This window comes from Pituophis catenifer, unplaced genomic scaffold (assembly GCF_029215685.1).
Source record: "Pituophis catenifer annectens isolate HBS135680 unplaced genomic scaffold, rPitCat1.0.hap2 SCAF_18, whole genome shotgun sequence".
NCBI classification, from domain to species: Eukaryota; Metazoa; Chordata; class Lepidosauria; order Squamata; family Colubridae; genus Pituophis; species Pituophis catenifer.
This window is the reverse complement of record NW_027256898.1, coordinates 1,661,048-1,732,838: the sequence shown is the minus strand read 5'-3', so window position 1 is coordinate 1,732,838 and position 71,791 is coordinate 1,661,048. Positions and strand designations below refer to the sequence as shown.

Sequence of the window (71,791 nt, the reverse complement as noted above, 5' to 3'; positions counted from 1 at the left end):
AACGGTACAGATCTGGGGATAAATTTCTTAAAGCTCCAATGCTCTTTTTTTTTGATGGGCTGGATAGATTTCAAAGAATGTATTTTCCTGACGATTTGAGTTTCATTTTAAAAACTTAAAAGGGTATTTTACCTTTTCCGTATCCTTTGATCTTCCAACGATCTAATTTTTCTTTCCACAGATTCTCATAATCTCTCTCTCTCTCTCGTTCACTCTCTCTCTCTCCCCCCTTTTCTGCCTCTCCTTCTCCCTTTCACTTCCTTCCTCTCTCTGTCTCTCTCTTTCTCTACCTCTCTTTTTTATATCTCTCTCATTCCTTCTCTTTCTCTCTCCTCTCTCTTTCATTCTGTCTCCCCCCCTCCCTGACTCCCTTTTTCTCTCTCTCCTTCCCCTCTCTCTATCCCTCTTTTCTCTTTCTCTCTTTGTCTTTCTGCCTTTCTCTCTCTCTGTCCCTCTCTCTCTTTCTCTCCCTCTCTCCTCTCTTTCCTTCTCTTTCCTTCTCTCTTTCCTTCTCTCTCCCTACCTGATTCTCTTTTTCTCTCTCTCCTTCCCCTCCTTTTCTCTGTCCCTCTCTCTCTCTCTTTCTCTTTCTGTCTCTTCCTTTCTCTCTCTCTCCCACTCTGTCTCTTTTTCTCTCCCTCCCTTTCTCCTGCTCTCTTTCCTTCTCTTTCTCTTTCATTCTCTCTCTTCCCTCCCTCTTTTTCTCTCCCTCCTTCCCCTCTATCCCTCTTTTCTCTCCTCTTTTCTTTCTCTCTCTCTCTGTCTTTCTGTCCCCCTCTCTTTCTCTCTCTCTGTCCCCCTCTCTTTTCTCCCTCACTCCCTCTTTCTCCTCTTTCCTTCTTTCTTTCTCTCTTTCATTCTCTCTCTCTCTCCCTCCCTGACTCTTTTTATCTCTCTTTCCCTTCCCTTTATCCCTCTTTTTTCTCTGTCCCTTTCTCCCTTTCTCTCTCTCTCTTTCTGTCTCCTCCTTCTCTCTCTCTCTTTTTCTCTCCCTCCCTCCCTCTCCCTCCCTCTCTTTCTCTCTCTAATCCATCTTTCATTTCTTTTATTCAATAACCCATCAAATTCAGTTGTCAGTGCCTCATGTCTTTAAAAAGGCTAAAATTACAAGAGATTCTTAAAGCATTCTAGGTCACATTGTTTAGATAATGCTTGTTTCATAATATGGCATGTTTCATAATATTATTATAGAGTCTCTCTCTCCCTCTCTCCCTATATAAAATAAATTAAAAAAAACAATATATATATATTTATGAACAAATTGTATCTCCAATACATTATACACTCAATCAGTTTTATTGTTTTAGTTTTCAACTACGCTACTTGCGTTTCTAAATTTTATTTTAAACTTTAAAATTGATATATATTTTAAGGGGTGCTTAGAGGGTCTGTCGGTGGATTTTTGCAGAAGCTTATTTCGGCCTCGCCTGCAGCACAAATTCATTTTTTCTCTCTACTTTCTCACGAAGAGATTTGCCTTTCCTGAATAATTTAGGAAACTAAACTTGGTTTAATTCCATTAAAACAGCCTCACAGGTGCATATAAATAATGGGAGAAAACAAGCATTTCTAGCTGGATTTGAAAACTGTATATAATTCAGCGAGTCCTCGATTTACGATGATTCACTTAGTGACCGTTCCAAGTTACGATGGCACTGGGGAAAAAAAAGGACTTGTAACTTTTTTCCGCCGACACTTAATGACCGCAGTCACGGTCCCCTGATCCAAATTCAGACGCTCGGCAGCCGCCTCGCATTTATGACGGTGATTTCCCCTTCGGTGGCTTTCTGATGAGCAAAGTCCAAGGGGGGGAACTTGGATTCGCTTAACGACCGGCTGACTAAAAACGGTGGTGATTCACTTAACAAACGTGCGACTAATTTAACAATGGCGGTGATTCGCTTAACAACGGTCGCGAGAAAGATCTTAAAACGGGGCCGAATCCGCTGAACGAATGCATTTCAGAAAACTTTTCTCTGCAGGGAGCAATTAAAACTTGGGGAGGTTTCATAGCCCCCTCCCCTTTAAGTAAACCCCTTCCCAGTCTCGGTTCTGGGTGGAAATTTATGGACCGTGCTAAAAACTCTCCATAAAGTTTATTGCGGAAAGGATTTTAAACCTAAATTAACCCAGCTCAAGGTTAAGATGGGGGAAGGTGTGGCCGATAAGCCAGGTTTTGGTAGAGATTTCTTATCTCTCTCTGGGGTGGGGGTGGGGCTGTCTCTTTGCTTGTGGGGTGGGGGCTTCTGTTTGAGAGGGGGAGGTTGTTTACTGGAAAAAGAGAGAGAGATGGTGGGGGGAGAGAAAGGGAGAAAGAGAGAAAAAGAGAGAGAGCGAAAGAGAAAGAAGAGAAAGGAATGAGAAAGAAAAAAGAGAAAGAGAGAGAAAGAGATAGAGAAAGGGGGAAAGAGAGAAAGAGAAAGACGTAAGAGAGAAAGAGGAAGAGCAAGAAAGAGAGCAAGAAAGACAGAGAGAGAGAACGAGAGAAAGCAAGAAAGAGAGAGAAAGAAAGAGAACAGCGAGAAAGTGAGAGAGAAAGACAGAGAGAAAAAGAGAGAAAAGGAGAGACAGAAAAGAGAGACAGAAAGCGAGAAAAGGAGAAAGAGAGAGGGAGAAACAGTGAGAAAAGAGAGAGAAAAAGAGAGCAAGAAAGAGAAAAGAGAGAAAGAGAAACAGCGAGAAAGAGAGAGAGAAAGAGAGCAAGAGAGCAAGAAAGAGAAAAAGAAAGAGAGAGAAAGGGAGAGAGAGGGATAAACAGCGAGAAAGAGAGAGAGAAAAAGAGAGCAAGAAAGAAAAAAAGAGAGAAAGGGGGAGAAAGGGAGAAAGAGAGAGAGAGAAAGAGAGCAAGAGGCTTCTGCCTCTTTTTTTGAAGAGGAATTTGCTTAAATCAGGAGCATTTATCATTCGAGGCCGTGTTGTGCAATGGGCACACACACAGACAAACACTTTCACAGACACACAAAAATAAGCCATGAAGTCAGGGATCTGTCATTTTATAGTCGGTGTTTTTTTCTTTTCTTTTCTTTTCTTTTTTTAAGGTTTCTAATTTTATTGGGCTGCCAGCCGCCCAGAGTGATTTGAGAGGTGAGGGGCGTGGTAAAGGCATTCAACAAAGAATAAACAGATGTGCATTGTTATTGGAAATACGTTAAGTGGATGGCATGTAATAATAATTGTTTAATCGGATTCCGTTTCATTTGTATGGGAAGGCCTGGCTGGCGCCCAGGGGCCACACTCCCTTCACGCGTTGATGTGACATTTTTATAAAAAATAAAAAAACTCGTAAAAGTAAAGAAATAAGGAAAATGATTGGATGGATGGATGGATAGGTAGATATATAGAGAGAGAGAGAGAAAGAAAGAGACATAGTTAGATAGATAGATAGATAGATAGATAGACAGACAGACAGACAGACAGACAGACAGACAGACAGACAGACAGACAGATATAGATAGATAGATATTGATGATAAAGAGAAACAGAGAGAGACAGATATATATAGACATATATATATATATATATATAGAGAGAGAGAGAGAGACAGAGAGATGATGATAGAGAAACAGAGAGAGACACACACACACACATATATATATAGAGAGAGAGACAGATAATGATGAGAGAGAGAGAGAGAGAGAGAGAGAGAGAGAGAGACAGATAAAGAAAGAGAGAGAGATGATAGACATAGATAGATATATATAGATTATATATATATAGAGAGAGAGACATATATATATATATAGAGAGAGAGATAAAGAGAGAGATAAAGAGAGAGCGATAATAGAGAGAGACATATATATATATAGAGAGAGAGACATTATATATATATAGAGAGAGAGGGGGAGGGAGGGAGAGAGAGACACATTATATATGTGTATACACACACACACACACACACACACATATATATATATAGAGAGAGGGACATTATATATATACATATATATATATATAGAGAGAGAGACATAGATATATAGAGACAATATATATATTGTCTCTCTATATTTATATATCATATATATATATATATATATATATATATATATATATATATATATATATATATATATATTGTAGAGAGAGAGAGATAAAGAGAGAGAGAGAATGATGATCGAGAGAGAGAGACATAGATATATATATAAAGAGAGACATAGATAAAGAGAGAGATAATGATGATCGAGAGAGACATAGATATATATAAAGAGAGACATAGATAGATAGATAGATAGATAGATAGATAGATAGATAGATAGACAGACAGACAGACAGACAGATGAAAGAGAGAGAGGGAGGGAGGGGATCTTTTCCCAAGCAACAAGAAAGTAGATCTTGAAGGAGAAATTTGGGATCTCTAACTCCCCCCCGGGGTGGGATCCGAGAATCTCCCAAATCGAAAGCGAACAGCTGGCGGAGAACGGGCTGGCTGGCTGGCTGGGACCCACCCCGCCCCGCCATCTACATCTGTGCCAGGAGGGGAATCTCCTGGCGGCGGGGAAGCCGAGAGATTCGTGGGGGAGGGGGAGGGAGCCGAGGAGGGACGACCCCCCCACTCCCCTCCCCTCCCCTCCCCAATCCAGACCACGGGCAGCCTTAAAAACCAGGGTGGGGGGGTTTAAGCTCAGGGGGAGAGCGGCTAGTCCCTAAGAAGGAGGAGCAGGCGGGGAGACCCCCCCTCTTTTACCCCCCCCCCCACCCTCTCTCTCTCATGGGCTCATTTCAGGACCCTCGAGAGCGCCCGCTTCTCTCCTCCTCCTCCTCCTCCTCCGATAGACTGCGCCCGCCCGCGGAGGCTCCCCCTTGCCTCCCCCTTCCTCCGGAGGGGCTGGGATGGGAAAAGGGAGGGGAGGGGGCGGTCGGAGAGGCTCCCCCGCGCTCGCCGCCCCCTCCCCGCCTCCAGCGCCAGTCTCCTCCCCGCGCTCGGGCGGCGGAGGCAGCATCATCGGCGGCCGGCCGAGCTCGGCGGAGAGACCCCCGCCTCGCCTCCCACACCGCCTCATCTCCGGACCCAGCGAGAGGACCCCCTCCCCTTCTTGCCCACCCCACCCCACCCCCGTCCCTGCGACCCCCCACCCCTCCTCCTTCCCCCCCTCTCCTTCCCAACCTCCGGAGCTGATGGCCGCGTAGAAGCCCCCCGAGAGCGCCTCGCTATGGGGCCGCCCCCGCCCCCAGCCCCACCGCCGCCCCCACCCGCGACCCCCTCGCCAGGACCCGGTGCGCTCCGGCTCCTGCTTCTCTTGCTGCTCCCGCGGCCGGCTGCCTCCGTAGAAGGTAAGTCGGGCGTAAAAAGGATGCTCAAGCCATCTATCCGCTTGGCCCGGGAGACCCCCCCCCCCCCTTTTACCCTGTATGGGGAAGGGCCGCCATGGCCGCCGCGGTGGGCAACGGGGGGACCCTCCCCTTCTCTCCCCCAACATCACAGCCACCCCCCCCCCCCGGGGAAATCCTGGTGGAAATCCTGGGTAGCAAAAAGGATTTGAGCGCAAAATCCTTGGAGCGCGCAAAAAGAAAAAAAAAAATCCCTTGGAGAAGGAATCGCGAAGGCGGGGAGGGGTCTTCCCAGTTTTCCCATTGACCCCCACCGGGCTGTCGATCCCCCCCTCTGGAACACAGCCCCCTCCCCTCTCTCCCCATTCCTTGGCCCCACCGGGAAGGGGGTCTCCTCCTTCTCGCGCGGACGGATGCAGAAGATGCTTGGGGCTGGCCGGCGGAGGTTGCGCATGGCTTGGGATGCTGGGGCGTCCCTTTGGCCTTTTTTGGGGGGGTGGTCCTCTCTCCCACCACTACTGCTACTACTACATTCACCCCGGTTTTTTTCTTCCTCGCCTTTTTTGCACTCTTTGCTCCCCACCCTTTAGATGTGGGAAGAAAAAGCCGGATTTTTTTTTTTGCCAGAGTTGGGGGGTCTCTCTGCAGTGTTTTACATATCCAGGGTGGGCTTTTGGAGGCAAGAGAGAAGAAAGAAGGAAGGAAGGAAGGAAGGAAGGAAGGAAGGAAGGAAGGAAGGAAGGAAGGAAGGAAGGAAGGAAGAAGAACGAGGGGGTGGGTAGGAGAAATATGGGGTGATGCTCTGTGGGGTTCGAAAGGGGGAAGGGGGAATTTGGGGTGTTTTTTTTCCCCAAGGCGTCTTTCATCTCTCAAGCCCCCACCCCAAAATGAGAGCCTCCCCCCCTCCTTCTTTTTTGACATTTTCCTAGGGAGGAATTAAAAAAAAATGCCATCGCCGTCTTTTAAGAGGGATGTGGAAAAAAAAAAAATCAGGTGTGTTATGGTGGCATTGTGTCATCACAGGGATGGTGGCATCACGCGTCGTGTCGTCATTGTCGTGGGTTTCTTTGGATTTGAACCTGCAACATTTGGAGCAGGCGGCCCCACGAAACTGACCCATTTGGGCCTTTTAATTCTGGAGACTTGGTGTTTCAGGCCACACTTAATTTGAATTAATTTATTTTAGATATCTATTTTAATGGGCCACAAAACTAACTCGTTGGGTCTTTAATTCTGGAGATTGGGTGTTTCAGGATACCCTAATTTTAATTAATTAATTTATTTTTAAATATTTCAGTGGGCCACAAAACTAACTTGTTGGGCCTTTTAATTCTGGAGACCGGACGTTTCAGGCCACCCTAATTTTAATTAATTAATTAATCTTAAAATATTTTAATGGGCCACAAAACTAACTCGTTGGGCCTTTAATTCTGGAGATTGGGTGTTTCAGGATACCCTAATTTTAATTAATTTATTTATTCGCAAAAGGTGGCATTTTTTTTGACCCTGCTTGCCATGGGAACCCCCAAATCCCGTTAAGCTAAAATAGAGTTTTGGGGGTTCTCAGATTGTCGCTGTTGTGAGAAAAACCCTCCTTTGAGCTGTGAGAATCCCTGTCAGTTGGAAGTCACTGGAATTTGGATATTTTAATGCGCTGCGGGAATCCGAAATTAATTTTGATTTCATGAGGTTCGAAAACGTCAAACTGCCTGTTGGGGGTTATTTTTCTCGAGATTTTTCTGGGTTCGCCTTCCTTCAAAGACTCCCCCAAACCCCGCATTTGGGGAGGCGCTTCTGGAACATTCCATGCGGCTTGAGGGGGGCCTGTAATGGGGGGGCGGGGCGGAAGAAAATGTGCGCAAGTGGGTGGACGATTTTGATGGATACAAAATCAATTTCCTCCCCATTTTTTCCCCCTTTGGGGCAGTGGGCTAGGTGAGGGGGTTTTCGCCAATTTAAAGAGAATAATGCGGGGGCACAGGGAGCCAGACAAGGCGAGGATTTTTCAAAATGGTGGACGGTGATGATGTTGGTTGGCAAGGGTACGGAGTGCGTGTCATTGTGCAGACTTTATTCATTCATTCATTCATTCATTCACCCATCTCTCTCTCTCTCTCTCTCTCTCTCTCTCTCTCTCTCTCTCTCTCTCTCTCTGTATTTCTCTCTCTGTGTGTGTATATACACACACACACACATAAACTATATTTATCCCTCTATATCTCTCTAGCTGTCTCTTTCTCTATTATCTCTCCCTCTATTTATCTATTTCTCTCTATCTGTCTGTCTGTCTATCTACCATCTATCTACCTATCATCTATGTATCTATGTATGTATGTATGTATGTATGTATGTATGTGTCTGTTTGTCTGCCTGTCTCTCTCGCTCTTTTATCTAGCCATCTCTATCTGTGTTTATAATCTATCTATCTATCTATCCATCTATCTATCTGTCTCTATCTATCTATATATCTCTTTCTCTCTCTTTCTCCCATCCATCCATCCATCCATCCATCCATCATCTTTCTTTCTTTCTTTCTTTCTTTCTTTCTTTCTTTCTTTCTTTCTTTCTTTCTTTCTTTCTCTATTTAACATCTATCTATCTATCTATCTATCTATCTATCTATCTATCTATCTATCTACTGTGTTTCCCCAAAAATAAGACCCTGTCTTATTTTTTTTGAACCCTGAAATAAGCGCTTGGCCTTATTGCCATGCGCTCAAAAGCCCGATTGGGCTTATTATCAGGGGATGTATTATTTTGGGGGAAACAGAGTATCTATCTATCTATCTATCTATCTATCTATCTATCTATCTATCTATCTATCTATCTATCTATCTCTATTATCCATCCATCCATCCATCCATCCATCCATCCATCCATCCATCTTCAATGCTGCCCCATCTCCCCTTTAGTTTCTTTACAATCAATTCTCACCAATTAGCTTCATATTCTGGCTTTTTCTGGGACTAGGAAATCACCCATTCATTATGCAAACCAAAGTCATTTTCTTAGCAAATTATTCTACCCAAAATATCCATTTCTTGTATTGCATCGTCCAGCTATTTTTTGTTTTGTTTTGTTTTGTTTTGGCTGAAAAGCTCTGGATTTGCCTCTAAATGCTACAGGGCTGAGCAGGGTGTTAATTTTCACTAAAATTACATCTATTTCCCCCGCCTTGCTACTGGAGAATGGCAGCTTTTAGCAAAATTGAAATAATTGGCGGTATTCAAATTTTTGGCGCCTCCAAATTTGGTCTTCTGGGGAAACTTCACGCTGTCTGTGAACCCTTTAAATTATATTTACATATTTTATCTTGGCATTTGTGATGCAGTGTTGTTTTATTTGATGCTGGTCGCCGTCTCGCAGTTTCCAAAGTGATCGTATTCGGTTGTGTCTGATTAATAGTAAAATATTTAATGGACGTGTTTTGATAGTATAACATCCTGCATACTTTGGTTTCTTTCCAAGAGTGCTAGTCATATATATTATTTTCTAAGAATATTGGGGTAGGATAATTTACTCTCTGTTCCCACAATGCGCATGGTTGGTTGCTTAATAAAAAAAAATTGCTTAATAAAAAAAGCGAGCTTCAGGAATCAATAGTAAGTTACTTTTCTGTTCTTTAAGAAATTATCTATAACAGCGTCTTGCTTCGGCTGGAGAGGTTGCCCAATCAATGATTCAAGGTGCGAACCGTAATTGTCTAGCTTATAACATTTCATATTTGCACCTTCAGAAATCAAAGCTGCGAATGCCAGCAAGGCTAAACTCTAAGGTAAGCTCAGAATTTTAACAACACGGCCTTGCGCTCTTGGGAGGCTGAGACACCGATATGGCTTATCGAACATTTGAATTTCCCGGTTTTCCAAAAGGAGTGAATTTGAACAACTTTTGAAATTTCTTGAAGATTCTTTTGTTATGTACAGGTTGGGATTAAGCAAAAGCAATTAGCGTGCTTTTTTTTTTTTTTTTTTTAAATATATTCCTGATCAAGATCTGACAATTTAAAATTAACCAAAGCATTTGATTTCGGCTTTCCATCATCCCCACCTAAGAAGAAGGGATGATAATTTTTTCCAGCCTATTTCCTTGAAGGAATCAAGCTGCAGAAATGTTAGAATTTATTTATTTTTTGATGATTTTGTATTGAAACTTAAAAATAGAAGATAAAGACTAATAAAAGCTCATATAATAAGTAAACGAGGCAGATTAAAAGACTTCGACCAATCTTGTTTCTATTTGAAATGGAACCTTTTGGCGAGAAACGGAGAGTCCTGAAATTTTAATTTGGGGAACTGATGATTAGAATTCTGTGGGATTGTAGAAATGATGTAGATTATGGTTAATCTTAGAATAAGAAGAATTGGATGTATTTTTAATCTAGATCTGTACCAAAGAAAATCAGAATCTATTCCTTCTTTCTTTTCTTCCTTCCTTCCTTCCTTCCCTCCCTCCTTTCTTTCTTTCTTTTTTCTTTCTTTCTTTCTTCCTTTTTTTTATTACTGTACTTTTATCTTGCTTTCTGATTGACTTTCCTTTCTTATCAATTCCTGCTTGTTTATTTTTTCATCTTTATATTTAATAAAACTATATCCAACTAATATCATTGAAAGCTGCTTGGAGTCATTGATGGTGTGAGAGGCGGCTCCAGCAATTAATTGAATGAATAAACGATTGAAGAAAGAGAGCCAAGAGAAAGCAAAGAAGAAGAAAGAAAGGTTGAAGAAAAAAATAAGAGAAGAAAAAAAAATTTAAAAAGCAGTTTCCGATATTCTTCACAGCAGTTTTAAGTGCAATTATATTTCGATCTTTCTCGCCAAAGTTACATCATATTTTTTTTGCTTTCCTGTCTAATCGTCCAACTCATAAATCAGATATTCATTTTTTTCCTCCATTTTGCATGAAAATTTCTTTTCTTTAATCAAAGAAGTCAATTTACCTATCTCAACAGCTCGAAAATCTGCCAATTTTTCATCCACCGTTATATAGCATTATATAGCATTGAGTCTTTCTGTCTCGGCTCGTATAATCTCGCCGCAGCAATCGTATTTTGAAATAATTTTGTATATCTTTCTTTCTGTTTATTCATTAGTCCCCAAAATGAAATTTCTAGCTTCTAAGGAATCTTAATCTTTAAATTCCTCTATATCCAAGTAGGAGAACTTGGGCAAGAATCGGCAATCTTAAACAACCAAAGAGCCATTTGGACTCGTCTCCCACAGAAAAGAAAACATCGGGAGTCACAAAATCCTTGCCTGACTATTTCAAGACTAGCCTACGTAGTTGAATTAAACATTCTCTTTTCTTCTGAAACTTTTCTTTTCTTGGATTTATCCATGGTTGGCCTACCGAGGTTGAAAAGCTCAATAAATCGCCTGCAGGTGGGTGTCGCACATTGGTGGCGGTGACGCATATTTTGAGCGACAGGGAGCCACAGCAGAGGGGTGAAAGAGCCACATGCGGCTCCAGAGCTGCGGGTTGCTGACTCCTGGCTATCCAGTCCTGTAGAAGTCCACTCTAAAGGAAACCACATTGAGTTGGGTGGGAATGGCCATCAAATTATCTTTGACTCCAAGGGACCACATAAGATGGATCTTCTCCTGACCATCTGTCCCTAACCTGGTTCTTCAGCTCTTCCAATGAATGGTGCGTCTATCACCACTTTAGTGGACTTCTTCCACCTTCCGGTTGTCCTCTTCTTCTTCCTCCTTCCATTGTCTCCATCATCAGAGCCTTCTCCAGGGAGATAGGTCTTCATACCATGTGTCCAAAATATTTGAAGCCTATGTTTTTGTTCCTTGAGGGAGAACTCTGTGCTGGTTGATTCAATGATCCGTTGTTTCCTCAGCTTTCTAGCTTCTTCTCAGAATCTTCTCCAACGCCCAACTTCAAAAAAACAAACATTTGTCCATGGAGAACCTGGTTTATTCAATGTTCCCTTGTTTCCTCGGCTGTCTAGGGTCTTCTCCAACTTCAAACAACAAATATTTGTCCACTGAGAACTTGGTTTATTCAATGATCCATAGTTTTCTTGGCTGTCTATGATTTTCTCAGGGTCTTTTCCAATGCCCAGCTTCGAAAAACAATCGTTTGTCCATGGAGAACCTGGTTTATTCAACAATCCATTGTTTCCTCGGCTGTCTAGATTCTTCTCAGGGTCTTTTCCAACACTCAACTTCTAAAAACAAGCAATTCTCCATTCTCCAGTCTTGTGATCAGATAAACCGTGGAAAATTACACCGGTAAGGATGTTTTTCTCGGAGGAAATTCTTCCTCGAAGCTCTTTGTTTTCCACACTGCCACGTTTTCCGTTCCGTTGAGTAAAGCTGTCGTGGCTGCATTTTGCACAGCAAATTAAACCTGGTTAGTTTCTGGTGGCTTGGCAGAAGCCACTAGATACAAGTGGAGAATTCGGGGAAAGCAATAATTAAATACGCCCGAGAAGCAACAAACGGAAAAATGTCACAATTTTTATCCACAGCGACATCCGGTAGTAGCCCAAATTTCTGACCCAGTTGAGGTTCATCAACGAGATCTTTCCGGGATCTGGGGAACTGGGAGATCTCCATAGCAATCTGCTACTCTGCTAATATAGCTGTGATGTTTATACGGGGAGGGAATTTTAGTTCAGCTTCTCCAACGTCTTCGGAATTTACTCTGCCCCTCGGCTGCCACCAATTGTGGAAAGTTTATTTTTATTCCTCGATTGATTCAATTTTTATGCTAAACATCCCCCCTAATAACATGTCTCCACGCAGAGTTAGAGGTGCTGGTAGATTTTGACTTACGGGCCATAATGAAGCCTGCCTGTTATGGTCATAAATCAGGACGGTTGTAATGTGGGTCATCAGAGGGGGGGGGGACGTCCAATTTTACAATTTTTTTTTTTTTGGTCGTGGTTCATAAGCAAATTCTGCGATCGTCTAAATGCCGTGGTCTATCTATTCTATTCTATTCTATTCTATTCTATTCTATTCTATTCTATTCTATTCTATTCTATTCTATTCTATTCTATTCTGTTATCTGTCTGTCCATCCATCCATCCATCCATCTATCTATCTACTCTATCATTTATCATTTATCATATATCTTTCTCTCTCTCCTATTCTATCTGTCTGTCTCTCTATCTATCATCTATTGTATATCTTTATCTTTCTCTCTCCTTTCTCCTCTCTCTCTCCCCCCTCTCTCTCTTATTCTATTCTATTCTATTCTATTCTATTCTATTCTATTCTATTCTATTCTATTCTATTCTATTCTATTCTATCCTATCCTATCATCTGCCTGTCTGTCCGTCCATCCATCCATCCATCCATCCATCCATCCATCCATCCATCCTATCATTTATCATATATCTTTCTCTCTCTCCTATTCTATCTACCATCTGTCAGTCTGTCTGTCTATCTATCATCTATCATCTATCATCTATCATCTATCATCTATCGTATATCTTTATCTTTCTCTCTCTATTCTATTCTATTCTATTCTATTCTATTCTATTCTATTCTATTCTATTCTATTCTATTCTATTCTATTCTATTCTATTCTATCCTATCATCTGCCTGTCTATCATATCATATCTATCATCTCTCTCTTTCTCTCATCTATCTATCTCTCATCTATCTCTTGTTTATCTCTCCCCCTCCGCCCCTCTCCTAACTTTGATACATTTTGGGGTATAACATTTGGCCTAACTTGAGGTTACAAACAGACAAACAGTCGACCGACTTTTAGTAGTGTATAGATGGCCTCTTGCTATCTCATTCGGTTTTCCGCTCTTGCGGAAAACTTTTTCCAGACTATCGAGTGCGTGTGGGAAAATATCGAATTTACTAGAGCCTGGTGTCACCACTCAGCTGGGCTACTGCAAAAATAGCTATGCATGGGGCTAACCTTGAAAACCTCCAGAAAGTTACAGCCACTCAGAGTTATGACGACTTCTCGTACGTTTCCTTAGAGAGATGGAATGAATTACGATTTAAGTTGTTGTTTTTGTTGTTGTTGTTGTTGTTACGGGTTTGTTTTCACACCGGTTACGTCTCTGGAGTTGGTTAGAGTCAGCCCCAGATGGCAGCCGCACAAAAGCCGCCATAACAAGTAGCACAATTAATAAATCAAGGGGATTTTTTTTCCTCCCCCCGTACAAGTTTTCACAGCCTTGCTTGCAGATGGTGAGGCTCAAAACTGGACCACCTGCAATCCCGATCTTAAAAAAAAAGGGGGGGGGGACAGGAGGAGGAGAAAAAAACACTCCGCAACCCTGTTAAAATCTAAAAATAAAATAAGCAGACGGCAGCCTTTGTTTGCAAACAAACCAAAAATACACCCAGCAGCTTCTCCTAAATAGAAGTCGGTTTCTTTCTTTCTTTCTTTCGAAGAATCTCAAAACATGTTTGGTACAAACGGATTGGCCACCGATCTATTTCTGCGGGCTGCGGGCGCCGAGCAAAATGGTTCTCGTTAGCCAAAACTTTCCCCGCGGATGCGTGTCGAGGGAAACCGAGGTTGGGCGGAAATCGCCGGGATTCTAAATATTAACAATAATTAAAAGTCTGGCGACGGGGCAAAAAATGTTTTTAAAAGTTAAAAAAAAGCCTCTGATGACCGCATGGCTCAGCTGGGATCATCAGAGGCTTCTAAAAGCATTTTTTTCTGCAACCTCTTTCGGCCGAAGAGGTTGTAGGGAAAAGAAAAATGCCTTTAAAAGCCTCTGACGATCAGGCAACTCAGCTGGGATCGTCAGAGGCTTTTAAAAGCATTTTTTTTTCTGCAACCTATTCGGCCGAAGAGGTTGTAGGAAAAAAAAATTGCTTTTAAAAGCCTCTGACGATCCCAGCTGAGTTGCCCGATCGTCAGAGGCTTTTAAAAGCATTTTTTTTCTGCAACCTCTTTGGCTGAAGAAGTTGTAGAAAAAATGCTTTTAAAAGTAAAAAAAGTAAAAAAAAAAGTTGGCCACGCCCACCCAGTCACATTACCTCCCCCCCCACCAAGCCACGCCCACAGAACTGGTAGTAACAAATTTTAGATTTCATCCTTGCCTTGCCAAGCATTTGAATTTGGATCACGTGACACCCCGCCCCCCCGGGGGATGTTTCAACGGTCGTAACTGTGAAACCACGGCCCTCCTAAGACATATTTTTCAGGGGGGCCTTTGTACATTTGGAATGGTCGTTAAACGAACTGTACCCGTACGGACTATAAGAGCGTCAAATTTGATGTTTGTGATGTATTATGGATTTTACCAGGCCACCTTCAGCCAATTTCTCACTTGTCCCTTTTGGAGGAAGAAAACCCAAGGAAATACGAGAACTTGTATTTTAGGATTGGTTGAAGATCTGTCTCACGGCCAAATTCTTTTTATTCAGCTCTAGGAAAGTTTTTTTGGGGGTGCGGGAAGTAGATAAATCTGGAAACACAGAGTCCAAGAAAAAGAGGAGCGTGGAAGCAGGTTTTCCTTCCCCCCCCCCAAAAAATATTTCAAAAACACATTAGCAGAAAAAGTATATTTATCTGCCAAAAATTGGAGAAAGTTAAGAAAGTCATCCAATCCAATGGTGATTTTTTTCCCCCCACTGGAATATTTGCCAGCACTTCCATTTCAGCTGGCTGGAGATCCCATTAGTAATTGAAATTTTTTTTAAAAAAAAGAAAGAAAGAATTAAATCCATCTTCCAAGAGACCACGATCAGTTACGAAGGATGCTTCAACGTATCATAATAAAGAACATAATACAGATTTTGTTTATCTGTCCCCTTTCTAAGACCGTACTTGGAATATTGCATCCAGTTTTGGTCGCCATGATGTTAAAAAAAAAGAGGTGGAGACTTTAGAAAGAGCGCAGAGAAGAGCAGCAAAGCAGATTAGGGCTAAAACATAATGAAGAACGGTTGCAAGAATTGGGGGTGTCTAGTTTAATGAAAAGAAGGACATGATCGCAGCCTTCCAGTATTGGAGGGGCTGCCCCCAAAGAAGAGGGAGTCAAGCTATTCTCCAAAGCACCAGAAGAAGCAACGGATGGAAATTAACCAAGGAGAGAAGCAACCTAGAATTAAGAGGAAATTTCCTAACAGTGAGAACAATTAACCAGTGGAACTGCTTGCCACCAGAAGTTGTGAGTGTTTAAAAACACTGGACGTTTTTAAGAAGAGATTGGACAGCCTTAAATGGTATAGGGTTTCCTGCCTGAGCAGGGGGTTAGACTAGAAGACCTCCAAGGTCCCTCCCATCTTTTTTTTCATTCTGTAATTCTGTACGAAAGTATCTCCCACCTGAGCAGGACTAGAACAGGAGTCAGCAACCTGCAGCTCTGGAGCCGCATGTGGCTCTTTCGCCCCTCTGCTGCGGCTCCCTGTCACTCAAAATATGCCAAAATAATCGCCAATGTGCGACACACACCGGCACACGATTTATTGAGCTTTTCAACCTCCCGGTAGGCCAAGCATGGATAAATCAAAGAAAAGAAAAGTTTCAGAAGAAAACAGAACATTTAATTCAACAACATAGGCTAGGTTTGAAATAGTCAGGCACGGGAAGTGTTTTTGTGGCTCCCGGTGTTTTCTTTTCTGTGGGAAAACGGGTCCAAATGGCTCTTGGAGTGTTTAAGGTTGCGGATCCCTGGATTAGAAGGTCCCTTTTCAACTCCGTCATTCTAATTCTAACAATTCAGCCTTTTGCAATTGACCGATGGGGGATTTTGGTTCAAGAGAGCCTCCAGTTGTTTCGGGATTGCGGACAAGGCGCCTGTCGCTATAGGGACAAACTCTCAGCGGCCGTAAGTCGAAGGCTAACTGGGTTTCGGCTCTTGGATACTTCCGGTCCGACTTGCACAGCATTCAGCGGTACGTAAGTTCTATCGCTGTTGCTATCTGGATGGACAGATCAGCAGGAGCCCAGAGAGGCAGCCAGGTAGTTCAACAGGTCGAGCTGCTACGACTGGCTGCTCTTGTGTGCCAGGCAGCATTCCATCCCGCCGGCTCCTTTCGGAGAGCCATCCTTTGTGCGAAAGATGCCAGAAGAGGTCGGGCGCTCAGTGCGATGACCCGGAATGAGCTGTTCTGATTGGCGGATTTATTTATTAAAAAGATCTCTATCTGGGCCTTTGCACATTTGCTTCCGGCAACGTAGGGGACCTTCGCAAAAGCAGGAGACGGCAAAAATAGCATCCTGGATGAGCATTTTCGGTGACATACCTGCTTGAAATCTATTTAAGATTATTATTATTATTTTGAAAAGAAAACAAAACAAAACAGACCGGGGAAAATGTCGGTCAGATGAGGATTTCAAAAGCATCTCCTTAATTGGAAACTTGGAAAGTGTACGTGAGCTGTTTCGGTCAATACAGGCAGGCAGTCCTTGACTTATAACGGTTCATTTAGTGACTGGAAGGGATTGCCTCACAATCAGGAGGCTGTGAGTTCGATCCTAGGTTAGAGGGCAGATATTTCTCTCTCTCTCTCTGGGCACGATGAGAAATATATCTGCTGAACAAAACTCCACACCGGCAACAGGAATGGCATCCGGCCACTAAAACACTCAGCTTCATTCAGTTGCCCAAGACTCCACCCCAATGCAAGGGATTATTGGGGGTCGTTAAAAGAAGAAGATAATGATTTAGTGACCGAAGTTATAACAGCACCGGAAAAAAATGACTTCGGATCGTTTTTCACACTTACGACCATTACGGCATTCCCCAGGGTCCTATAATTTACCTTCGGATGCTTGATAACCGACTCACATTTATGACGGTCACAGAGTTCCCCCCCCGGGGTCATGCGATTCCCTTTTACGACCTTCTGATGGCGGAGGGGGGGAGAGCCGGGTTACGATTCACTTAACACACGTGGCCAGGAACGTCGTAAAAAGGGGCAAAGCTCCGTTTAACCCACGTCTCCCTTAACAACATAAGGGCGCGATTGTGGTCCTAAATTGAGGACCACCTACATTAAGAAGAACTTGAAATATTTTTTTTGTCGCTGAGCGACAAAATTTGTGTTTCAGAAGTTTGCAAAGGGGAGCGGGAAAGTTTTAGCGCTGAAGAGCGAAGGGGGAGAAATGATGGGACTAACTAACCAGGTTTGTCGTTGTCGTTGTTGTTTATCCTGCAGAAACCTTGATGGATTCCACCACGGCGACGGCTGAGCTCGGCTGGACGGTGCACCCGGTTTCAGGGGTGAGTTTGGGTCGGGAGTGGGGGGCGGGGAAGGTGGGCTTTGATTAGCTTTCCAGAGATGTGGATTCAGTTTTGGGTGAAAGGAAAATTGCAAAGATGTTCAAACAATCCATTTGAGTGGTAAATTCTTTTGCTCCTTCCTTCCTTCCTTCCTTCCTTCCTTCCTTCCTTCCTTCCCTCCCTCCCTCCCTCCCTCCCTCCCTCTTCTCCAATCCTTTCCCTCCCTCCCTCTATTCTTCTTTCTCTTTCTTTCTTTCTTTCTTTCTCTTCCTTCCTTTTCTTCCTCCCCTCCCATCCAATTTTTCCCTCCTTCTCTCTTCTTCTCCTTCTCCTTTCTTCCTTCCCTTTTCTCCCTCCCTCCCTCTTGTCCAATCCGTTCCCTCCCTCCCTCCCTCCCTCCCTCTATTCTTCTTTCTTTCTTTCTTTCTTTCTTTCTTTCTTTCTTTCCCTTCCTTTTTCTTCCTCCCCTCCCCTATCCTCCAATCCTTTCCCTCCCTCCCTCTATTCTTTTCTCTCTCTCTCTCTCTTTCTTTCTTTCTTTCTTTCTTTCTTTCTCTTCCTTCCTTTTCTTCCTCCCCTCCTTCTCTCTTCTTCTCCTTCCTTCCTCTTCCTCTTCCTCTTCCTCTTCCTTCCTTTCTTTCTTGCCTCTGTCTTTCCCTCTTTCCCTCCCTTGCTTCATCCCTCTTTCGTTCCCTTCCTTCCTTCCTTCCCTCTCTCCTTCCCTTCCTCCTTCCCTTGTTTCCTTCCTCCTTTCTTTCTTTCCTTCCTTCCTTCTCTCTATCCTTTCCTCTTTCCCTCCCTTCCTCCCTCCCTCCTTTCTTCCCTTCCTTCCTTCTATCCCTACCTCCTTCCTTCCCTTCCTTCCTTCCTTCCTTCCCTCCCTCCCTCCCTCTTCACTTCCTTCCTATCCATCCCTTCCTTCCTTCCCATCCATCACATCTTTCTTTCCTTCTTCCCAGCCCTTCCTTCCTCCTTTCTTTCTTTCCTTCCTTTCTTTCTTTCCTCTCTCCTTCCCTCTTTCCCTCCCTTCCTCCCTTGCTTCCTTCCCTTCCTCCTTTCTTTCCCTTCTTCCTTCCCTCCCTCCCTCCCTCCGCACTCAACCTGAGCTCTCGGCACACCTGGGCTGCGCCATCAAGCAGCCGGCACCCGGCAGACAGAGGAGAAAACACTGCGCATACAAATCCATGTAATTTTGTGTGCCTTAAACAACTCTCTCACCCCCCCACCCACCCACCCAAACCAATTGCAAAGCCCTCTCCACCCCTCCTGAAAACATACAAGGAGAGGTGGGGGGGGGCGTCGTCGAAAAAGACAGCAATCACCGTTCTTCGCTGCTCCTTTTTTTTTTAAATTGCATCACGCAAAAAGAAAAAAAAAAGAAACCTCTTGGCAATTTTCTCTCGGAATGCCATAAACTCCTGGAATAATTCCGATATGGCTGACAGCGCTAATGAATGCAATTAGTTGATTAATTAACTTCGCAGCAGATTTCAAAAAAAAAAAAAAAATTAAAAAGGATACGGGGCTTCGGGGAGGTGGGGGTCTCTGCGACAGAAAGAAGGGTGCAAGGGAAATCAGGGCGAGAAGGAATTTCTCTCTCTCTCTTTTTTTTAATCCTCTCTATGCATCTGGGGAGGATGAAAACAGCCTTCCCCACTCCCTCGGAGGCCCTCCAGAAGCTTTTCAAAGCCCCAGATTTAGCCCTCGTTCCAGGGAAGGGGTGCATGGGCTTTGTAGTCTTGCTGGAGACCCCCAGGGATGTGTTTATCTCTCTCTCTCTCTCTCTCTCTAGTGGGAGGAAGTGAGCGGCTACGACGAAAACATGAACACCATCCGGACGTACCAAGTTTGCAATGTCTTTGAATCCAGCCAGAACAACTGGCTACGGACCAAATACATCCGAAGACGGGGCGCCCATCGGATTCACGTGGAGATGAAGTTCTCCGTCCGCGATTGTAGCAGCATTCCCAACGTGCCGGGATCTTGCAAGGAGACCTTCAACCTTTACTATTACGAATCGGAATTCGACGCCGCCACAAAGAGCTTCCCCAGCTGGATGGAGAATCCTTGGGCCAAGGTAGACACCATCGCGGCCGACGAGAGTTTCTCCCAGGTCGACCTGGGCGGACGGGTGATGAAGATCAACACTGAAGTCCGGAGTTTCGGGCCTGTCTCCAAAAACGGATTTTATTTGGCCTTCCAAGATTACGGGGGTTGCATGTCTTTGATTGCCGTCCGCGTCTTTTACCGCAAGTGCCTACGCGTTATCCAGAATGGCGCCATCTTCCAAGAGACGCTGTCCGGCGCGGAGAGTACCTCTTTGGTGGCGGCCAGAGGCACGTGCATCCCCAACGCCGAGGAGGTGGACGTGCCGATCAAATTGTACTGCAACGGGGACGGCGAGTGGCTGGTGCCCATCGGACGCTGTATGTGCAAATCCGGTTACGAATCGGTGGAGAACGGCACCGTCTGCAGGGGTGAGTGAGTGAGGTTGGCGGAGGAGGGGAGGGTCGGGATGAGTGGAACAAGAGGAGGAGATTTTGCAAAGGAGCTATGTAATGGACAGTGCGAATGGCCTTGGGAGAGAGGAGGAAGAGCTGTGGAATAGGCCACGGTCCGATAAGAGGCAGCTGAGCCCCCAGAAGGAAAAGGGATGTGGGAAGCAACTCAAAAGGGACCCACCCTAGTTTCTTGGGCTGTAAAGAGGAGGGGGCAGAAATATTGTAATGGGATGTGGGAATGGCCTTGGGAGAGAGGAGGAAGAGCTGCGGAATAGGCCACGGTCCGATAAGAGGCAGCTGAGCCCCCAGAAGGAAAAGGGATATGGGAAGCATCTCAAAAGGGACCCTCCCTAGTTTCTTGGGCTGTAAAGGGGAGGGGGGGAGAGAGAGAGAGACTTTCAGACAGGCAAGATTCTGGTGCTTAATGGTCTATGACAGTGATGGTTAATCTTTTTGGTGCCGAGTGCCCCAAGCTCTATAGATGATAGTGAGGTAGAGAGGTAGATGGATAGATGGATGATAGATGATAGAAGTTAGAGAGGTAGAGAGATAAATGGATAGATGATAGAGAGGTAGAGAGATAAATGGATAGATCGATGATCGATAGATGATAAATGATAGATGATCGAGAGGTGGAGAGGTAGATGGATAGATGGATGATAGATAGATGATAGAAGAGAGGTAGATGGATGGATGATAGATAGATGATAGATGATAGAAAAGTAGAGAGGTAAATGGATAGATCGATGATAGATAGATGATAAATGATAGATGATAGAGAGGTAGAGAGGTAGATGGATAGATGGGTGATAGATGATAGATGATAGATGATAGATGATATAGATGATAGATGGTAGAGAGGTAGATGGATAGATGGATGATAGATGATAGAGATGATAGATGATAGAGAGGTAGAGAGGCAGATGGATAGATGGATAGATGGATGATAGATGATGGATGATAGATGATAGAGGTAGAGAGGCAGATAGATAGATGGATGATAGATAGATAGATAGATAGATAGATAGATAGATAGATAGATAGCGAGACTTGGCCAAAATCATTTGAGTCTGTAGATGGAACTAAACCAGCATTTTCCCAATCTGTTTGCAAAACTCTGGCCACTGCACCCCATTGCCCTTCCCTTCTCCGAATCAGAAGCCAGAAGAGGCCGTGTGGGGCAGCGGTCAGAGTTCAGCCCCGAGTTTGGCAAGGAGGCTTAAACCGAAACGGAATTTGTACGCAACCCTGCTTACACATCCCAGGGGAGGGGAGGGGAAGAGGCAGTTCCCTGTGTGTACATGTGTGTGCGCGCACACGCGTGATTGTGCAGGGTGGCCCCCCCTCCCTCATCCCTCTGCCAATTTCCCCCCCCGCTCCCCCCCACAGGCGTCTGAAGGCGCTGGCGCAGGCGCTTTGGGGTCCCAGCCGAGCGAAATCCAGCGCCTTTAATTAAAGACAATTACTGCTTTCAAGCCCCTCTCTTTGACTCAGACGCCTTGTTTGCAAACAGACAGCTGTGGGGGCTTTTGTGTCCTTGGCGCAACGCCCCCCCCTTCCTTCCCTCCCTCCCTCCCTCCCTGCCAAGCGGCTTCTGTTCCTGGCACCCTCCTTCAAGCAGCCAGCGTGGGTGCTATCCTTGCCACCCGGAAGGCGTGGGGCAGCGGTGGGTGGATGGTGGCAGTGGTGCCAGATTTTGCAAAAGAAGCGGCTTTTTCCCCTTGGTTGGCACGCGGGGTGGGAGGCGGCCGCCACACCCCCTTTCTGCAGGACCACCAAGGGATACCGGGTTTGTCAGCTCCGGCAGCCGAGAAGGAGGAAAAACCAAGATGGGCACCTTAAAATGCAAAGGAGAGAGAGAGAGAGGGAGAGAGAGAAAAAGAGGGAGAGCGGGAGAAAGAGAGAAAGAGGGAGGGAGAGAGAAAGAGGGAGAAAGAGAGAAAGAAAGAAAGAAAGAGAGAGAGATAGAAAGAGAGATAGAAAGAGGGGGGAGAGGGAGAGAGAGAAAGAGAAAGAGAGGGAGAGAGAGAGAAAGAGAAAGAGAGAGAGCAAGAAAGAGAGAGGGAGGGATAGAGAGAGAAAGAGATAGAAACTACGTTTCTCCTTTCCATGGGCTCAAACCACGTTTCTCTTTCAAGAGGTTGTCAGACTACGTTTCTCCTTTCCATGGGCTCAAACCACGTTTCTCTTTCAAGAGGGTGTCAAACTAGGTTTCTCTTTCAAGAGGGTGTCAACTACGTTTCTCTTTTCCATGGGGTTCAAACCACACTTTTCTTTCAGAGAGGGTTAAGCTACATTTCTCCTTTCAAGGAGGCGGAGGGGAGGGGGGTTAAGCCACGTTTCTCTTTTTTTCTCACTGTTTTCGGGATGAAATTTGGTTTTTATTTCGTTTTTCGGAAGTCCATCCCGGGATATGTCAATACGGGGGCATCCTTTCCATCCAGGGATGCTCCCCACCCCCCAAAAACCCCCCCAAGATTGCTGGGGACGGCTTTAACCATTGCACGCACAACAGATTTCAACAACCAGCAGGCAGGGGGATTCCTGCGTGCATCCATACATCCCGGTGCATACAAAGCAACCCCAGGTTTATGGGCCTCCAAGCCAGACCCTTGACCCTGATTGGCTAAGCCAGGGATGAGCACGCTGCTCCCAGGGTCCCAAAGCCCCCCCCTTCCCCCCCGCCCATGCAGGGGGGGAGGGGCCGTTGTCGGAGATGAAAAGCTTTGCAAAGGCTGCTGGCTGAGGGTGAGATTTGGGCTTTTGTCTGGTGTGAGTTGGGTTGTATTTTTTTTTGTTTGTTTGCAGCCGTGCAGAGCTGGTGGCTCTTGCTTCCAAAGCCGCAGTTGGGCTCCGAGCCCGTTGCCATGGAAACCGCTTTCGGCAGCTGGAAGCCGTGCCCGGCTGGCCTGGCTGGCTGGCTGCAGTTGCCGTAGCCAAGGATCAATCCATCCATCTATCCATCCATCAGAAGAGAGTTGGAAGGGTCCTTGGAGGTCTTCTAGTCCATCCTCCTGCTCAAGCAGGAAGCCTTAGACTATTTCAATCAATCGATCAATCAATCAATCACTCAATCAGCCAATCAATCACTCACTCACGCACTCAATCAATCAATCACTCAATCAGTCAATCAGTCAATCAGTCAATCAATCACTCAATCACTCAAATCAGTCAATCAATCAATCGATCAATCAGTCAATCAGTCAATCAATCACTCACTCACACACTCAATCAATCAATCACTCAATCAGTCAATCAATCAATCGATCAATCACTCAATCAGTCAATCAGTCAATCACTCAATCAGTCAATCAATCACTCAATCACTCAATCACTCAAATCAGTCAATCGATCAATCGATCAATCACTCAATCACTCAATCACTCACTCACTCACTCAATCAATCACTCAATCACTCAATCAATCAGTCAATCAGTCAATCAGTCAATCAGAATAGAGCTGGAAGGGTCCTCAGAGGTCTTCTAGTCCAACCCCCTGCTCAAGCAGGAGACCCTAGGCCATTTCAATCAATCAATCAATCGATCAATCAATCACTCAATCAGCCAATCACTCACTCACTCACGCACTCAATCAATCAATCACTCAATCAGTCAATCAGTCAATCAATCACTCAATCACTCAATCACTCAAATCAGTCAATCGATCAATCGATCAATCACTCAATCACTCAATCACTCAATCACTCAATCACTCAATCACTCAATCACTCAATCAGAATAGAGCTGGAAGGGTCCTCAGAGGTCTTCTAGTCCAACCCCCTATAGTCTCTTCTTAAAAACCTCCAGTGATGGAGCATCCATAACTTTCTTGTGGCAAGTTGTTCCACTGGTTAATTGTCCTTACTGTCAGGAAATTCCTCCTTAGTTCTAGGTTGCTGCTCTCCTTGGTTAGTTTCCATCCGTCGCTTCTTGTCCTGCCTTCAGGTGCTTTGGAGAATAGGTGGACCCCCACTTCTTTGGGGCAGCCCCTCAAATATTGAAACACGCATTTCGCCCCCCAACCCCCCCTATTCCCAGTCCTTCTTTTCGCTGGCTGAAATCTGCCCTCTTGAGCTGAGCAGCTGGAGCTAAGCGAGGGATTTCTGGAGCCATCAAAATCCCCCTCTCGGTTTTCAATTTCAGCCGAGGGGGTCCTCGGCTCAATGCAAGGCTTGAGACAGACCCCAAAAAGGAAAATAAAATAAAATAAAATAAAATCGGCAAGCCGAGCGGGATTAGATTAAGCGAGACGCGGAGGAATTCTCCCCCAATATAATTTTTCGCTCTTTTAAAGAGCCCCTTTCCTTGGTCCTCCTCGTACGCCTCCAAAACGCCAGGCGTCGGGAATTCCAGCGAGCATGGGAAAAGAAGAGAGGTAGAAAGCTAGCCGAGAAGGGAATGGCCAAAGCAGAGCCATTTCCCCCCCCACCGCACCCCGAGACATGCTTCGTAACCGACATTCTGATCCCAAGCGTCGTAAGTTCGAGGACCCCATGCTTCGAAGAGCATCGTGCTTTGCCTCTGGACGTTGTCAATGCTCCCAACGCTGGAAGTGTTTAAGAAGAGAGTGGATAACTGTTTGTCTGAAGTGGTTTAGGGTTCCTGTGCCTTCTGTTCTGATTGATTGATTGATTGATTGATTGATTGATTGATTGATTGATATGGCCTAGAGTCTCCTGCTTGAGAAGGCGGCTGGACTAGAAGACCTCCAAGGTCCCTTCCAACTCTGATTGATTGATTGATTGATTGATTGAAATGGCCTAGGGTCTCCTCCTTGAGAAGGGGGCTGGACTAGAAGACCTCCAAGGTCCCTTCCAACTCTGATTGATTGATTGATTGATTGATTGATTGAAATGGCCTAGGGTCTCCTCCTTGAGAAGGGGGCTGGACTAGAAGACCTCCAAGGTCCCTTCCAACTCTGATTGATTGATTGATTGATTGATTGATTGACATGGCCTAGGGTCTCCTCCTTGAGAAGGGGGCTGGACTAGAAGACCTCCAAGATCCCTTCCAACTCTGATTGATTGATTGATTGATTGATTGATTGATTGATTGAAATGGCCTAGGGTCTCCTTGAGAAGGGGGCTGGACTAGATGACCTCCGAGGTCCCCCCTAGCTCTGTCGCCCTATCTCTTCTAAGAGGGTGGGGCCAGGGGGCTTGCACCCCGTAAGACGGACCCCACGAAAGCTCGAAGCCTCTTTTCCGACCCCTTCCCCACCCTTCTACGCACATACACACTGTAATTTCCCCAACCAAAGTGACTAATATTTCCACAAAGTGTCGCGAAAGCGACATTAACAAGCAGCTAATTAGCACCGCCAATTTTTTTTTCCTTTTTTTTTTTTTTTTTTTTTGACAAGCCCCGTGTCAGTGCCTCTAATTAGTCTCGCATTCTGTTTTAATCAACGGTTCTCCGTCACGGTTTTAATTTAATTTCTGGATCAAAATGCCAACCGCCGTTCGGGCGGGCCGGAAAGGGAGGTCAGGGAATCTCTCTCTCAACTCGGCGCCTTTCGCACCTGGATCTTTGTGGGGGGGGGATCTCCCCATCCAAATATCTCCGTTCCCCCCCCCTTCCTTCCCTCCCATCGCCCCAGTCTCAATTTTGGGGGAAATCCAGCCTCCTTCGACTCGTGTTTCACAGCTCAACCACCACAACAGAATTGGAAAACAAATCTATTGTATTTATTATAAATAAATCAAATAAATCTTATTTATTTTCCAATAAATAAGGGGGAAGGGGAGAGATATAGGTAGTTCTCGACTTACGACAGTTCATTTAGTGACCCTTTCGGAGTCACGAGGGCGCTGGGGAAAAGAAAGGGGCTTAAAGATCGTGTTTCACACTTAACGACCGTTGCAGCATCCTTGTGGCCACTTGATCGGAATTCAGAGGCTTAGGGATGCTGCGAGGGTCGTAAGCCTGAAAAAAACGTCGCTTTTATGAATTCCGTCGTAACTGCGAACGGTCAGAATATGAACTGTCGTTAGTCAAGGATGAGCTCTATGCTTTTTTCTATCCAGATGGATAGGAGGAGGAGATGGAGAAGGAAGGGAAAGGAGAAGGAGAAGGAGAGAGAGAAGGAGAAGGAGACAGAAGGAGAGAGAAGGAGAAGGTGAGAGAAGGAAAAAGAGGAGAAGGAGAAAAAGGAGAAGGAGAGAGGAGAGAGAGAAGGAGAGAGAGAAGGAGAAGAGAAGTGGGGAAGAAGAAAAAGGAGGAGGGGAGAGAAGAAGGAGAGAGAAGGAGAGAGAAGGAAAGAGAAGGAGATGAAGAAGGAAGGAGGAGAAGGAGAAGGAGAGAGAAGGAGGAGAAGGAGAAAGAGAAGGGGAGAAGAAGAAATAGGAGAAGGAGGAGAGAGAAGAAGAAAAGAGAAGGAGAAGAAGAGAGAAGGAGAGAGAAGGAGAGAGAAGGAGAGAGAGAAGGAGACAGAAGGAGGAGAAGGAGAAAGAGAAGGGGGAGAAGAAGAAAAAGGAGAAGGAGGAGAGAGAAGGAGAAGGAGAGAGAAGGAGGAGGAGAAGGAGAAAGAGGGAGAGAAGGAGGAGAAGGAAAAAGAGGAGAGAGGAGAAGGAGCAAAAGAAGAAAGAAAAGGAGAGAGACAGTGAAGGAGAAATAGAAGAATTGTGTGGGTCCTTGGTGCTCTCTGACTGGTTGGCTTTCTTGCGGACGTTTCACGACCCAACTAGGGAACAGCATCAGTGCTGGAAGGAAGTAGAGTTGTTTGCAAAACGGAGGAGAAGGAGAAAAAAGAAGGAGAAAGAAGAAAAAGGAGAAAACTCACTTAACCTCCCCCCTCCCTCTCCTTTCTTAATCTGGACTTTCTCCTGCCTTTAACAATGTTGGGAGAGAGAGATGCTACTAACGGAGTCAGCTGTTCCTCCTTTTGTTCTTTTTTTTAAGACCGCAGATAAGATTATCTTGGTTTCAACCCCAGTCAAAGCCACCCAGAGCTTCTCTGAGTAAGCTTGGAGTAATGCCATTTTTTCCCCCACCACCGCTTTGATGTTTCCCTTCGGAGTTTCTGTCTGCTTCCCTCCCGATATGAGTAACCAGGTCGGGAAGAGAGGTTTCTGGGGTGGGGGGAGAGATGAGGATGGGGAGGGGGCTTTCAAGGAGTGGCTTGACTTCCTCCTGAGGGGGGAGGGTGTCTCTGCAACGCAGAGGGAGGGAAGAGAAGGGGGCTTTCTTGGCAGGACCCCCCCCCCTCCAAGGACTTCAACTCCCAGAATTCTCTTTACCGAACTGTTGAACTAATCCAGTGTTTCTCAACCTTTAAGACACGAGGACTTCAACTCCCAGAATTCTCCAGGGTAGAAGTTCAACTCCCAGAATTCTCTAGGGTGGAAGTTCAACTCCCAGAATTCTCTAGGGTGGAAGTTCAACTCCCAGAATTCTCCAGGGTGGAAGTTCAACTCCCAGAATTCTCCAGGGTGGAAGTTCAACTCCCAGAATTCTCTAGGGTGGAAGTTCAACTCCCAGAATTTTCTAGGGTGGAAGTTCAACTCCCAGAATTCTCCAGGGTGGAAGTTCAACTCCCAGAATTTTCTAAGATGATTGGTACCTACATTCTTTACAGAACTGTTGAACTAATTCAGTGTTTCTCAACCTTTAAGACATGACGACTTCAGCTCCCAGAATTCTCCAGGGTGGGACTCCAACTCCCATAATTCTCCAGGGTGGGACTCCAACTCCCATAATTCTCCAAGGTGGGACTCCAACTCCCAGAATTCTCTAGGGTGGGACTTCAACTCCCAGAATTCCCCAGGACGATGGCCACCTCCATTCTTTACAGAACTGTTGAACTCATCCAGTGTTTCTCAACCTTTCTGGGAGACTTCAACTCCCAGAATTCCCTAGCCAGCCAAACCTGGATCTCGAAAGTTTCAATCTAGTTCGGGGATTCTGGGAATTGAAGTCCACGATGTCTTAAAAGGTGCCAGGGTTGAATTCTGGGAGTTGAAGTCCTCTTAAAAGCTGCCACGGTTGAGCAACACGGTTAGTTCGATGAATCGGGCAGAGGAGCGGGCGCACCGAATCTCTCCCCTCCTCTTTTTAAATGCACCCACCTACCCATTTGGTCTCTCTCTCTCTCCCCCCTATCCAGGCTGCCCGTCTGGGACGTTCAAAGCCAACCAGGGGGACGAGAGCTGCATCCACTGTCCGATCAACAGCCGGACGACGTCCGAAGGAGCCACCAACTGCGTCTGCCGGAACAGCTATTACCGCGCTGACTCGGACCCGCTGGAAATGCCGTGCACCAGTACGTACGTCTGACAAAGCGGCAGAAGGGAGGGGGGGGGGGGCGATCAGATTCTTACAGATTAACAAAGTCGGAAGGGACCTTGTAGGTCATCTAGTCCAACCCCCCCGCCCAAGCAGGAGGCCCTACACCAGTGATGGCTAAACTTTTTGCCATCACGTGCCAAAAGCAAGGGTCGCGTGGGGGGGATCGTGTGCAAGCGTGCCCACACCCATAATTCAATGTGCCCCGCCCCCACCACACATGCACATGTGACTCTAACCCCCCGCACTCCCACTTTTGGCACATGATGGCACAGTGGGGCCCGGTAGGCCTCTTTTTCGCTTCTCCCCAAGCTCTAGAGGCTTTCTTGGAGCCTGGGGAGGACTAAAACAGCCTTCCCCATCCCACCGGAGGCTCTCCAGAGGCCAGAAACAGCCTTTTCCCTGACTTCCGGTGGGCCCAAAAATCAGGTGGCTAGCGCGCAGATGCACGCTGGAGCTGAACTAGGGCAATGCTCGTGTGCCCACAGATATGGCTCCGCGTGTCACCTGTGACACGCGTGCCATAGGTTCACCATCACGGCCCTCCACCATTTCTGACAGATGGCAGTCCAGCCTCTTCTTGAAAGCCTCCGGGGATGAAGCTCCCACAACTTCTGAATAACAGAATAATAACAGAATAACAGAGTCGGAAGGGACCTTGGAGGTCATCTAGTCCAACCCCCCGCCCAAGCAGGAGGCCCTACGTCATTTCTGACAGATGGCAGAAAGCCTCCAGATTAGAAAAAGTTTTATTCCCTTAAACTAGGCTTATCCGATTCTCCTCAATCTCACCGGCCAAGTTTTCCATTGCAGGTAGTCCTCGAATTACAATCTTTTGCTTCGTGTCCATTCGAAGGTACAACGGCACGGGGGGAAAAAGGGGACTTACGGTTGTTTCATACTTACGACCGTTGCAGCATCCCTGTGATCACGTGATCAAAATCAGGAACCCTCCCGTGGCAATCGGCTCATATTTAGCACAATCATTGCCACGTTGAGTTGCACGGGGATTCAGGGGTCATCTAGTCCAACCCTCTCCATCTCCAGATTGCTGCCCTGAGGCCAGCGAGCCTCAACACTCATGTAATCTAACTTCTGCCTTCCTCTTTTTTTTGGTGATTACCTGGTAGCCATTCCTTCAAACCCTCCCTCCCTCCTGAGACAATCACTGCCACATTGAGTTGCAGGGGAACTCAGAGGTCATCTAATCCAACCCTCTCCCTCCCCCATCTCCAGATTTCTGCCCTGAGGCCAGCGAGGCGCAACAGCCAGGTAATTTAACTTCTCCTTTCCTTTTTTCTTTCGGTTCCCTGGCAGCCATTCCTTCAGCCCCCCAGGCCGTCATTTCCAGCGTGAACGAGACCTCCCTGATGCTGGAATGGACCCCTCCTCGGGATTCGGGGGGCCGCGAGGACCTGGTTTACAACATCATCTGCAAGAGCTGCGGCTCGGGGCGGAGAGCCTGTACCCGCTGTGGGGACAACGTCCAATTCACGCCGCGCCAGCTGGGCCTGACCGAGCCGCGGGTTTACATCAACGACCTCTTAGCGCACACGCAGTACACCTTCGAGATCCAGGCGGTGAACGGCGTCACGGATCAGAGCCCGTTCTCGCCTCAGTTTGCCTCCGTCAACATCACCACCAACCAAGCGGGTAAGAAGTTACCGCTGACTTCGCTGCGGGTTTTCGAAAGATTGTTTTTTTTTTTAAATTTCGTTCCGGGCTTCCGTTTTTCTGCCTTGTTCTTAAGGGCTGGAATGATATCTCCTGCTTCAGCAGGGGGCTGGACTAGAAGACCTCCGAGGTCCCTTCCAGCTCTATTCCAAACGATTGATTGATTGAAAAGGTCTAGGGCAGGGATGACTAACCTTTTTGCCATCGCGTCCCAGGAAGGGTGGGTGGGAGGGGGGGAGTTTCACGCGCGAACATGCCCACACCCATAATTCTATGCGCCCCACCCCGTGCATGCTCTCTCGACCCCCCTCCACCCCGCTCCTAGCACGCGATGTCCCGGTAGGCCCGTTTTTCTGTCTCACCTGGCTCCAGATCCTCTCTATGCATCTGGGGAGGGCAAAAACAGCCTTCCCCATCCCAACCCCAGGCCCTCCGGAGGCAGGAAACAGCCTGTTTTCCTACTTCTGGTGGGCCCAGGAGGCCCAAAAATTAGCTGGTTGGCGCGTGCATGCGCGCCCTAGCTGAGCTGGCGTGCCAGGCAACATGGCTCCATGTGCCACCTGTGGCACACATGCCATTGGTTCGCCATCATGGATCTAGTCCAACCTCCTGCTCTCCTTGAGCAGGAGGTTGGACTAGAAGATCTCTGAGGTTCCTTCCCAACCCTCTTCTGATTGATTGATTGATTGATTGATATGATCTAGGGTCTCCTGCTTAAGCAGAGGGCTGGACTAGAAGACCTCCAAGGTCCCTTCCCCACCCTATTATCGTAAATGCATATTTTGCAGGCCTGCGTATCTGTGCAAGGGACCCCAGATCGTTCGGGATTGAGGCTGGAGTGTAGGGGGGGGCTTCCTTGCCTGGATGGGGGGAGCGCTCAGCTCCCGCCCCCTGCCCCCGACTCGGTCCCCCCCCCCCGCTCTGCTCCTCCATCTTGCCTGTTGCAATTAAGCCCGACGGTTGTGAGTTTATTGCAGCAGCTGTGAACATTGTCACCTTCGCAGCTGAGAAAGTGTGAGGGGGGAAGTGTGCGCTTTTGTGCGTAGCAGGAGGCACAAACAGTGCAAAACCCCACCATACACAGAGAGAGAGAGAGAAAGAGAGAGAGAGAGAGAGAGAGAGAGAACCTCGCTGGTTGTCATTTTTCCCACGTGCTCCGAGCTGGCTCAGCCTTATTATCCTTCGGAGCTGCAAAAAAAAAAAAAACCCAATCTTATCCTGTTGTGATGTATCTATTCATTAAACCTAAAGAGTAACTGTTGGGCTTGCTAATTCTTCCATAATTAGAGAGGCCGCATCCTCGGGCCATTCCCTCCGCTGCCTTCCTGCTCCTCATTAAAGGGGCTGCAAACAGAAGCCGGGGAGACCAAACTGAAAGCAAAGGAAGGGAAGGAAAAAAATAAAAAAAAATAAAAATAAAAATAATAAACATTCCCGGGAGTTTGCAAAATCCGGGTTTGCAAAGAAAGAAAGGGGGAAAAAAACAAAAACCACAGAATCAAAATAAAAATCGGAGGTTTGCAAAACAAAACAACCAAGAGCCTTGGTGGCGCAGCAGACTAAAGCGCTGTTAAGTAACACCAGCTGCCTGCAATTATTGCAAGTTCGAATCTCACCAGGCTCAAGGTTGACTCAGCCTTCCATCCTTTCTAAGGTAGGTAAAATGAGGACCCGGATTGTGGGGGCAATAAGCTGACTTTGTATAAATATACAAAAAGTATGAAGGCTATTGCTTAACGCATTGTAAGCCGCCCTGAGTCTCTGGAAAAGGGCGGCATAATAAATCGAACCAATCAATAAATCGAACCAATAAACACAAAGAACCCGCCAGCCAGGAAGAAAAAAAAAAACAATAACAAATAAACGTTATTCATTTGGGAATAGACAGGCTCAGAATATGGAATAATGGAGTGGGGAGGGGCCTTGGAGGTCTTCTAGTCCAACCCCCTGCTTAAGCCGGAGACCTTAGATCAAATCAATCAATCAATCAATCAATCAATCAATCAATCAATCAATCAGAGAGCTGGAAGGGACCTCTTCTAGTCCAACCCTCTGCTCAAAAATTCCAGCCTGATAGTCCAAATCTCTTCCTCAAAATCTCCCTGATGGCGCACCTATTCACACGGATCTATGGAGTCCTTTTCTTAATATTAATAATATTAAGAAATATTAATAATGATGATAATCATTGAAGGGTGCAAGCTATTCCAAGCCATTGACTTTCTGTAATTCGACCCAACCTTACCCGGAATCCCTCTGCCGAAGGACGCCGTTTCCTTCGCCAAGGGCAAAGTCGCAGGTCCCAAGTTGCGGCCACGTGATGTCCCACTTAACGACAGAAAAGGTCGTTAAGTCGGGTCCTGCCACGTGAGACCTCCCTTCACAACCGCACCCCAGTTCATGGAGCATTTCCCCATCCCAATGGCGGTCGTAAGCCGAGGACTTTCTTTTCTTTTTTTTAAATATACTTTATTAAGTTTTATATATATACAAAACATTATCCGATGTTAATAGAAATGAGATTTCTGTTTTGTATATATATAAAACTTAATAAAGCCGAGGACTTTCTATACTGCTACAATTCTATCATTTCTACGTCGGGGTTGGACTAGATGACCTACCAGGTCCCTTCCCACTCTGTTAATCTGATCATGCGACCCAACCTTACCCAGAAATGCCGTACGCGTCCGAAACCTGACGGTTGAATCACAAATATTTCTCTCCCCCCCCTTCCCCGGTGGCCTCCTGCCTTCCCAGACCCTCGATTAACCCCCCCGCCCCAATTTTTCCCATGTGGGCTTCCTTCCCAAGCTCCCCTTCCCACATTTCTGACCTGACCTCCGAGCTGAGCCATGTCTGCCGGACGGTAATTGAAAATAGGAAAAAAAAATGTTCCCTCTCCAGCTCTCAGCGGTAACCTGATGCTGGGAGAAGAGAACTTCTGAATGGAGGTTAGAAGAGGAGGGGGAGGGAGAGGAGACCCCCTCCCCAAAACACAGCTGCCCCCTTGCTTTCCTCATCTCGTTTGTTCCTAACCCTTCCCCCCCTCCCCCACGGAGACCTCTGTTTGGGTGCCGGGCTCCATTGGGGGCGAGAGGATTAAGGCTTTGATGCATCCAGGAGGGGCTTCTTTTGAAAAAAAAAAGGGGGGGGATTGTCCCCGAGATTGACTCTGCAGAATTGGCAGCTGACACCAGACAGGCGGAGAGGAGGAGGAGGAGGAGGAGGAGGAGGAGGAGTGGGGGAGGAAGGGGGCATGGGGTGGGTGTCTGGTTGGATTGAACTTGGCAGAGCTTCAAGAAACTGGAGATAGTGGCAGTTAAGGCTGGCTGGCATTCGTCCGGTGGGTGGGTGGGGTGTCCTTCTCACCCCATAACAGTCGAGCCCACCTCCCCTCCTCTTCATCCTTTTCCCCCCCCCCTCCCCACCCAGAAAGAGTGAAAGTGGGTTTGTTCCAGAGCTGAAGGTTGCAACAGAGGAAGAACAATTAATCCAAATTTCGTCGAGATTGAAGGAGCTCTGTTTTTTTTTTGTTGTTGTTGCAAAGGGGCTTTTGGGGGGGTGAGGGTGGGGGGGGCTTTTCTCCTGGATCTTTTCTTTCCCTCTGCGTAAGCCCCGTTTCTCACCCCCCCCTTCCTCCCCCAGCACGGTTGTCAATCAAAGGCAGTTTTTGTAGCAACAGAAGGTGGGGATGGATTCAGAGGGTGGGGGGCTTCACATACGGTAGCAACAGCCCCCCCTTCGCCCAGCACTGGAAATGTGAGTGTGTGCACGTGCCATCCTTGTATGCATGTGGCGTCACAAAAGATTCGCAATTCGCACACACGCGTGCCGTCCACACACACGTGCAGCATCAAAAACACAGCAATATAGGACGGGATTGGGCAGGCTCACCTGTAGGTTGGCCCTAGCGGTTTTCCCGAACCGGTTGAATCCCACTTCTGGATGGATGGTTAAAATCCGTGTGTTTAAACGCATGCAGTTGAGGTTTTTTTTTTCCCCCATTCTCTGGTTGCAAATCGATGGAGAATATCAAATGCTTCACAACAAGCCAGGGATAAGCCACGTTCTGACCACTTTGGCAAAAAACAAAACAAAACAGGGTTGCTCTACAGTTGGGGAATCTAAGGTCCAACTCTGAGGATCCCACTGTTCCCCCTCTCCATTATGTATTTATATATGGATAGTCCTTGACCAGTTCATTTAGTGACCGTTCAAAGTTAGAATGGCACTAAAAAAATTGCCATTTTTAACACTTAAAACCATCGTAGTGTCGGGGGAAACTACAGTCGGACACTTGACAACTGTGTCCCGGGGTCACTCGATCCCTTTTTGCGACCTTCTTGACTAGCAAAGTCGAAGGGGAAGCCAGATTCGCTTAACGACCGAACTGCAGTGACGCACTTGGCAACGGTGGCAAGAAAGGTCATAAAATGGGGCAAAACTCGCTTGACTGACGTCTCGCTTAGCGACGGACATTTGGGGGCTCAGTTGTGGTCGTAAGATGGTGCTTAGATTAGTTTCTCCTTTCTCTCTCTCTCTCTCTGTCCTGTAGCTCCTTCGGCGATCTCCATTATGCATCAGGTCAGCCGGATGGTGGACAGCATCACCCTCTCGTGGTCTCAACCGGACCAACCCAACGGGGTCATCTTGGATTATGAACTCCAGTACTATGAGAAGGTATCAAGGAGGACGTAGGGGACCAAGGAGTTGGAAATTGTCCGTATTTGGATTATGGCCTGCATGAGAAAGTCCTACCCTTTCTCCGTCTCTCAGGACGGCCTCCATTACTGATCGGTTGTGGTATCTCCCAGGAACGGATGGGTTACTTGAGCGTATGAACGTTGTTATTCTCTGTCATGGAGATTCTCCCTCATCCGGATCATAGTTGTCCCAAAGATGCTCTCCCCCAACCACCCCCAAGAGGCAACTGGGACTTTCTGGTTTTTCTTTGAAGACATTTCGCTGCTCATCCGAGAAGCTTCTTCAGCTCTGACCGAATGGCGAGGAATGGAAGGATTTCTATTCCTTGAAGACAGCTGGTCATTTGCATTCTTTTTAGAGAGCCCTTGAGGTGTGGAACTTTCTTGGGAGTGCTGTGGAAGTGCTGCACACCCATTTGCACGACTCAGGTGATCCACGAGGACACCGATAAATCTCCAAGGGGCCTCAACAGAGCTCGCTAAAAAGAATGCAAATGATCAGCTGTCGGCAAGGAATATCAATCCTTCCATTCCTCACCATTTGGTCAGAACTGAGGAAGCTTCTCGGATGAGAAGCAAAACGTCTTCAAAACAAAAACCAGAAAGTCCAGAAAAAAATACCATCATGGTTGTCCCAAAGGTGCTTTGTTCCAAAAGTAAGCTGGAGTTTCTTCTTTTTTTTTCCTTGAAAATATTTCGCTTCTCCTCAAGCTTCTTCAGAACGTCTTCTGAAGCTTCTGGGAACCGAAGAAGCTTCTTGGAGGAGAAGTGAAACATCTCCAAAACAAAAACCAGAAAGTCCAGGAAAGTCTAAGAAGCTTCTTCAAAACTCCTGGGAACTGAAGAAGCTTCTTGGAGGAGAAGCGAAATGTTTTCAAGGGGGAAAAAAAACAACAACCAAGGAAGTCCAGTTTATTTTGGGGGAAAGCAATTTTGAGACGTACGGAGATAATCTCACATGGACCGTAAAAGATCCTGCCCGCCGTTCGTGTTTAAACACATTTACTGAATTAATCCACGTTTATCCGGGGACGGTACGGAAGATTTCCCCATTTGCACGAGGAAATAAATAGATTTTGGACACAAGGATGTGTATTTTTTTTTTAAGGCTAATTAAAATCGTGTTTAAACGGAGACACCGCGCACCCTCCCCATCGGAGATTACAAAAGCTGCATAATTCGTTCGGTGACCTATTTTCCGATTGCCAGGAGAAAAACCAACTCGGGGAGGGGGGTTCGGGGGCAGCTGAGGCTGCATAATTTATCCTGCTGTTTTGCAGAATTTGGCAGTCTCTTTCCCCCCCCCCCGCCCGGCTTCCTCACGGCAAAAAGGAGAAACATTCCTATTTTTCCAATGCTTCCCCCCCTTTTTTTCTTTTCTTTTTGCAAATCTACACACATACACAAACCCAGGTTGTGTTTGCCCTTTTAGCAAGACTGTCGTTTTTGCAAATGTCGGTTGGAAAATTTGCTAGGATTGTGGTGCCGTTGTGATGTGGTTTAGGCACTAATCTCGGGGCCTTGGTGAAACCGATCGTTTTGGAATCTAGTCTATAGTCCACATCAACGTACAAGGTTCAAACACATGTTTACCAATAAAATTCTATGCTTAAGAAAAAAAGGCCAGGATTTTCTCAAGATTGTCCCAGAGGAAAAACAAACAAATAGGCTCCCTTCACGGGATTAAGCCGGCGGTGGACTCAATATATATCGCTTTGTATTTTTCCACTGAGTCGGGGTTGGGCTGGATGACCTCCCGGGGACCCCTCCAAATTCCAAGGTTCTGATTTTTCTGCCCCATGCTGCCTTATCCATTCGGAGGAGGTGGGGGGGGGGGGCAAAGCTAGATGAAACCCAAGCCATGTTATTTTCTGGCAGAAGATTATGTCCCCTTCTCCATTCTTTTCCTCCTTTTACCGGAATAACCGTTGTCGCTATTTTTTCTTCCCCCGTAGGATCTGAGTGAGTTCAACGCCACGGCGGTCAAGAGCTTCACCAATACAGTGACCGTCCCCAACCTCAAAGCCGGAACCATTTACGTCTTTCAGGTGCGAGCTCGCACAGTGGCCGGCTACGGACGCTACAGCGGGAAAATGTACTTCCAGACGATGACGGAAGGTGAGTAGCAGGGGGTTCTGCCTCCCCGCCTCCCCTCCCCATCCATTCATTTACTGACCGTTCAAAGTTACAACAGCACTTCACAACCGTCGCGGCCTATCCCCGTGTGTCACGCGATCAAAATTTGGACGCTTGGCAACTGACTCATGCTTATGACCGTTGCGATATCCCGGGAGGGGGTGGGATCCCATCATCCTCTTTTGTGACCTTCTGACGAGCAAAGTCAATGATTAATCAATGGGTTTCTGGACTCGGCATGGGGGTTGGGCTGGATGACCTCCCAGGTCCCTGGCAACTTTTTCCCACAAGGATTTCGTTATCCCATTTAAAAATCCTGTACCTAGCATGGGGTTGGACTGGATGACCTCCCAGGATCCTTTCAACCTTTTCCCATAAGGAGTTCATGAACTCATTTAAAAATCCTGCACCGAGCATGGAGGTTGGACTGGATGACCTCCCAGGTCCCTCCGACCTTCCCTTTCCTAAGACTTCCTAGCTAGCTGGAACAGCTCTCTGCCGAGGCCCGCCTTGCAGGTAACACCTGGCTGACTTTAATTTTCTTTTTCTGCGCGTCGTTCCAGCCGAGTATCAAACCAGCATTCAGGAGAAGCTCCCTTTGATTATCGGTTCCTCGGCGGCCGGTCTTGTCTTCCTCATCGCTTTGGTGGTTATCATCCTGGTTTGCAACAGGTAGGCAGAAATCCGGAATGAGGGATTTTCAAAAAAAAGCCAGAATATTCTAAACAGGCTTCTGTTTTTCTGGATCATCTCAGAATACGGTTAGAATATCCTGCATTTTTGGGGGGGTTCCCGTTTGTGGTTTGGCTTTCCCCCTTTCTACTCCAGCTTCCTGGCTGTCACCAGGAAGATTATAAGATTATATAAGATTATATTTTCAAGAAGAGAGTGGACAGCCGTTTGCCCCGAATGCGTCTCCTGCCTTGAGGGTTGGACTGGAGGACCTCTGAGGTCCCCTCCATCCCTCGGGTTCTATCTTCTATGTATCCGCGAGCTTACGGTGGGGAGGCATGCATGTTGGATCGGGCAAGCCCATTAATGGCACCCTGATGTCCGTGCATAACCTCGCCAGATTTTGCTTACGACGGTTACAATTTGGCAACCGGCGAGCCTCGCCGGGCAGGGGGGGGCAGGAAGGGCTTAAGGGGGCGTCGGTGGGAAAGGGGGGGACAGACTGCTGAATCCCAGCCTTGCCCCCCTGCTCTGCTAGTCCGTCTGCCTACCGTTCAGCACGCTGCTCTCCTTCCAGACGGCATGGCTTCGAGCGCAACGACTCGGAATACACCGACAAGCTCCAGCATTACACCAGCGGCCACAGTATGTATGGGTTATTGGGGAAGGGGGGGCGAGGCAGGGGGCATTCGGGGGGGGCAGGCAGGAGGGAGGAGCAGCATTCATTCCCAAAGCGGGTTGACGTCGGTGCGATAACCTGCACGGCCATGGACAAACACCCCACCCCATCCCCCTCCCTCATTGTCTCCGTCCCACGGAAGCCACAGAAATTTTGTTTAGTGATGGTTCAACGCTCCAACGGTGCTGGGATCGATCTATCTATATTTATCTATCTATCTGTCATCTATCTATCTTCTGTCTATTTATATCTCTCTATCTTCTATCTCTCTAACTCTATCTCTTTTATCTATCTCTATCTCATCTATCTTCTATCTATCTATTTATATTTATCTATCTATCTTCTATTGCTCTATCTATCTATCTATCTTCTATCTCTCTATTTTTTCTCTCTCTCTCTTTCTTTTATCTATCTCTATTATCTATCTATCTGTGTCATTTATCTTCTATCTGTTTATATCTATCTATCTACTATCTATCTATCTCTATCTCTTTTATCTATCTCTATCTATCTGTCTGTCTGTCTGTCTGTCTGTCTGTCTGTCTGTCTGTCTGTCTATCTATCTATCTAATCTACCTATCTTCTATCTATTAATATCTATCTATCTTCCATATCTAATCTATCCTATCTATCTATCTATTTATCTTCTATTCTCTCTCTCTCTCTATCTATCTATCATCTATCTATCTATCTATCTATCTATCTATCTATCTATCTATCTAATCTATCTATCTTCTATCTATCTATTCATATCAATCTATCTTCCATATCTAATCTATCCTATCTATCTATCTATTTATCTTCTATTATCTATCTATCTATCTATCTATCTATCTATCTATCTATCTATCTATCTATCATCTATCTATCTATCTATCTATCTATCTATCTATCTATCTATCTCTGTCATCTACCTATCTTCTATCTATCTATTCATATCTATCTATCTTCCATATCTAATCTATCCTACCTACCTACCTACCTACCTACCTACCTACCTAGTTGTTGCGCCCTGCTTGGGGTTTGATTGGTGAGATGAGGTTTGGGGGCGGGATTTAACCAGGATTATAAAAACGCACTTGGTTCGACGCCAAACCACCATTGGGCGCTGGCTTTTCTTCTGTGAAAGAGGGTTAAGAACTAGCCAGCTTGCAATCTCCCGGTTAAGCTCGATTGATCTTCCCCAACGAGCCCAATCTTATCCTGGCCTACCGCACAGGATTGTTGTTGTGGATGCAGAACTCCCCCCCCCCACTTAAACTGGAGCATCAAGGGTTGAGCCAATGACCCATATCGGCTTCTTCTCCTTTGAGTAGTTACTCCGGGGATGAAAATCTACATTGATCCCTTCACCTACGAGGATCCCAACGAAGCCGTCCGAGAATTTGCGAAGGAGATTGACATCTCGTGCGTGAAAATCGAACAGGTGATCGGGGCAGGTAAGGCCAACTTCAGGAACTCGGGGTGCTCCGGGTGATTGATCTGTTTTGCACTGAGCTTTTTTAGACGGGACTGAAAAAATTAAGGGTCCTCGCTGGTCTCTGAACTTGGGGGTTTTCTCGAAGACGTTTCACGACCCAATTAGGGAACATCATCAGTGTTACGAAGTTTGGTTAATTAAACACCTGCAAGAAAACTTCCAACCAAGGAGCCCACAATCCTCCTCTTTTTCTTCCCCCCTCCTCTCCCGCCTCCTCCTCCTCCCTGCAAACTTTACTCCCTTCTAGCATTGATGATGTTACCTATTCGGGTAATGAGACGACTGGAAGAAAACTAGCAAACTTAGACAGCACCAAGGACCCCTCGATCCTCCTCCTCCTCCTTTCTTCCTCCACTCCTTCTCCTTCCTCCTCCATTTCCCCCTCCTCTTCCTCCTTCTCCTCCTCTTCCTCCTTTCTTCCTCCACTCTTTCTCCTTCCTCCTTCATTTCCCCCTTCTCTTCTTCCTTCTCCTTCTCCTCCATTCTTCCCCTTTGTTCCTTCTCTTTCCTTCTTCCTCTTCCCCTTTTCCTCCTCCTCTTCCTCCTTCTCCTCCTCCTCCTCCTCCTCCTTGCAAACCCTACTCCCTTCTAGCATTGATGATGTTACCTATTCAGGTAATGAAATGTCTACAAGAAAACTAGAAAACTTAAGAGAGAACCAAGGACCCCACAATCCTCTCCTCCACCACCTCCTCCTCCTCCTCTCCTCCTCCTCTAATCCCATTCAGTTCTAGCACTGATGATGTTATCTAGCTGGGTCGTTAAACGTCTGCAAGAAAACAAGCAAGCTCAGAGAGGACCCCACAGTCTTCCTCCTCCTCCTCCTCCTCGGCCGCTCTGCAAACCTCACTCCCTTCTAGCACTGATAATATTCCCTAGTTCAGTCATTAAATGTCTGCAAACCCCCCACCCAGCCCCCCAAGCTCAGGAAGCACCAAGGACCCCCCCAAATTCAATCCTAAAATGTAGACACGCGGGTTTTCAGGGGAAATAAATGCCTTTTTCTGCCACCCCCATCTTACCCCCCCCCCACCCCAGGAGAATTTGGCGAGGTCTGCAGCGGCCACCTGAAGTTGCCGGGGAAAAGGGAGAGTTTCGTAGCCATCAAGACCTTGAAATCGGGGTACACCGAGAAACAGCGGAGGGACTTCCTGAGCGAAGCCAGCATCATGGGTCAGTTTGACCACCCCAACGTCATCCACCTGGAGGGGGTGGTGACGAAGAGCCCCCCTGTTATGATAGTCACCGAATTCATGGAGAACGGCTCGTTGGATTCCTTCCTTCGGGTAAGGATCACCCCCCCCAAGGGGAGGTGCGGCAGTTCTGATTGGTTGATTGATTGACTGATTGATTGATATGATCTAGGCTCTTCTGCTTGACCTGGAGGTTGGACTAGAAAATCTCCAAGGCCCCTTCCAGCTCTGTTCTGATTGAGTGATTGATTGATTGATTGATTGATTGATACAATCTAGGGTTTGACTAAAAGACCTTCAAGGCCCCTTCCAGCTCTATTCTGATTGATTGATTGATTGATTGATTGATTGATATGATCTAGACTCTTCTGCTTGACCTGGAGGTTGGACTAGAAAATCTCCAAGGCCCCTTCCAGCTCTGTTCTGATTGATTGATTGATTGATACAATCTAGGGTTTGACTAAAAGACCTTCAAGGCCCCTTCCAGCTCTATTCTGATTGATTGATTGATTGATTGATTGATTGATATGATCTAGACTCTTCTGCTTGACCTGGGGGTTGGACTAGAAGACCTCCAAGGCCCCTTCCAGCTTTATTTTGATTGATTGATTGATTGATTGATTGATATGATCTAGGATCTCCTGCTTGACCTGGAGGGTAGACTAGAAGACCTCCAAGGCCCCTTCCAGCTCTATTCTGATTGATTGATTGATTGATTGATTGATTGATTGATTGATTGATATGGTCGAGGGTCTACTGCTTGAGCAGGGGGTTGGACCGGAGGACCTCCAAAGTCCCTTCCAGCTCTCTTCCGATGTTTTGAAGTCAGTCAAATGAATCAAGAAGAGAAGGTTGAGGAGCACTTATTTTTGAGGAAATCATGTCTCCTGGCCAGGAGATCGTCGACCCCAGTGGCCAGATCACACCTCCCTTCACTTGTCCTGGAATCTCACACCCCTTTTTCCTGTCCTTCTCTTCAGCAAAACGACGGGCAGTTTACCGTCATCCAGCTGGTGGGCATGCTCAGGGGCATCGCGGCTGGCATGAAGTACCTGGCGGATATGAACTACGTCCACCGCGACTTGGCAGCACGCAACATTTTGGTGAACAGCAACCTGGTCTGCAAAGTTTCGGACTTCGGCCTCTCCCGCTTCTTGGAGGATGACACCTCGGACCCCACCTACACCAGCGCTCTGGTAAGAGGGTGGAAGGAGGGCTGGTGGGCCAAGACTTTGAAAGGTAACTGAGATAAGTCAAGGGACAAACCAGGATTTGCCACTTAACACCTTCTGCTAACAGGTCCATCCGTCGGGGAGATGACTAGTTGTCTGCCACACCTATTCATCTCTGCCCCCTGCCTTTTATCCCCAGAGCTAATGTGGGGCTTCGCTAGCATCGGTGGCTCTTTCGTCCCAAGGACCGGCATATAGATTTCCACTGCTCTCCTCTCCTCTGCCTTCTGAGCATCTGCGAATCAGGCACTGGACCCAGCTGTTCCTCCTCCTCCTCATCAGCCACCTCCAGACCTGGGGGCTGTTGACTCTCATCGGAGGGCTGACGGATGGCCCAGGCTCCGCCTCTGTCTCTGATAGCTCCACTCCCTCTTCCCCCTCAGAGCTCACAGGTTGCCTTGAGGCTGACCCTGACTCCCACGCCTCCTCCTCCTCTTCTGATTTGGTGACCGATGGGCCACAGCAGAGATGACTTGAGGCCTTCAGGTGTCAGACTGGCCACTTCTAATGATCTGGCCCTCTCTAGATGACTTAAATGACCCTTTCCAGCCCTCCATGGGAACTGTAGTCCAGAAGGACTGATATGGGCCAGGTTATGGACTGACACCTCCACTCTTACATCCCTGAAGATACCAAGGACTTTGTCCTCAAGACAAGTTGTGGCGATTGTGTGATCAGCTCATGACTTCCTCCTTCAGTTTCTCCCAAGTCCAAGTGGCTCATGGGTTTTGGAGTCTCAACTCTCAGCCTTGGAACGGCTGAGAAGAAGTTCCTTCAGGAAGTGGTCTGCTTGGACCATCCTTCCTCATAAATCTGTCTTTCTCCTCGTACAACGAAGAGACCCAATCGTTGTCCCTTCTTCAGAAGACAAGTACTGTAGGACAGGGCGGTCTCCAATCTTGACCAAGTTAAGACTTGTGGACTTCAACTTTCAGAATTCCAGGGAGTTGAAGTCCACAGCTCTTAATGTTGCCAAGGGTTGGAGACTCCTGCTGTAGGACACCCAATCCTTCTCAAACCCAATTCTTCTCCTTCTCTTCACAGGGTGGAAAGATCCCGATCCGTTGGACGGCGCCTGAGGCCATCCAGTATCGAAAGTTCACTTCTGCCAGCGATGTGTGGAGCTATGGAATCGTCATGTGGGAAGTAACGTCCTATGGGGAGAGGCCTTATTGGGATATGACCAATCAGGACGTAAGTCACAGCTTTGAAACATCTGAGGAATACTTTTGGGGTTGTAGATGGATGGAATTTCTGATGATGGCATGTCTTGTAGACATAGGGAGCAGAAAATGAGGGTTTCTTATGGAAGATTATGGGTTGCTTATGGAAAAAGGAAGAAGGAACCCTTGTGAGAATTCTTTCAATGTTTCTAGGAGGCCTTAATCTCAAATGTTTCTCCTAACTCAAATTCTTTCTCATCTAAACTATGCTGGTTCCTGGCCATAATAATGGTTGGATGGAATTTGGTGGGATTTGTCGTCTAAAGCACCATTTTCCACCGGCTAACCTCTCTTTTAGATAACTTCAACTGGTTTTCAAACAATACGATTTTGCAAGTCTGGAAGAGTAGATGGTCCTCAAAGCTGGAGGACAAATTTTGGGCCTTCCTAGGGTTGAACATTATATTTTGAGCAATTCCTGTTCTCAAATCCCTTTCAAACAACAAGCAGGTATGAGCCCCAAATACCCCTCATTTCAGCCCTGAGCTACACATAGTCTCCTTTATTTAGATCCCTTTCTCTCCAAACTTGCCAAAACCCTTCTTATACAATGAAATGGTGGATGAGTGCAGCTGATTCTCTTTTGGAAATACAGATAGTCCTCGACGTATGACCCAAAGTTTAGTTACAACCATGGAGAGGGCCCAATGGTTGGAACTTTCGGTTGCAAGTCCTCTTTTTTGGATCAGTCATAACTTAGAACAGTCCTAAGTCGAGAACTAGCTGTAGAACCAAAATAACGATAAGTCGGGAGCAATGAGCGTAAAATTCACACAGGGTTCAAGAGGTGTAAAATTATGGATCATTCATTGGCAGGTAATCAATGCGATTGAGCAAGACTACCGATTACCACCGCCCATGGATTGTCCGAGCGCTCTCCATCAGCTCATGCTGGACTGCTGGCAGAAGGACCGCAACCACCGGCCGAAATTCGGACAGATTGTCAACACCCTAGACAAGATGATCCGAAACCCCAACAGCCTGAAAGCCATGGCACCCCTTTCCTCAGGGTAAGGAAGCAAACTCTCGGACATTGAGGCTTTGTGTCTTCTTCGTTGGTTGAGGGACCTTCCTTGGAAGCAAACTCTTGGACTTTGATTGTGGAGAAGACTTTGAGTCTTCAACATTGGTTGAGGGACCTTCCTTGGAAATAAACTCTTGGACTAGGACCGTGGATAAGACTTTGTGTCTTCTTCGTTGGTTGAGGGACCTTCCTTGGAAGCAAACTCTTGGACTTTGATTGTGGAGAAGACTTTGAGTCTTCAACATTGGTTGAGGGACCTTCCTTGGAAATAAACTCTTGGACTAGGACTGTGGATAAGACTTTGAGTCTTCTTCATTGGTTGAAGGACCTTCCTTGGAAACAAACTCTTGGACTTGGACCATGGAGAAGACTTTGTGTCTTCTTCACTGGTTGAAGGACCTTCCTTGGAAGCAAACTCTCAGACTTTGATCATGGAGACGACTTTGAGTCTTCTTCATTGGTTGAAGGACCTTCCTTGGAAGCAAACTCTCAGACTTTGATCATGGAGAAGACTTTGAGTCTTCTTCACTGGTTGGAGAACCTTCCTTGGAAGCAAACTCTTGGACTTTGATCATGGAGAAGAGTTTGTGTCTTCTTCATTGGTTGAAGGACCTTCCTTCACGTGGGTTGACTGGAGGTCCAACATGGAGATCTACCAAGGGTTTAGTAATATCTGTATTGAAGAGAGTCACCAAGGTTGGGATAAACCTGGAATAAGGTTCTCTCCATTAAACTCCACACCCACCCACACCCACACCCACACCCACACCCACACACACCCCTTCTTCTGTTTTGCCCTGAGAGGCCACAATTTCTAGAATTTGTTGAATTTCTAGACATTTTCCCCAAATATCTACAGCTTCTCTTGGCATTCAGTGTGTTCAGTCCGTGACATCTCTCATTTCCCTTGTTTGGTTCAATTGTGTAGGTAGTCCTCGACTTACAATGCTTCGCTTAGTGACCGTTCGAAGTAACAACATCCCTGAAGAAAGGGACGTACGACCGTTTTTTCCACCACACTTACGACCGTCGCAGCCTCCCCGCGGTCCTGGTTCATATTTATGACGGTCGTAGGGACACACGATCCCCTTTTAGCGACCGAAGTCTGTGGGGAAGCCGGGTTCACTTAACAACCATGTGACGAGCATCTCAACCGCAGGGATTCACTTAACAACGGTGGCAGGAAACGGTCGTAAAAATGGGGCAGAAGGCCCTTAGCAAATGTCTCACTTAGTGACAGAAATTGCAGCCATAAGTCGAGGACTACCTGTGCCTGGTGGCAAATTGAAATTGAAATGGATTTTAATTTGATTAACCTTGCAGGATTAATCTTCCTTTGCTGGACCGGACGATTCCAGATTATTCCAGTTTCAATACAGTTGACGAATGGCTGGAAGCCATCAAGATGGGCCAGTACAAAGAGAATTTTGCCAGCAACGGGTTCTCCAGTTTCGACTTAGTTTCCCAGATGACGATGGAGTAAGAACACCAAACATTAAAATTATACAATTATACCTCGCATAAAAATCAAATATGGGTAATTCTCGACTTACAACAATTCATTTAGGGTCCGTGGGGCAGTCAGATTCACTTAGCAACCGCGGGACTGATGGAAGAAGTGCAGAGATGCACTGTACAGCGGGGGTAAGGAAGGTCGTAAAATGGGGGGGCAAATGTCTCGCTTAACAAGTTGGGGGGTCCCCAGTTGTGGTCGTAAGTCGAGGACTACCTGTAAAATAGAATCATAAATAAAATAAGGAAATAAAATAAAGATAAATTATGATGGAATAGAATGGAATTCAGCACAATACAAAACACAAAACAATACAAAATACAATACAGTAGAATACAAAATACACAAAACAATAGAAAATACAAAATACAATACAGTACAGTACAACACAATACACAAAACAACACAAAATACAATACAGTAGAATACAAAATACACAAATCAATAGAAAATACAATACAGTACAATACCACAGTACAGTACAATAGAATACAAAATACATAACAATACAAAATACAAGACAGTATAATACAAAATTCACAACAGTACAAAATACAGTACAATACAATACAAAATACAGTACAATACAATACAAAATACACAAAAATACAAAATACAGTACAATACAATACAAAATACAGAAAAATACAAAATACAGAACAATAAAATACAAAATACAGAACAATACAAAATACAGTACAGTACAATACAAAATACATAACAATGCAAAATACAATACAGTACAAAACAAAATACAGTACAATACAAAATGCACAACAACACAAAATACAGTACAGTACAATACAAAACACAATACAATACAATACAAAATACATAACAGTACAAAATACAATACAGTACAATACAAAATACAGTACAGTACAACACAAGATAACACAATACACAAAACAATACAAAATACACAACAAGACAAAATACAAGACAGTACAGCACAACACAATACAATACACAAAACAATACAAAATACAATACAGTAGAATACAAAATACACAAAACAAAAGAAAATGCAATACAATACAATACACAAAACGATACAATACAATACACAAAACAATACAAAATACAATACAGTACAGTACAACACAATACAATACACAAAACAATACAATACAATACAAAATACATAATAATACAAAATACAATACAGTACAGTACAGTACAACACAATACAATACAATACACAAAACAGTACAAAATACAGTACAATACAATACAAAATACAATACAGTACAAAACAAAATACACTACAATACAAAATACATAACAGTACAAAATACAATACAGTACAATACAAAATACAGTACAGTACAACACAACATAACACAATACACTAAACAATACAAAATACAAGACAGTACAATACAAAATACACAACAATACAAAATACAAGACCGTACAGCACAACACAACACAATACAATACACAAAACAACACAAAATACAATACAGTAGAATACAAAATACACAAAACAAAAGAAAATACAATACAGTACAATACCACAGTACAGTACAATAGAATACAAAATACATAACAATACAAAATACAAGACAGTACAATACAAAATACACAACAATACAAAATATAAGACAGTACAGCACAACACAATACAATACACAAAACAAAACAAAATACAATACAATACAAAATACAGAATACAAAATACAATACAGTTCAACACAATACAATACAATACACAAAACAATACAAAATACAATATGGTACGTTACAAAATACAATACAATACAAAATACAGTACAGTACAGTACAACACAATACAATACACAAAACAACACAAAATACAATACAGTAGAATACAAATACACAAAACAATAGAAAATACAATACAGTACAATACCACAGTACAGTACAATAGAATACAAAATACATAACAATACAAAATACAAGACAGTACAATACAAAATATACAACAATACAAAATACAAGACAGTACATCACAACACAATACAATACACAAAACAATACAAAATACAATACAATACAAAATACAATACAGTTCAACACAATACAATACAATACACAAAACAATACAATACAATACACAAAACAATACAAAGTACAATACGGTACAATACAAAATACAAGACAATCCAATACAAAATACATAATAGTACAAAATACAATACAGTACAATACCACAGTACAGTACAATAGAATACAAAATACATAACAATACAAAATACAATACAGTACAGTACAACACAATACAATACACAAAATAATACAAAATAGAATACAATACAAAATACATAACAATACAAAATACAATACAGTTCAACACAACACAATACAATACAATACACAAAACAATACAATACAATACACAAAACAATACAAAGTACAATACGGTACATTACAAAATACACAACAATACAAAATACAATACAGTACAGTACAACACAACACAATACACAAAACAACACAAAATACAATACAGTAGAATACAAAATACACAAAACAATAGAAAATACAATACGGTACAATACCACAGTACAGTACAATAGAATACAAAATACACAACAATACAAAATACAATACAGTTCAACACAATACAATAAAATACACAAAACAATACAAAATACAAGACAGTACATCACAACACAATACAATACACAAAACAATACAAAATACAATACAATACAAAATACATAACAATACAAAATACAATACAGTTCAACACAATACAATACAATACACAAAACAATACAATACAATACAATACAATACAAAGTACAATACAGTACACTACAAAATACACAACAATACAAAATACAATATAGTACAGTACAACACAACACAATACACAAAACAACAAAATACAATACAGTAGAATACAAAATACACAAACAATAGAAAATACAATACAGTACAATACCACAGTACAGTACAATAGAATACAAAATACACAACAATACAAAATACAATACAGTTCAACACAATACAATACAATACACAAAACAATACAAAATACAAGACAGTACAGTACAACACAATACAATACACAAAACAATACAAAATACAATACACTACAAAATACATAACAATACAAAATACAATACAGTTCAACACAATACAATACAATACACAAAACAATACAAAACAATACACAAAACAATACAAAGTACAATACGGTACATTACAAAATACACAACAATACAAAATACAATACAGTACAGTACAACACAACACAATACACAAAACAACACAAAATACAATACAGTAGAATACAAAATACACAAAACAATAGAAAATACAATACGGTACAATACCACAGTACAGTACAATAGAATACAAAATACACAACAATACAAAATACAATACAGTTCAACACAATACAATACAATACACAAAACAATACAAAATACAAGACAGTACATCACAACACAATACAATACACAAAACAATACAAAATACAATACAATACAAAATACATAACAATACAAAATACAATACAGTTCAACACAATACAATACAATACACAAAACAATACAATACAATACAATACACAAAACAATACAAAGTACAATACGGTACAATACAAAATACAATCCAATCCAATACAAAATACATAACAGTACAAAATACAATACAGTACAATACCACAGTACAGTACAATAGAATACAAAATACACAACAATACAAAATAGAATACAGTTCAACACAATACAATACAATACACAAAAAAATACAATACAATACACAAAACAATACAAAGTACAATACGGTACAATACAAAATACAATACAATCCAATACAAAATACATAACTGTACAAAATACAATACAGTACAATACCACAGTACAGTACAATAGAATACAAAATACATAACAATACAAAATACAAGACAATACAAATATACACAACAATACAAAATACAATACAGTTCAACACAATACAATACAAAATACAAAACAATACAAAATACAATACAGTACAGTACAACACAATACAATACACAAAACAATACAAAATAAAATACAATACAAAATACAATACAGTTCAACACAATACAATACAAAATACAAAACAATACAAAATACAATACAGTACAGTACAACACAATACAATACACAAAACAATACAAAATACAATACAATACAAAATACATAACAATACAAAATACAAGACAGTACAATACAAAATTCACAATAATACAAAATACAATACAATACAAAATACACAAAAATACAATACAAAATACACAAAAATAGAAAACACAGTACAATAAAATACAAAATACAATACAATACAATACAAAATACACAAAAATACAATACAAAATACACAAAAATACAAAACACAGTACAATAAAATACAAAATACAATACAGTACAAAACAAAATACAGTACAGTACAATACAAAATACATAACTGCAAAATACAATACAGTACAAAACAAAATACAGTACAATACAAAATGCACAACAATACAAAATACAGTACAGTACAATACAAAATACAATACAATCCAATACAAAATACATAACAGTACAAAATACAATACAGTACAATACCTCAGTACAGTACAATAGAATACAAAATACACAACAATACAAAATACAATACAGTTCAACACAATACAATACAAAATACATAACAATACAAAATACAAGACAGTACGATACAAAATTCACAATAATACAAAATACAATACAATACAATACAAAATACACAAAAATACAATACAAAATACACAAAAATACAAAACACAGTACAATAAAATACAAAATACAATACAGTACAAAACAAAATACAGTACAATACAATACAAAATACAGTACAATACAAAATACAGTACAATAAAATACAAAAATATATAACTGCAAAATACAAAGTTCAATACAATACAATACACAAAACAATACAAAATACAATACAGTTCAACACAATACAATACAATACACAAAACAATACAAAATACAATACAGTACAGTACAACACAATACAATACAAAATACAGTACAATACAATACAAAATACACAAAAATACAAAATACAGTACAATGCAAAATACAATACAGTACAAAACAAAATACAGTACAATACAAAATGCACAACAATACAAAATACAGTACAGTACAATACAAAACACAGTACAATACAATACAAAATACATAACAGTACAAAATACAATGCAGTACAATACAAAATACAGTAAGTACAACACAACATAACACAATACACAAAACAATACAAAATACAAGACAGTACAATACAAAATACGATACAATACAAAATATGATACAATACAAAATACAAGACAGTTCAACACAATACAATACAATACACAAAACAATACAAAATACAATATAATACAGTAAAGTACAACACTGTACAATACACAAAACAATACAATACAATACAAAATACATAATAATACAAAATACAATATAGTACAGTACAGTACAACACAATACAATACAATACACAAAACAATACAAAATACAATACGGTACATTACAAAATACACAACAATACAAAATACAATACAGTACAGTACAACACAATACAATACACAAAATAATACAAAATACAATACAGTACAATACCACAGTACTGTACAATACAATACAATACAAAAGACACAACAATATAAAATACACGACAGTACAATACAATACAAAATACAAAACAATACAATATAAAATATAATACACAACAATACAAAATACAATACAGTACAGTACAATGCAAAATACAAAACGATACAAAATTCAAAACAATACAAATTACAAACTATAACTACAAAATAATACAATATAAAATACAATACAATACAATATAATATAAAATACAGTGGAAAATACAATACAAAATACAAACACAATACAATACAACCTCTCCATAATCTTTCCGCCCCTGCTCTTCTTCCCATTCCCCAGAGACATCTTGCGAGTCGGAGTAACGCTGGCCGGACACCAGAAGAAGATCCTGAACAGTGTCCAGGTGATGCGGACACAGATGAGCCAGATCCAGTCCGTGGAAGTTTGAGACGTGCTTCTCGCACACATGGCCATGGGTTCAGAAGTCCCGCTCCCTTGTCCTGGAGCATGTCCAGGTTTCCCACGGGACTCGGGGCTGCCCAAACCAAGACAGACATGGAGGGCCGAGCGGCCGCGGACTCTGAGCAAACCAGAGCCACCTTGGATTTCTGTTTTTGGAGGACACGTCCAAACCCTGCGTCGGTGGCGTGGACCTTCTCCTCAAAGGGCTAAAGTTGGGCTAGGGATGGCAAGCAGCCTTTCTCGCCCCCCCTCAACCCTGCCCATCCTTCGAATGAGCCGTTCCAGCATCGCCATCTACACAGGAAATCCCCGAACATCTGGAACAGAGCTGTGGAGGATTCATCTCATCCGGGGTTCGGTGGATGTGATCTTTGGGGCCAGAGACAGGAGGTTTTACCGACGGACGGGTCTTTTGTAACCCTCTTTCCTTCGAAGGACAGAAGCATTTTTTAAAAACACATTTTGATGTCCTCTTCCACCTTCTTCCCCGTGGTCTAAAGGAGCTTCCTATATGGTTCAGATCGGTCCTTGATCGAGTTGGGATTGGGTTTGAATCTTGGCGCTTCCCAGAACCCGTTCCTTTTTTGCACCCCCGAATGGCAGCTATGACACACTTGTGATGTTCACCAGGCCTTCCTCCCTTGTAGCGTGTTGTAGACTTTGTTGTGCTTTTCTGTTGTGGTTGTCCATGACTTCTCCTTCGTTTGCAATGGGGGTCCCCAGGGGGTTGGGGGGGCTGCATTGTTTTTGCCCTCCTCCGAATGCAAAAAAAATAATAATTGTGTTTCTCCTCCCAAGGAGCCAGGCATTGACACCAAGTTGCTCCTAAGTGTGTGTGTGTTTGTGTGTGCGCATGTATTGAGAGAGACGTCCTTTTTTTTTTCATTTGCATTTGTGCTGATTGAGCCTGCCAGATACAGGTACTCCTCGACTTAAACCATTTGCTTAGTGACCACTCAAACTTGCAAAAAAGTGTCTTAGGAACTATTGTTCACACAACCGACACAGTCTCCCCGCGATCACAGGAGCAAAATTCAGACACTTGACAACCGACTCGTATTTATGATGTCTGCAGTGTCCATTTTACGATCTTTTATGACCTTCTGCCAAGCTGAGGGGGAAGCCCACTTCGATTAACAGAAGTGTGACTAATTTAACCACGGCAGCGATCTCCTTAACAATGGTGTCAAAAAATGTCGTCAAACGGGGGCAGAACTCACTTCACAACCGTCTGGCTTAGCGACTGAAGGTTTGACCTCGATTGCGGTTGTAAGCTGAGGATTACCTGTAGCCGAAGCATGTCGAATCTGCAAAGCAATTATAAGCAAGCAAGCGTGTTATCCAAAACGAGCCGCTGTTAGGAAAGTGGGTTAGCCTCCATGTCTTTGCAAACTGGGGATATTGTTCCCCCAGGGCAGGAAGAAAAAAATAAGGGGGGGGAGAGGATTTTCCTTGCAGCTTTTCCACAAAGGCACGAGGAAATTAACTTTGTTTTGCATCAGAAGGTCTCCCTTTAGAAAACAACACATACACACACACACAGACACAAAGCGTTTGACATATGCCTGCAAAAAGAAAGCATCTCCAATCAAAATTTGCTTTTGCACGAGAAGGCTGCTCCAAGTCTGCGTCGTCCCCCTCACATCCTTTTAAGAGGAGGGGGCTTGGCTTGCCATGCCAAATTATTCCCAGGGGGTTTGCTCAAATCGTGGTTATCCTGTCCTCCCACCCACTCGCCTTTTCATTCTAATTAAGATGTGTGGTTTTTTCCCATCTTATAAAGAGCTTTTTCCAGTGTCTTTTATCCATAGTAGACTTTGGCGATTTGGACTTCAATTCCCAGAATTCCCTAGCCAGCGTGGAGAATTCTGGGAGTTGAAGTGCACACCCTGCTGCATGGGGAATTTTGGGCATTGAAGTCCACTTCCATTCTCGATTCTGCAGCTGGCGTCTGTAGACTACAGCTCCCAGAATTCTCCACACTCGCTGGGGAATTCTGGGCATCGTAGTTCACACCACACTGTTGGTTTTCACAGCTTGGCTCTGTTCTGTGTGTGGAAAATCTCATTTTTGCTCCCCCTCTTTATCTGCTTTACCGAGCTCACGTCCACCTGCACCGAGGCTGCCCCGTTCCACCGGACCAAGCAATAAAATGGCTGTCTTATGGGTACGGTGATCCTCCTGAGAGGAGGAGGGCTTCGGTGCGAGAAAGGAGGCAATTTAAGGTTGAAGGTTCCAGAGTTGGAAGAAACATCATCAAGAGCCTTTCATCTGGAAAGGTGACATAAATACATCACCATCTTCAAATCAGTTTTTTGGTTGTCGGGATGTGAATCTGGCATAAAACGGTGGAATACGGAGGAGAGACGGCTGCAAACGGGAGCGGGTATTTATTTCAAATGGAGAAAATTTTAAGATTTTTCTTCTCTTGTCTGTAATTTCCTTTAAAGGGGGGCATGTGTGGAATTGGAGGGTCTTGAATTTTGGACATTCGCCGGACCGTCCAGCTCAGAAGGACTTGAAGCTTCGTGAAGATGCGTCTCAACTCATTGCTAGGTCCCCATTTTAAGGAGCCCCCCCCTTCGTCTCTGGAGGGGCCACCCATGCAACCTTTGTTCTTTTACCCCTGACAGTATTTGTATTTTTTACAAAAGAACGACGACAACGACCACAACAAAAATGTGAATAACAGGTGGTTTCCCAACCCTTGTCCTCCCCCCCCCCATCTCCCCCCTAAGGATGCGTCTTCCATTCCAACCAGGCCTTTCTCCGTACTCTGTCGGACATCTTTGGGGTGTCCGCGGGAAAGGGGAGAAGGAAAACTCGATGTATTTATAAAGAAAACGCAGAACCCGTTACTCCGCGATCTTTGTAGGAGTATTTTTAAGAAGACTTTCTTTTCCAAAATAAATGTGAAGTGTGAACATTTTGGACCAGTTCTTCTTTCCTTGAGTCTTCGCACCTTTGAACTTCTAGACATATTTCCATGGGGTTTTTTTTAAAAAAAATTATTTTATTTTAATACAAACATTTCATCTTTCATTAAACAGTGTGTCACCTGAGTACAAATATTTTGTGCAATAACAATTAAGATTTACAGCCGTCTTTAATATTTTGTCTATTCTTAAGGTAAAGGTAAAGGTTCCCCTCGCACATATGTGTTAGTCGTTCCCGACTCTAGGGGGTGGTGCTCATCTCTGTTTCAAAGCCGAAGAGCCAGTGCTGTCCGAAGACGTCTCCGTGGTCATGTGGCCGGCATGACTCAATGCCAAAGGCGCACGGAACGCTGTTACCTTCCCACCAAAGGTGGTCCCTATTTTTCTACTTGCATTTTTTACCTGCTTTCGAACTGCTAGGTTGGCAGAAGCTGGGACAAGTCACGGGAGCTCACTCCGTTACGCGGCACTAGGGATTCGAACTGCTAAACTGCCAACCTTTTGATTGACAAGTTCAGCATCTTAGCCACTGAGCCACCACATTCCTTATTGTCTATTCTTAACTTAATAGTAATACCGAACATACCTACTATTATAACAATCCTCTTCTTAGCTTATTTAACTCTGTTAAAACATTTTCCATATTTCACTTCTCTGCTTTTCTTTCCAATTTTCATATTCGTTCTCTAACCATTGGTAGAATAACTCCCATAGACTATAATAATCAGAATCTTCCTTTTAGTGGCAAGCTGTTCCACTGCTTAATCGTCCCCACTGTTAAGAAGTTATATTCTTATATTAACTTATATTCTGACAGAACAAACTTCATGTCAGGTTTTCCTGCAACACTGACGATTTAAAAAGAAAAACTTTCTAAGTTTAACCCACATGCTTGCTGTCAATAATTCATGGCCTGTTCCACCCTCTGTGCCTAGAATGTCCCTTCTGCAGCTGGAGGATCATTTTCTCTGCTTTGGTTTCGTGTGACATACTTGATGAGGTTTTGAAGAGGTTTTTTTTGGGACCTGGCAAGATGCCGATGTGGCATGTCCATAGGGCAGGACACAACTCACGATGCTTCCACCCAGCGTCACGCAATCGGACACAAATCTGGGGGGCCTCCTTGGAGCAATTACATGTCAGGGAATCAGTTTGGAGTGCCTATGCTGGTCCTTGCATTTATATGGCTGAGGTAGGGACTGTCAGTGATTGGAATGGAATGGAATGCAGAAAAAATGCAGAATAGAATAAAATGCAGAAAAATGCAGAATAGAATACAATAGAAAATAGAACAGAATGCAGCAAAATGAATAGAATAGGACAGAACAGAATACAGAATATAAAGTAGAATTGAATTGAATATAGAATAGACTATAGAATAGAATAAAATGCAGAAAAATGCAGAATAGAATACAATAGAAAATAGAACAGAATGCAGCAAAATGAAAAACAGAATAGAATAGAATGCAGCAAAAAATGTAGAATAGAATAGAAAGAATAGCAGTAGACTAGAAGAGAAAAACGCAGAACAGAATAGAATGCAGAAAAATGCAGAATAGAACAAAATGCAGAATACTATAGAAAATAGAATAGAATAGAATTTGAAGAGAATAGAAGAGAATGCAGAAAAAATATAGAATAGAATGCAGAAAAATGCAGAATAGAATAGAATTTGAACAGAACAGAATGCAGGAAAAATGTAGAATAGACTAGAATGCATAAAAGTGCAGAATAGAAAAGAAAATAGTATAGAATTTGAATAGAACAGAATGCAGAAAAAACAGAAGAGAAGAGAATGCAGAAAAATACAGAATAGAATAGAATGCAAAAAAATGCAGAATAGAATAGAATTTGAATAGAAGAGAATGCAGAAAAAAATAGAATAGAATAGAATAGAATAGAATAGAATAGAATAGAATAGAATAGAATAGAATAGAATAGAATAGAATAGAATAGAATAGATTAACAGAGTTGGAAGGGACCTTGGAGGTCTTCTATTCAAACCCCCTGTCCATGTCTTTTCTTTCTTTCTTTCTTTTCATTTTCTTTTCGTTTCTTTTCGAAAACAGAATTAACCCCGTCTTTAGCGTGGTTGTAGCCCTCACCGTTTCGAAGCCAGGATCCCCCAACTCAAGGACTGCCATGATGGCAGTCCGGGGGAACCCCCGTCTTCTTCCGGCCGTTTCCAAAGCTTTTTGTGAACAGCGGGAGAAGATATGGAGACTCTCTCCCCTCCCCGGCTCCTTCTGCTGTCTCCTCGGGGGTGGGGGGTAGGAGAAGCCATCCATGCGTGATGCTTCGATCTTCTCCAATTAACTTTGAGAAGGATTTTCACACCCCTGGACCGCTCCATCAAAAATAGCCCTTTAGAGCATGATGCAACTTGGCAGGGGAGGGACAGGGCAGCCACTGGGAGGGGAACGGAGGTGGGGGGACATGGGGATAGAAGTCCACGCAGGTGTCCAGGCTCGATTCATCCCAAGATGGCCTCCTAATTGGCGCAGAGACACAAAAGGACATTGTGACAATGTTTTTGGTCTTCTACAATGGGCCTTCTAGACCAGCTGTGTTGACGGGGGAGGAGGCCTTGTGACCAGCTCTTCCGCCGTTGATGGATATTACTCTTGATGGCCCCTTTCATGGTGCCAACATGCGAAAGGGCACTGAACTCTTGATGACTGACGTTTCCATGGGTTCAAAAGTTCAGGGCACATCAAGAGAGATCATCGTCCATCTCCAGGAAAGGGTAGGGGGGAGGCTGGCCTTCAAACCCAACGGATTGGTGCCTTCACGTGACCTCCGAGGATTGGCGGAACCCATCGTCTCCTCGGAGGATGACGACGGCCGCCGATGATTGACACCTCAAAGGATGCCCCCAATGCGCCCGCTCATTGGGTGGGCTTTCCAAGCAAGCGGATCTTGAGATGGGGATGGAGAAGCCGAGTGGGAGGAGCTACCCGCGAGAACCACAGCCCTCCCCCTCCCCCCTAACACGTGCAAAAAGTTAGGGCAGAGACGCCATCGATAATATTTGCCCATCACGGTAGGCTTCAGTTAACAGACAAGGAGCCTTGTGGACCAAGGAAGAAAACCCAGAGTTTTCTCATGCGTGGAAGGCCACCTGTTTTCAACCCCATGACAGGTTGGCCTCTGGCCATCCATGGCGACATCCAAACGCATTTGCAGCTGGATAAAACAAAGCCAACTTCCCAGGCCCCAAGATGCTTGGGTTGATGGACCAGAGAAGACAACTGCCAACCAAAAAAACGTCAACGCAATCTTAGGCTGCATTAAACAAGAGGCATGGAATCCAAATCACGTGAAGAGTGAAGAGTTCTTGATCAGTCTTTGGAAAGACCACCCATCCACGGTGGTGGACCACGTTACAAGAAAAAAATAATGTTGAGAAAGAGGACTGAGAAGAGCAGTCCAAGAAGATTAGGGGACTGGAGGAGCAAACATAGAAAGAACGGTTGCTGGAATTGGGTATGGTCTAGTCTAGTGAAAAGAAGAACTAGCGTTGACATGACAGCAGTCTTCTGGGATTTGGGGGAAGAAGAGGGGGTCAACCTATTTCCCAAAGCGCCAGAAGGCAAGACGAGAAGAAACAACGGATGGGAACGGACCAAAGAGAGAAACAACCTGGAACGAAGGAGAAGATTCCTGACAGTGAGGACAATTAATCAGTGGAACAACTTTTCTCCAGAAATTGTAACTCCATCACTGGAGGTTTGTAAGAAGAGGTTGGGCAACCATTTGTTTGAAATGGCCCAGGGTCTCCTGCTTCCTGTAATAATCAATCAAGAGTCTAATATGGAAGGCCTAATATTTACATGGAAGAAGGGAGGAATAAATTGTACAGCTGACCAGCAGAGGGCGCTACAGATTTGTGTACTTGCTGTTCCTTAAAGGCAAAAGACAGATTTTAATTAGCACAACTGAATGTATCTGATGGAACATAAACCTGGGGTTCCCCCCCCCCCCCCGGTATTGAGTGACACGTGAATTGAAGCGCCGTTCTCAGCAAATAAAGCAATAAAGAAAGATAGGATAGAATAGAATAGGATAGAATAGGAATATAGAATAGAAAAGAAATAGAGAAATAGAATATAGAATATAGAATATAAGATGGGATGGAATGGAATGGAATGGAATGGAATGGAATGGAATGGAATGGAATGGAATAGAATAGAATAGAATAGAATAGAATAGAATAGAATAGAATAGAATAGAGAAAATATGCAGACTAAATAGAATAGAATGCAGAAAAATGCAGAATAGAATAGACTATAGAATAGAATGGAATGGAATGGAATGGAATGGAATGGAATAGAATAGAATAGAATAGAATAGAATAGAATAGAATAGAATAGAATAGAATAGAATAGAATCTCAACCTTGGCAACTTTAAGATGTGTGGTCCTCTAACTCCCAGAATTCCCCAGCCAGCCCAGAGTACATAACCTGTACAAGATCCCCCCCTTCTCAATTTTTTTTTGGGGGGGTCCCTTTCCATTTCTTGCCTGGACGGAGGGGTTGGGGTTGTGGGGGTTCAGGAGCTTTGTTCCCCTTCCTAGGTCTTGGCACTCTGGCAACTGAGGTCTGCGGAGACACACAACAGCTTGTGGCCGGGAGCTTAGCTCCATAAATCTGGATTTTGCTCTCTTCCAGCAACAGATTGCAGAAACTCGATAGAAGCCGTGAGACAGGAGGGAAAACCTGCTACTACGGAGCCCATCGCGCACCTCTCTTGCCAATCCGAAGCCAGCCGGAGGAAGGCAGAGACCCCCAGAAGCCATGGTAGGTCCATCTCCCCCCTGATGTTTGGGCAGGAAGACAAAGTCCCAGTGGGGAAGGAGAAAAGGGGGAGTATCTAGAAATCCGGCAACAGAGTTTGCTAAGGACCGATCACACCCACACACAGGGGGTCCAACCATCAATCTTTGGGGTACCATCCTGCACCCAGAAGTTCAGGAACGTTGGGTGATGTAGGAGGAAGTGGGGAGGGGGCTTTGCCAGAAGAACCGAGAAGAAGGGATTTTGAATCAAAAACCGGGAAGAGGATAGAATGATAGGGTTTGAAGGGACCTTGGAGGTCTTCTAGTCCAACCCCCTGCTCGAGCAGGAGACCCTAGGCCATTCCAGACAAATGGTTGAGGAATTCGGAGCGTTGAAGTTTCACCAAGCTTAAAATTGCCACGTATGGAGACCCCCCCTACAGTAACAGAGTTGGAAGGGACTTTGGAGGCCATCTATCCCAACCCCCCGCTCACGCCTGTGCTAGGGATTCGAACCGCCGACCTGCCGACCTTTCTAAGCTCAGTGCCTTAGCCACTGAGCCACCTTAGTCAGGCTTACTGCAGTAGAACAGTAAGGAAACGTAGGGGGTTGAAAGGGGCCATCGGAGGTCTTCTAGTCCAACCCCGCTATTCGAGCAGGAGATCCAGTACCCGTTTCCAACCCATGGGCGTCCAGGAAGATGGATCCAATCTCGGGATCAAGAATCAAGGGGTTTTTGGAAAAAGGGGGAAAAAAGAATTTGGAGGCAGAATCGGTTTGTGGAGCGATCCAGAGTTTGGACTTTTCCCTCCTTAAATTTGAGCGGAGTTGTTCCATTGGTTTGGAATATCAATATCGTTTTGATATTTGCGCTTTGCAAAAGCCCCTGACGAGCGAAAGTTTCAGAGAGTTTCCACTTTCCCATAAATGCATAAGTAGCCATTTTAGCACTGGATAAATGGCTTTTTTTTAAAAAAAAAAAAAAGCCCGTGTCTTCATATTTTACGATTTAATATTTCCTCGTTTTTCCCCCACTAATCTTAACTTTTTTATTATGATTATTATTATTTTATGATTATTATTTATTGAATTTGTATACCGCCCTACTCCCGAAGGACTCAGGGCTGTGAACAGCCAAGATAAAATACATATAATACAAATGTTAAAAAAACCCATTAAAATACAATTAAATAATTTGGCCCAAAAAACAGAATTTAAAACACCCCAAAGTTATTAGACAAATTTAAAATTTAAAAATTTAAAAAACAGTTTAAAAAAGGAGGTTTAGGCCAGGGTGGCCTGCTGGAATAGGAATGTTTTGAGGGCACGGCGGAAAGTGCAGAGATCCGGGAAGGATTTCTAGTCCTTCCTGTCAAAAATGACTCCTTTGGGTTTAAATCCCATTTCCACGTTTACACATCAACGTTCTATATTCATTGCAGATTAAAGACGAGCGATAAAAGAGGGAAGGAATAAAGAAGATAGAGAGCCTCCTGTTTAAGCAGGGGGTGAGACTGGAAGACCTCTAGGGTCCCTCCCAACTCTGTCATTTTATTATTCCCTTGTTCTTACTAACAAGGGGTTAGTAAGGGCCACGTTGAACGGTGAGTCACGAAATATGACACTTATTAATTCCCTCACCCCACCCCCACCCCGCGATAGGACTGACACTTTTGATAGATGGGTTTATAGGCGAAGTTTATTTTCCATGCGTATCTGTCTTCCCCCCCCCCCCGTGAAATTCTTACTACATCCTTTATTTATAGCGTCTTCTGGGAATCAATAATACTGATAAGGCAGGTGTGTGGCCCTTATCTTGAAGGCGGAGATTTCTAGATAATCCAGATTAGGATAGGTGTGTGGGAAAGGTCAGGAGTGACGGGATGAAGAGATGCTTGGCAGGGGTCTCCAACCCCTGGACGGCTCACAGGAACCATCCCCTTTCCCCCCCCCACCAACCCCACCACCGGGCCACCAAGCCACAAAGTTTCAGACTTGCGATGGTCTATGAAGTAGTTGTGCAAAAAAAGGTAGAATGACCTTATCCCAGGGTTGAAATCTAGCAGGTTCTGATAGGTTCTGGAGAACTGGTAGCGGAAATTTTGAGTAGTTCGGAGAACCGGTAGCGGAAATTTTGAGTAGTTCGGAGAACCGGTAGCGGAAATTTTGAGTAGTTCGGAGAACCGGTAGTGGAAATTTTGAGCAGTGCGGAGAACCGGTAGCGGAAATTTTGAGCAGTTCGGAGAACTGGTAACGGAAATTTTGAGCAGTGTGGAGAACCGGTAGCGGAAATTTTGAGTAGTTCGGAGAACCAGTAGCGGAAATTTTGAGTAGTTCGGAGAACCGGTAGCGGAAATTTTGAGCAGTTCGGAGAACCGGTAGCGGAAATTTTGAGCAGTTTGGAGAACCGGTAGTGGAAATTTTGAGCAGTTCGGAGAACCGGTAGCGGAAATTTTGAGCAGTTCGGAGAACCGGTAGCGGAAATTTTGAGCAGTGCGGAGAACCGGTAGCGGAAATTTTGAGCAGTTCGGAGAACCAGTAGCGGAAATTTTGAGCAGTGCGGAGAACCGGTAGTGGAAATTTTGAGCAGTTTGGAGAACCGGTAGTGGAAATTTTGAGCAATTCGGAGAACCGGTAGCGGAAATTTTGAGCAGTTCGGAGAACCAGTAGCGGAAATTTTGAATAGTTTGGCAAATACCACCTCTCGCTGGCCCCAGTGGCCCCAGCTGGTTGCAGATGGTTGACCTTGAAGCAGCATCTCAGGGAGATACGGTGAACTTTCAATTTCCCCTCTCCCATCCCGTCGTCCTCCCTCGAGTTGATGGCAGATTGGCACCGAGCGACGCCGAAGTACAGGCGTGAGTTGGCCGCTTCTGACCTTCTGTCTTCTCTCCCCATTAGACCGCCATCAGACTCAGCTTCTTCCGGTTCTCCACCCTGGAAGGGAAGGCGGTCCATGTGGCACTCCTGATCTTTTTCCTGCTCTTTGTGGCCATGACCAGCCTTTTCCTGTGGCAGTACAGCCTGCCCAAAGTGAAGTCCAGTGAGTATGAAATTCAACAAAGCTCAAGGTTTGGTGGGGTCGGTTCCCGGTGGACCTTGGCGTCCGCCGAAATGGGACCGAGAGCTGTGGTGGGATTCAAAAATTTTTACTACCGGTTCCGTGGGCGTGGCTTGGTGGGCATGGCAGGGGAAGGTTACTGCAAAATCCCCATTCCCACCTCACTCCAGGGGAAGGATACTGCAAAATCCCCATTCCCACCCAACTCCAGGGGAAGGATACTGCAAAATCCCCATTCCCTCCCCACTCCAGGGGAAGGATACTGCAAAATCCCCATTCCCTCCCCACTCCAGGGGAAGGATATTGCAAAATCCCCATTCCCTCCGCAATCCTGGGGAAGGATACTGCAAAATCCCCATTCCGTCCCCACTCCAGGGGAAGGATACTGCAAAATACCCATTCCCTCCCTACAACGTCCTGTCCTTTTAATTTAATTTACTCGCCAAGGTCTAAAACAAAACCCGAGCGAACCTGAAGATTGCCTCCTGCAAGCATGTATTGTCAGGCAGAAAAATCATTTAATAATGATTCAGGGACCCCCCGCGGATTGATTAATTGTGTTTAATGCGGCTTGATGGGTTTTAAACGCTGCACTTGTGTTTCATTTGATTTAATTGCTATCCGATTGATAATAGTCATGAGGTGGCTTCGAATCGTATCCGGATTCGCGGGGCGTCTTTTAAGATATTGTAGATGAAAAAAAAACAACAACAACCCACCCCTCATTTAAATATACATAGTTAACGGGGATGACGATAGCGGCACCTCACGTCACATAAGATGGTAATGAAATACATAAAATCCACCGCATGAAAATGAGGTCAGCCCACATCTGGTAGCCTACATAGAAAGATAACCGAGATTAAACCTAAATTGAAGGAGAGATGAATGTTATCCCTCCATATTCATTCATATCCATCCATATTCATTACAGTTTTCTCTCTCTCTCTCCCTCTCCTTCTCCCTCTCATCTTTCTTTCTTTCTTTTTCTTTCTTTCTTTCATTTCTCTCTCTCTTTCTCTGTCTCTTTCCCTTTCTCCCTTTCTCTCTCTCCCTCATTTTCTTTCTTTTTCTTTTTTCTCTTTCTTTCTTTCTTTCTCCTTTTCTCTCTCTCCCTCTCTCTCCTTCTCCCTCTCATTTTCTTTTATTCCTTCCTTCCTTCTTTCTTTTTTCTCTTTCTCTCTTTCTCTCTCCCTCTCTCTCTCCTTCTCCCTCTCATTTTCTTTCTTTCTTTCTTTCTTTCTTTCTTTCTTTCTTTCTTTCTCTCTCTCTCCCTCGTTCTCTCTCTCTTTTTCTCTCCCTCTCCCTCTCTCTCTTGCCAGCCTCCCTCTCTCTCTCTCTCTCTTTCTCTCTCTCTCTTCCCCCTCTCTTTCTTTCTTTGTCTCTCTTTCTCCCTCTCTCCCTCGTTCTCTCTCTCTCTTCCTCTCTCTCTCTCTCACCAGCCTCCCTCTCTTTCTTTCTCTCTCTCTCTTTCTCTCTCTCACTTTTTCTGTCTCTCTCCCCCTCATTTATGAAAAGGAGCCCCCTCTAACATACCCGCTGATTAATTTTAATCCCACTTGGCTTTTTATCTCCGATTACCAGATCCAGCTTGGGGGGGGGGAGAAATGGAACAAAGCTTTCTGTATTTCTTTGCTGCATGAAACAAGGCAGGTTTTTATTTATTTTTTATTTTTTTATTTTATTTCAAATTTATATACCGCCCTTCTCCCTGGGGATTCAGGGTGGTGTACAGCCAAACATACAATACAAACATTAAAAACAGTTAAAGAATATATATCTGTTTGGCCCCAAATTTAAAATGACAAACCAATTTAAAATTATTTAAAGCTTGGACTAGATGACCTACAAGGTCCCTTCTGACTCGGTTAATCTGTAATCTGATAGGTTTAATCAGCACGGACGCCAAACCAGCAGCCGCGGAGATGTGTCCCCGCTACCCAGAACCTGTCCAATTGGACCACCCCATCCCCATCCTGAAAGATGCTCTGGAAAAGGTAACGTTGCAACCCAGTTTTGGTCGCCACACTATAAAAAAAAGACGTTGAGACATTGAGAAAGAGTGCAGAGAAGAGCAACCAGAATGATTTTAAGGGACTAGAGGCTCAAAGATACGATGAACGGTTGCAGGAACTGGGCCTGGCTAGTCTAGCGAAGAGAAGGACCAGAGGAGACAGGATAGCATCTTCCAATATTTGAGGGGCTGCCCCAGAGAGGAGGAAGGGGGTCAAGCTATTCTCCAAAGCACCTGAAGGCCAGACAAGAAATAATGGCTGGAAACTGATCAAGGAGAGATTCAACCTGGAAATAAGGAGGGATTTTCTGACAGTGAGAACCATCAACCGATGGAGCAGAAGTTGCCTTTGGAAGTTGTGGGAGCTTCATCTCTGGAGGCTTTCAAGAAGAGACTGGACTGCCATCGGTCAGAAATGGTGGAGGGCCGTGATGGCACGTGTAGTCATATCGGAGGGCACACGAGCTCAGCTCCGGCGCGCAGGAGGTCCACCGGAAGTTGGCAAACAGATCGCTTCCGGCCTCCGGGAGGGTGGGGAAGGCAGTTTTTGCCCTCCCCAGACTCCTAGAAAGGCTCTGGAGGCATGGGGAGAGCAAACAATGGGCCTACCATGCCATTGCGTGCCAGGAGCGTGGGGAGCGTGGGGGCTACGCACATGCGTGGAGGAAGGCGTATAGAATTATGGGTGTGGGCATGCGCGCGACCCCCACCCCACCCCGCTCCTGGCACGCGATGGCAAAAAGGTTAGCCATCACTGGTGTAGGGTCTCCTGCTTGGACTCTGTTAATCTGATATGTTCTAGCCGTAAGTGAAGGAGGTGGGGGGGGGAAAGTCTGACATTTTTATTTCTTGCTTTCTGGTCTCTCTAGGTGGACACACTTCTCCGGCATAAAATCCGCAACCCGGGCCTTCCAGCCTTGTCGGCTATTGTCATCTATAACGACACCGTCTTGTGGACTGGCAACTTTGGGAAACGCAACGGCTCCAGTAACTTCTCGGGTCTCCCCAGCGAATATTCCATTTACAGGTGATTGGGGGGGCTTTCCTCGACTAGAGGATTGTGAGTCGAGGAGCGGATGCCCGAGTGTGCGGTTTTGCACAACACCTATTCCAGGTGCTATCTAGGGATTCAGACGCACAACTTTTGGTGAGAATGTTAGATGACCAAAATTTTCATTCCAACGTGCTGGTTTTTCCTCTCTTCTGTTTTAACCCAGACGTCCTTCTCCGCTGCTCCAGAGCCCCTTAATTTGATATCACGGACTTACCGTGTTTTCCCAAAAATAAGTCTGGGTCTTAGATCAATTTTTTGCTCCAAAAGATGCATTAGGGCTTATTTTCTGGTTAGGTCTTATTTAGGGAGAAAAAGGTAAAGGTAAAGGTTCCCCTCGCACATATCTGCTAGTCGTTCCAGACTCTAGGGGGCGGTGCTCATCTCCGTTTCAAAGCCAAAGAGCCAGCGCTGTCCGAAGGCGTCTCCGTGGTCATGTGGCCGCCATGACTCAACACCAAAGGCGCACGGAACGCTGTTCCCTTCCCACCAAAGATGGTCCCTATTTTTCTACTTGCATTTTTTTACGTGCTTTCGAACTGCTAGGTTGGGACAAGTAACGGGAGCTCACCCCATTACGCGGCACTGGGGATTCGAACCGCTGAACTGCCGACCTTTCGATCGACAAGCTCAGCGTCTTTTACCCTGTAAAATCACGCTAGGACTTATTTTCCGGTTGGGTCTTATTTTCGGGGAAACAGGGTAATTTTGAGAAAAGGAGAAGCGTAGATTGCAAACTCAACAACACAAGTGCCTTCAAATTAATGGCTACTCCAATTTTGTCTCTTATATTGATTTTTGGTGTGATGGTGTGATTGTTGTGTGTGCGTGTTAGGATCGGAAGCATCTCTAAGTTGTTCCCGACCGTCATGTTGCACAAACTTTGGGAAGAAGGGAAGATAACGTCCCTCGATGATTCCTTGGAGTGCTACGCCCGAAATTTCTCCATCAAAAACCCCTTGGGGCATCTCAAGGAATCCAAACTGACGTCTTCGGGGGACGGGGCGGGCTATTTTGAGGACAAACCGCTGCCCCCCAGGCCTTCTTCAGTCACCCTGCGAAGGATGGCCAGCCAGCTGTCAGGTAGGAAAAGTTGATATAAAAAGATGTTGAGACTCTGGAAAGAGTGCAGAGAAGAGCCGCAAAGAGGATTAGGGGCCTGGAGGCTAAAACATACAAAGAAAAGTTGCCGGAATTGGGTATTTCTAATTAAAAGAAGGACTGTGGGGACGGACACGATAGCAATATTCCAGTAAAGAAAAGTTGCCGGAATTGGGTATTTCTAATTAAAAGAAGGACTGTGGGGACGGACACGATAGCAATATTCCAGTATTTGAGGGTCTGCCCTCAAAAAGAGGGGTTCAATCTATTCTCCAAAGCACCTGAACGCAGGATAAGAAGCAACGGATGGAAACTCATCAAGGAGAGAAGCAACCTGGAACGAAGGAGAAATTTTCCTGACCGTGGGAACAATTAACCAGTGGAACAACTTGCCACCAGAAGTTGTGGGGAAGCTCCATCTCTGGAAGCAGTGGGGAAGCCAGATTTGCTTCATAACCGTGTGACTCGTTTGACAACTGCAGTGATTCATTTAAGAACGGTGGCAAGAAAATTAGTTAGTTTGGTGCAACATCGACTTGTCTCACTTAGCGACAGAAATGTTGGGCTCGATTGCCCAGGACTCCCTGTATTTTAGTACTTAATGGGTGTAGGTCTTCACAATTTAAAGATTGATACGGTATTATACTATATTAGCTTAGACTATAATATACAGCCTAGAGAAGGCAGGGGTGGGATTGAAAAATTTTAGCAACTGGTTCTCTGCCCAGTTGTGGGCATGGCCATGGGGGCGTGGCCTACTTGGCCTCCTACACCATGCAGGGGGGGCATTTTCACCCTCCCCAGGCTCTGGAGGCTTTCCTTGAGCCTCCGGGAGGGCAAAAACAGCCTCTCCTGGGTTCCAAAGGCTCTCCAAAGGCCAGAAACAGGCCCGTTTTTGGATTTCCAGAACTTCTGGGAGGCCTGTTTTTCGCCTTCCCAGAGCCTCCGCACAGGCCCTGCACTTATCTGTCATCCAAAACCGGCTGCATGGAGACTCCTGGGAGGGGCGTGGTAGGATGTGCGGGGCCAGCCAGTCCTTGCAACTACCGGTTCGGCAAACCAGATTTGGTCCAAACCGGGTGAATCCCACTCCTGCTAGAAGGTGAAGTTGCATTTCATGGGTTGAATTTAAACTGCAAAATTAGCTCCCACGCGAATGCGATTTGTAGGAAATATCTCCCACCCAACCTTCCCTCCAAAAAGTAGTCTGCTCATTTTTCTGAAGCCCCCTTACAAGGTGACACCCCCCCCCATGTTCATCTGGTTTTCTGGTTCTTCAGGCCTGCCCCGACGTCTGAGGTCCACCAGCCTCATGTGGAAAGGAACCACCCAAGAAGCTTTAGCTCTTCTCCAAGATGATATCTTGGTGGCCGATCCAGGAACCCGGTGAGTGAAAGACCCAAGTTGACCTTGTTCACTTAGTTAGGTTGTGTTACTCGGGGTTGCGGCGGGTTTCGAACCTGTGTCTGAGTTTTCCTCAGACACTCTATGCAGAACGTAGAATCCTAGGGTTGGAAGGGGTCCTTGGAAGTCTTCTAGTCCAACCCCCTGCTCAGGCAGGAGACCCCCATAATGTCACTCCATAAAGCATTCCTGGCCTGCTCTCGATTTGCCATAGGCAGGAGGGGGAGGGGAAACTGACGGAGCAACACGGCAGCAACCAGAAGCACATTCCATGCATACCTTTCTCAAGGCTGCAGCCTAGGTTACCAGAGCCAGCTGGAGAGGCGTGTTATCTACAGCCCGCAAAAGTGCTCTGCTGGAGAATGTGATTTATGACACACCTTGGGAGAAGTGGGGGGGAAACAGGGTCATAGTTGGGACATAAATTACGTGGGGCAGAGCTGACTCCACTTGGGTATGTGCCGACATGTTGCTCCTAATAAATAACATTTCAGACAAGTGGCTAGGCAAGTCCAGCTAGGCTTTCAGGCCTTAAGGTGGAACTAGAACTCACGGTTTCCCGGTAATCCTCTCTGTTTTTCTTCTGCAGGTGCCATTATAGTAACTTGGCGTTCTCCTTATTGGCTTATGTATTAGCTGAGCAGGTGGCCAAGAGTGAGTACCAGAACTGGGTCTGTGAGAACATCCTTGACCGCCTTGGGATGGAAGACACAGGTTTTGATATCACGCCCAACATCCGTTCCAGAATGACCGTTGGAGTCTACGGCAGCGGAGAAGTGGCTCCTCTCTATGATCTGGGCTGGTATAGACCTTCTGGCCAGATGTTTTCCACGGCGGCTGACTTGGCCAAGTTAGCCATGGTCTTCTTGGGCACCTATCACCGGCGTCTTCTGGAGCCTGAGACTCTGAAGGTCATGTTGACTCCGCTCTTGAAGTGCTCCAGGGACTACTTTGCCAACAAGACGGGCACCCCTTGGGAGATTAACGAGCAGATGGGTTATGACCTCCTCCGGAAGGATGGAGACATAGATGGCTTCTCGGCCACCTTCTCCCTGGTCCCCAAACTCCGCCTGAGCTTCATCATCTTGATGGCTGGTCCACGCCCCCAAGGAGGAGACATCGTAACCCAGATCTACGATTACCTGATTCCTTCCCTGGAATCCGCTTTTCGGGAAGTCGAGAAGAAGCTGAAGACTCCACCGAGTCCTGCTCCCTACGTGGGCTACTATACCTTCTCCAACCTGACCTTCTATGAGATCAAGGTGGGGCCCAGAGGAGAGCTGCTGATGCAGCAATTCGGGCCTCACATCGAGAAGGTCATCCCTGAAAAGTACCGGACCATTAAACTCCACCATCTTGAAGATCGCACCTTCCAAGTGGTCTTTGAGGAGGAATTTCCGTGCATCCTGAAGTTAGGGCCTGCCTCAATTTCCCTTGAGGCCCAAGATGGGCAGCTTTTCAACTTCTACCCGTTTGATCCCAAGGGACTCTCTCCTGGTTTTGATGTCCCAGGGTTGAACACCTACAACATCCTCCGTCTTCGAAGGAGACCTGTCTTCTCCTAACAGAACTATCACTTCTCCCGCACAGGAGACCATCCTCCAACCAGGAGGCTGAGAAGAGAAGACAACCAGCACCCCAGAATTAGCTGAAGATTTTTCTCCTTTTCCGTGAAAAACAATGGCACCCGGTCGAAAAAAAAGTCCTTCGCTCCATCCATCGTTGTCCACTTCTAGGTGCCACCATGAGATAGGCCCCAGTTGAGTCTCAAGATCTCCAGAAGGAGTCAAATTGGTTGTTGGAGCTGAAGTTCTTCGCAGGAGTAGGCGTTGGGTCAGAAGATCCAAGTTGGAGAAAGAAATTTTTAAAAATGAAAGAGAAGCAAAGGGAGAAATAAAGGTGACATCCTCATCTTAAGACACTTACATTGTGGAGAAGACTTCATATTCCTGTGAAGCTGGAGGAGATGGACTTCCACGAAGGCCCATAACTAACCAGACCACCATGGAGGTGGTGGCCTCTTCTTTATAGAAGGTGTTCAGTAAAAGTTGGATGAGCACCAGGATCCTGTAGAAATGGGTTCCTGTATTGAGCAAGGGGTGGACTAGATGCTCTTCAAGGTATCTTCCAAACTTCTCATTCTACGATTTTATGACATTATAAGAAAGTAGATTTTGGTTGGACATCACGAAGAATGTTATAACTGAAAAAGTTCTCCAAATGAAACATCTGAGATGGTGGAGTCACCTTCTTGGGAGGACAAAGTTCGGCAGGGGGTAGAGTCCTGCAGTGGTCAGGAGTTGGACTGGATGATCTCTAAAGTCCCTTCCAATCCTTCATCAGGCTAGAAACCAGGAGATGGGGAGTTCTAGTCCCACCTTAATAATGAAAGCCGGCTGGGTGACTTTGGACCAAAGACCAGGAGCCAAGGAGTTCTAATCCTACCTTAGGCATAAAAGTCAGCTGGGTGACTTTGGGCCAATCACCAGGAGACAGGGAGTTCTAGTCCTTCCTTAGACATGAAAGCGAGCTGGGAGATTTTGAGACAATCACCAGGAGATAGGGAGTTCTAGTCCTGCCTTAGGCATGAAACTCCACTGGGTGAAAATGAAAGCCAGCTGGGTGACTTTGGAGCCAAACACCAGGAGACAGGGAGTTCTAGTCCCACTTTAATAACGAAAGCCAGCTGGGTGACTTTGGAGCCAATCACCAGGTGACTGGGAGTTCAAGTCCTGCCTTAGGCATGAAACTCCACTGGGTGACTTTCACTGGGTGACTGGGGAATTCTAGTCCCACCTTCATAACGAAAGCCAGCTGGGTACCTTTGAGCCAATCCCCAGGAGACTGTGAATTCTAGTCCTACCTTAGGCACGAAAGCTGGGTGGGTGGCTCTGGGCCAGCCCCTCTCTCCCAGCCCACCCCCCACAGCGTTGTTGTGAGAAAAATAGGAAGAGGGAAGGAGTTTTCATTATGTTCGCCGCCTTGAGTGATTCCTAAACATTCTTGGCGGTTATAAATATGTATTAAAAAAAGAGAGAGAGAGAAATAGCCGGCCGGCGCCCTGCAGCTCCAATCTCCGTGAAAGACACGTGTGACGCAGACCACGGGACCACGAAGCAGTGACCTGAATTTTGATGTTTTTTTATCTCTGGGATGGACGAATGAAAATCGTGGCCCGGCAGTCGTGAGCTTGGGGGAGAGATTAAAAATGGAGCCATCATCTGATGGGCGCTGAGCTCCAAATTACAGGATTATAGGGAGGGAGGGGCAAAAAGCAAGGCCTCGGATTAAGAGTCCACACCCTGCCAGAGAAAGATTTGAGGTTAATAAAACACACGCATGTTTTTTTTTCCCCCGAAATGCCCATGCTGTAGACAGAGACATCATTCAATCTGTCTGCCTCTTGTCCTAAGGATATTCCTCCCTTCCCAGCATCATCCTGAAATCTCGGTTGGTAAATTCCCTTCCTTTGAATTGCTAAGTCGAACTGATTTTTAAGCAGCTTTTAAAAAGAAGAAGGAAAAAAAAAAGGGAATTAAACGCCGGAAAGGATAGACACCACGACAAACGAAAAGGCACATCAAAGAACAAAAGAATAAATAAAATAATAATAAAAACAAAAATAAAATAAAATAAAATAAAATAAAATAAAATA

General features: G+C 44.9%; 2 protein-coding genes across 4 annotated transcripts; both read left to right on the top strand.

The window, feature by feature from the left end:
* The first annotated feature begins 17,371 nt into the window (after positions 1 to 17,371).
* EPHB2 (EPH receptor B2) lies at positions 17,372 to 51,776 on the top strand. 3 transcript variants are annotated; one of them, XM_070956317.1, is made up of 15 exons: positions 17,372 to 17,434; positions 19,227 to 19,911; positions 28,039 to 28,194; positions 29,535 to 29,870; positions 34,447 to 34,571; positions 36,550 to 36,712; positions 37,294 to 37,402; positions 37,980 to 38,047; positions 39,398 to 39,520; positions 40,600 to 40,847; positions 41,735 to 41,950; positions 43,031 to 43,180; positions 44,026 to 44,219; positions 45,557 to 45,712; positions 51,668 to 51,776. In XM_070956317.1, exons 1-15 carry the CDS (start codon positions 17,378 to 17,380, stop codon positions 51,774 to 51,776), a joined length of 2,895 nt encoding a protein of 964 aa, XP_070812418.1. In that variant the 5' UTR covers positions 17,372 to 17,377. The 3 variants fall into 3 exon arrangements, with proteins under 3 accessions (XP_070812418.1, XP_070812417.1, XP_070812416.1); XM_070956316.1 differs by having other exon boundaries at positions 17,378 to 17,434; positions 37,941 to 38,047; XM_070956315.1 differs by having other exon boundaries at positions 17,378 to 17,434; positions 37,941 to 38,047; positions 39,395 to 39,520.
* A 10,636-nt stretch (positions 51,777 to 62,412) lies between these two features.
* Positions 62,413 to 69,701, top strand: LACTBL1 (lactamase beta like 1). The gene is made up of 6 exons (XM_070956323.1): positions 62,413 to 62,548; positions 64,454 to 64,563; positions 65,450 to 65,607; positions 66,467 to 66,714; positions 68,013 to 68,118; positions 68,726 to 69,701. Exons 1-6 carry the CDS (start codon positions 62,500 to 62,502, stop codon positions 69,699 to 69,701), a joined length of 1,647 nt encoding a protein of 548 aa, XP_070812424.1. The 5' UTR covers positions 62,413 to 62,499.
* Positions 69,702 to 71,791: the final 2,090 nt, after the last annotated feature.

Bases quoted from the DNA above. Each gene is read 5' to 3' on its own strand.
- EPHB2 (XM_070956315.1), top strand. From the start codon at position 17,378: ATGGATTCCACCACGGCGACGGCTGAGCTCGGCTGGACGGTGCACCCG. The intron at 19,912-28,038 runs GTGAGTGAGTGA...CCCCCTATCCAG, and splicing joins GAACGGCACCGTCTGCAGGG to GCTGCCCGTCTGGGACGTTC. The intron at 36,713-37,293 runs GTGAGTAGCAGG...GCGTCGTTCCAG, and splicing joins CTTCCAGACGATGACGGAAG to CCGAGTATCAAACCAGCATT.
- LACTBL1 (XM_070956323.1), top strand. From the start codon at position 62,500: ATGACCAGCCTTTTCCTGTGGCAGTACAGCCTGCCCAAAGTGAAGTCC. The intron at 64,564-65,449 runs GTAACGTTGCAA...TGGTCTCTCTAG, and splicing joins TGAAAGATGCTCTGGAAAAG to GTGGACACACTTCTCCGGCA. The intron at 66,715-68,012 runs GTAGGAAAAGTT...CTGGTTCTTCAG, and splicing joins GATGGCCAGCCAGCTGTCAG to GCCTGCCCCGACGTCTGAGG.